At 50.7% G+C, this 68,575-nt stretch overlaps 1 protein-coding gene across 1 annotated transcript; it reads right to left on the reverse strand.

Moving 5' to 3' along the window:
* Nucleotides 1-7,170: 7,170 nt before the first annotated feature.
* Nucleotides 7,171-56,196, reverse strand: LOC142068969 (zinc finger protein RFP-like). Its single transcript, XM_075119088.1, has 6 exons — nt 56,191-56,196; nt 55,712-55,942; nt 53,028-53,050; nt 52,345-52,460; nt 50,048-50,098; nt 7,171-8,715 (listed from the first exon to the last, which is right to left on the reverse strand). The coding sequence occupies exons 1-6, from the start codon at nt 56,194-56,196 to the stop codon at nt 8,150-8,152; spliced, it is 993 nt and encodes a 330-aa protein (XP_074975189.1). The 3' UTR covers nt 7,171-8,149.
* Nucleotides 56,197-68,575: the final 12,379 nt, after the last annotated feature.

Genomic DNA, 68,575 nt, shown 5'->3' on the forward strand with positions numbered 1-68,575 from the left:
CTTGGTGGTCAGTGATGCAGCATCAGCTTCTAGTGAGGCTGCTGAATTTTTTAATGTAATTCAAAGCGTCTATGTATTTTTCTCGGCATCAACTCATCGATGGCAAATTTTGAAGCAACATCTGGGAACATCCTCTCTGATACTGAAACCACTGTGTGCCACTGTGACGAAGCGGGACTGTTCGTACTGTTTCCTCTGAATATTGTGGGGGTGCCTCAGTTTCCCCTAGGCAGTTCTTAAGTATCTAGGTGGTGGGATAAGGGCATATGATCGTTGCAGAGCCCTAGAGGGCAGGTATGTGCAGGGTCTGGACACAGAGAATGGCCAACACCCTGTTTCCTGGCAACTGATGGCCTGGGCCCTTCCCCCCTGCAAGGTGAGAACTAAAGGGTTGGAGAACAAAGGAATCAGGTGACCTCCTGGCCCGGGAAATGGACAAAGCCCAGAAGAGGAGGGGCTGGAGGGAGTTTCAGTTTTGAGGCTGGCTGGGGACATGGAGTGAAGTACAGATGTGGTTGTCTGGCTCACTGCCCCCCAAAATGGACCCAGCTGAGGGGTCCTGGTCTCTGCACCTACAAGCTCTGTGTTAGACCATGTTCCTGTCGTCTAATAAACCTCTGTTTTACTGGCTGGCTGAGAGTCACATCTGACTGCGGAGTTGGAGTGCAGGACCCTCTGGCTTCCCCAGGAGCCTGCCTGGGCGGACTCGCTGTGGGAAGCGCACGGAGTGGCAGAGGATGCTGAATGCTCTGAGGTCAGATCCAGGAAGGTGGAAGCTGTGTGAGCTGTGTGTCCTGCAGACAGTCTGCTCCCAGAAAGGAGACTTCCCCAGAGTCCTGACTGGCTTCGTAGGGAGCAGTTCCAGAGCATCACCCAGGGACTCCGTGACAGCCACACAATAGGAAAGTCGAGTGGAGGCGATAAAGCCTATCAAACACCAAATTGGGAAGATAGATGATGCCATAGTTGCTATTATGGAGGATAATGCTATGACAGGAACTGTTTGTGGGAGAACAGTGGCAGAGGGAAATGGAATCACCAGAAACATACATAACTTCAAATTTCTGTGTAGCTTAGTGTTGTGGCATGACATAATGTTTGAAATAAATGTTGTAAGCAAGAGACTCCAAGGTGTTGACCTTGACATATCTGGAGCAATGGAAGAACTGGACAAAGCAAAGTCATACCTACAGTTTTATTGCTCAGATGAGGGATTTCAAAATGTTTGAAAAGTGCAGAGAAGTTGTTAGAGGAACTTGACACTGAAGCTATTTTCCCACCCATTCAAGGATATAAGAGTCACCACAGAAGAAGACATTTTGATGACGAGGCACGGGATAATCCCATCAGAGACCCCAAACAATAATTCAAAGTTGAATTCTTTAACCAGGTGCTAGATTGTGCAATACGGTCAGTTGAAGAACATTTCATGCAGCTGAAGGAACACAGCAGTATGTTTGGGATGTTGTATGATATTCCAAAACTCCTCACTGTCCCTGAAGAAGACCTACACCAGCAATGCAGGGCACTAGAGACAGTGTTGACACATGATGATATTGATGCGAGTGATTTAGGTGATGAACTGAAAGCCCTTTCAAGATACATTTCAGCAGGATCAGCTCCAAAGGCTGTCCTGGAATATATGTGCACAAAGAAGATGAGTCACCTCTTTCCAAATGCTTTTGTTGCTCTGCGCATACTTCTAACACTTCCTGTAGCAGTTGCCAGTGGAGAACGCACCTTCTCCAAGCTGCAGTTAATAAAAACACATCTGTGCTCCACAATGACACAGGATAGGCTGGTCGGCCTTGCAACCATCTCAACAGAGCATGAGCTGGCCCAGACGGTGGACCTTCAGCAGGAAGCAGTTCAAATCTTTGCAGCCAAGAAGGCATGGAAAGCACCACTTTGATTATTCAAACAGACAAAAATGCCAGTGTTCACTCTGCAGACAAGAAAAGTTACATTTGCTGTTCAGGCGTTTAAAAGTTAAATGTTACTTAAAATTTTGGAACAAAGCATTTGAAGTTGTTAGTTCAACGCTATGAACTGCTGCCTGCACAATTTGCGACCTGTAGTTGCTACTGACATCTCTATTCTCCCTTTTACTGCCATGAAACAATTTGCTGCCTTTGCCTTTCCCCATCCTGCCGTCCAGAGGGAGCATTCCCATCGCAACTTGCTACCTGTCACCTTTCCCCATCCTCTACCTTTCCCCATTTCCTGGCCCAGGGGTAACAGAGCACGATGATGGGGGTTCCCCTATCACAGTAATGCTACCTCTCCCTTTCCTCATGCTCTGGTCCAGGGGCAGCGCGTTATGACAGACGGGGGCATTCCTGTCACCATTTCCTAGGAGTGTGACATTTGTATTTTAAATTTGGACACAAATAAAGTACCTCTGTGATTGGGAAATGTGTTCTACAGCATTAAACCTCAGGGTGAGTGTTTGTAAACCCCAGAATGAAGGCGGTGTTATTTCTTTATTAGTCTCAGTCCATTACAGATTAGAACACAGAGTTTAATCTGATCAGGGTTTAAATTCTTGTAGTGTATTTCGCGCAGCCCCCCATGCCCTCCTCCAATATGCGATAAAAACTCCAGCGGGGTTGAAAATATTTACCAGAGCTCCACTCCGGACAGCTCCAGCTGAATTTAAGCCCTGAATCTGAAAATCGACCCCCTGTTCGCCTGTCTCCCATTCTCATCCTCAGGGTTGGCTGCGGTGGCCCATGACTCCAACTCCTCCGGTAGCCATGGGGCTCGGGGGTGGCACGGCATCACCGCAGAGGACAGCGTGCAGCTCCTTGTCAAAGCAGCATGTCTGTGGAGCCGCATCAGAGCGACTGCTTCCCTCCCTCGCCTCCTGGTACGCCTGGCGCAGCTCCGTGGCTGTCACATGGCAGTGCTGCGGGACCCTCTTCTAGCCCTTCTCCCCCACGCTCCGAGCAATCTGCTCATAGACGTCCACATTTCTACGCTGGATCGGAGCCGGGCCTGCACAGCCTCTTCTCCCCACAGACCCAGGAGCTCCACCACCCCCTGAGCGGTGCCGGCAGCAGAGCATTGGGAGCCTGGAGCCTGCTCAGCTGGGCAGTTGCTAGGTGAGCTCTCCATGCAGAGCAAAGAGGAAATGGAATTTCAAAAACTCCCAGTCCTTAAACAGGAGGGGCTTGATCCTGTGACCCTGGCTGATGGGCAGCGGAGTTCAAAACAGTGACCAGAGTGGGTCAGAATGGGGCATTGTGGGACACCTCCTGGAGGCCACTTAAGCTGATGTAGGCAACACAGCGTATACACTGACACTGCGTTGACCTAGCTATGTCGACGTAAGCGCCGGACCTCTCTTGGAGGGGGAGTTATTCAGTCGACGCAGCAGGCGAGTTAGGTCGGTGGGAGGTACACTGTAGTCTGGACACTGACATTATTAGGTCGGCGTTTAAGCTGCCAGACTTCGACCTAACTCTGTAGTGTAGACCAGGCCTTAGTTGCTTAAGTCCCTTTGTGAATCTGAGTCTTTCTTTTAATGTTGCTCAAATCCTTTCTCTTTCCAGTTTAGTAACTTGGAGACTTGTGTAAACAGTAGGGAAAAAATGAAACCCAATGAAATCCATTTATTGGCTTTCAGGGGCACAGTTTTAAGGTATGATCTCGAAGGCTGAAGAGAAAAGAAAGGGAAGATTTTCTCAGTAAAAGAATAATTGAACATGAAGATTGGGGTCTTGTTATCAGCATCGTAAAGTGCCACTTGCCCCAATAAACCCTGATCTTTGTGAGTCTTATGCTCAGAGTCACAGAGGTCCGTGGGTAGGTGAGAGCCTGGAATTGGTTCCAGCAGAATCTCAGAGCCCAGGTGCCCTCTTCAGGTTTTACACAGAACCATCTCTTTCTCTTCACTGATGTTCTGGCCACACCAATGGTCCAGCTTTCCCTATTCCCCACCTCCACCTCCCAGTGATGTTTCCCTGCCAGGAATCCTTCAGAGCCCAGTGCACACAGCAGAATTAAATCTCTCAGAATTGTTGGGCAGGTCCTGTCGTGTGTGTTCATGTCTGACACTTTTCTGATCCGCAGACAGGTTAAGGTGCGGATGAGCTGTTCCTGGATCCCATGTAAACTCTGCTGCGGACACAAACTCCGTATATAGTAAACACTGGGCTTTCCCCACACCCTGGAAGAGACTCACATTTGCTGAGCTGGAATCAGGCCATAGTTAAAGTTACAGCCCCTGCAGGCTATGGTAAGAATTGTAACCCAGCATGCCCTAGGAGTGGTGTGAAATTCACAGGGACAAGCTTGACTAAATGCTGGAGCTAATGTTGTCAATCTCTAGTGTCAGCTACAGCTCAGAAAATCCCCATTAGGATGCTAGCATTTTTAAAAGACAAACTCATTCGAAAGCCAGGGGAAAAGAGAAAACAGTTACACCAGTGAGGCCCTAGTGAGCACTGTGTGGGCAGATGCAAAATCATTAGTCCATCCATCTGCAGAGCAGCCTTAGAAAGACTAGGCAATAGTGAACAGCCATGGGGCAGCAAGACATAGCTCTGCAGGCCCAAACAAACATCTTAAGGCCAATCTGTAAACAGGAGTTTCCTGGGCTCATCTTCCTAGCCCCACTGCCCACCTCCCCTCTTTTCCCCTGCTCGACTTACATCTGACCTAGTTCTCTCTGGATTCCCTTCAGAGAGGCACCTGAGAAAGATTCAGCCATCCCCAAACCCCTTGTTCTGGGGAGAAACAAAGTGAGTGTCAAAGCCTTGGGGTTGGGACCAAGTAAAGATGCTTCTTTCTGGCTGGTCTGTTTCAGTTTAATAACCCAAATCCTGCCCATGTGGCCAGTGGCTGAAAGTCCATTGGGGAGCTGCTCAGGGGGCTGCATGAAATGCGCTGGGATCTCAGCCTGGTTCTCGGGGTGTAGACGTCTCCATCACACGCCGAGGTAACCAGCGAACTTTCCACTGATCGTGCCCCTCTGTGTGAGGCTCAGCGGAGAGGTCAGGGACTCAATGGACTGTGCAAACAGAGCTCCTCTTTCCCCTTTAGAGAGAGATTCACCCCAGGTCAGGGCATAGGACCAATGGCCCAGGAAAGTGTATGTGAGGGGAACTGGTACTGGGACCCCTGCATTGTACAGGTAAGGGGTTACACAGAGTCTCCCAGCTCCCTTGTCTATTCCAGCTGCAGGAGGGGGCATCCTGGGACAGACTGAGGGGGCCTCGGAGAAGCAGCCACCTGGGCCCAGAACATGTAATGTAACCATGGTGGGAAAAGGGCAGTGACTGGAGCACCGCTGGGGACCCATCTGGTTCCAAGGATGGCTCTGCAGAGGGATACAATGTTGCAACAAGATGCAATTTCCCTTCCTCGCTACTCTGAGTGAAGGCCACATGAAGATCATCCAAAATTCGTCTCGCCAAGCACAACCCTGCAGTGTCCTCCTTTCTGATGCACCCCACCGCACCCTCCCCTCACTTCCCAACAGGGGGCGATTGTGAACGTGGAACCCCTGCCAGAGCCCTGTACAACACAAACTTATTTCTTGTCCTCCAAGCAAGCCAAAGGAGGTTGCCTTGCCCTGCCCTGGAAGAGCCCAGCTAGCTTACAGATGGGGAAACTGAGGTACAGAGTCTGTGTCATTCACCGAGCCTGCCCATTCTCATCAGCCACCCCAGTCTCAGCTGATTCTGTGTTGTCAGCGCTGCATGTCTGCACCATGCACAGAGCGTGGCTGCTCCCACCCCACTTCCAGCACCACGTGTCTCTGCCATGCACTAGGCATGACTGTTTGCAGCTCCCCCCGCCCCAGTCCGTGCTATGTCCGTGTCATGCTCCAACTCTGCACGTTCTCAGCGCTGTGTGTCTGCCATGCCCCAAGTTGGCCGGCTGTCAGCTCTCCCAGCCTGCTCGCACTGCTGTGTGCCTGGGACATGCACAGAGCCGACCTATTCTCAGCTACCTCCCCTGTCCGGCTGGGTGTCTAGGCCATGATCCAAGCCTGAATCAACTGCACCCTTGTTTCAGTGTTGTGCAGCTGGGCCATGCACCACTGGCCTGTGGGGCTACTTGAGCTGGTAGGTTCATTTCCAAAGGCCGCGGGGTTCAGTGATTGAGGTGTGGGTCTGCTGTATTTGACGGAGACCTGGCACGAAGGTGTACGTTTCTAATGGTGAGAGTAATTAAGCACTGGAGCAATTTGCCAAGAGGCGTGGCAGAGTCTCTGTCACTGACAAGTTTTAAATCAAATTCAGAAAAAAAAAATCAAAACGATGCTCTAGGAATTATTTGGGGTAAGTTCCGTGGCCTGTGTGACACAGGAGACGAGGAAATCGGTCTAGAAGATCACAGTGGCCCCTTCTGGCCTCGGAATCCATGAAACATCGTCCCAGCTTTGTCTGAGTTCACCTTCTGCAGCCTCTTACCACATCTGCAAAGCACAGGTACCTCCCCCAGGGTGCGATGCCTCAGCCAAGACAAACTGCTGAGAAACCGCCGCAGAAGAGATTGAGTTCTTCTGCCTTCCAGCCCCGGGCCGGCTCCAGGGTGTGCTGGGAGTCTCCCTCACCCAGCCCTGGCCAGGATTCTGCTGGTATTCCAGCCTAGCTCAGTTTTGGAAACAGCTCGTGTTGGGAGGGGCTGCATCTAACGCACCCCTTGACCAAATGACTCCAGATTTGTACCCCTGACCCTTCCCTCTGCCCTCAGGTGGTGGATCAGGTTTCTAGCCCCTCAGACTGCGAATGTGAACTTAAAGAAAAAGGGATAATTTGGTTTGGGAAAGAAATGCTGCTGCAGCACCATGGTGCGGCCAGGTGCCAGCCCATAATATTACTGCAGTTGATAATGTGAGCTGGCTACTTTATTGCCAGTTTCCTTCTGTTCCTCGGCAGCTGGAAGTTGCCAACAGATTTCTTTCACAGCGAGGATGTTGTTGCTTCTTTTCTTGCCCGAGGAAAGCATCGCTTGATGCTTTGATTTTATTTACTCTTTCCTCAAGCTTTGCTTTTAGAGCTTTCGCTTAAAGTTACCCAGCTGCTTTTCTTCAAGCCCCTTCAAGGCATTTGCTGGTGGGTCTGTCTAGCCTTTCAGGGCAGAGCCGTACAGATCTAGTACCCTTGTGACAAAGTCCAAGACCAGAAGATTGAAATAAACTTTATTCTGTGAATTTACTCATCTGAATCTACAGCATCCAAATAACGAAACAGAGCAAAATAGGAGCATTGAGCTGGGGAATTGGAGGGAGAGGGAAACCCCACTATGGTTTTTATATTCAGAAGTAAAGAGCAGAGGACTTTGATGGATGACCTGAAATGAGTCAGAACTTAAGCCAGGTCTACGCTATAAACTTCCATGGGTAGAACCATATCGCTCAGGGCTGTGAAAAATCCACACCCCTCAGTGAACGCAGTCGTACCGACTGAACTCCTGGGGTAGACAGCGGTACATTGACGGGAGAGCTTCTCCCCTGGACATAGCTACCGCCTCTCAGAGGTGGATTAACTACACTGGTGGGAGAAGCTCTCCTGTCGGCATAGGAGCATCTTCACTTAAGCATTACAGCGGCGGAGCAGCACCGGTGCATTTGTTCTGCTGCAGTATTTTAAGTGTAGACCTGCTCTACCAGAGGCAGGCTCTGCTGTGACCCTGAGAGTGGCTCCTGGTGTCTGCTGGTTGGCCAGTTTTTGTGTGCCTGGAGGATCACAGAGTTACAGAGACAGGCATGTAAGAGGGTCGGGAAACTCCTGTCACCAGTATAATGCTAAGCAAGTCAGTCTTGTCCTCTCTCATCATTTTATTGTGAGTCTCGCAGCACTTGGTGTTTTTCTTAAAGTCCCGGCAGCTGGAGTAGGTAGATTGCAAGGCAACCTCAGATTATACTGCAGATACATTTCCTGCCTTCACGTTTGTGTAGCAAAGATTGAAAATCGGAAACAAGAACACCCCAAAAGCTGGGAAACCAGAAGGCAAAGAAAATGACACAATATTTAAAAAGATGTTGCAGCCAATCTCATGATTCTGGGGGGCCTGACACACTTTTTGAATGCTTCAGGCTGGCAAGACTGTGATTAGAATGGCAAAGTGTGATAGCTGTAATTTATATATTACCTATGTCTTTGTTCTACTTTAGACAGCTCATATTGAGTGATCCCTACTCCTCTGTCACAGGGATTAACAATATGTCGGCCAGTGAACACATAACGGTATGCTTACCAGTGAACTCAAATTCTACACGCCGGCTCCCAAAGAAGGGGATGATCTTCCCAGTGAAAGAGGATGTGAAAGTAAAGATCGGCTCTCTGCCAGAAGATGTAACGTCATAAAATGAAACTTTCTCCCCTTCATAATCCAGATAAACCCCAATGTTACTGGGGCTACGAGGTAGGGCCAGAGCAGTCTCAGGGGAGGTGAGGGCCGAGTACTCATTCCCTGTACTCTGCAAAGCCCAGATCCCCTCCTCTGGTGTACGGCTTTTCGCTCCCTCATGTATCACAGACTCTTTGGCAATGCCCAAAACCCAATTACGTTTGTTCCCCACCTCCACTTGCCAGTAACACCTCCCTGAGGTGAAGCCCTTATAGCCCAGCACACAGGCAGCAGGGTGAAACCTGTTCTGTGTCACTAAATATCCCGTGTCTTGGTATTTCTGTACCACACTCTCATCTGTGGACACGACGGAACAGGGAATCCCCAGGTCTGGATCCGGAGTGGCCTGCACTGCACGAGGGGAGAGAGAGGCAGGAGGAGAGTGTTAAGTACCCAAAGCACCTCCCACCCGCCGATCAGCTCCTCCCCCTCCCTCCCAGCGCCTTCCTCCTGCCACGGATCCATTGTTCAGCAGTAGGCAGGAGGTTCGGGGGGGGGGGGGGGGGGGAAGAGGGAGGAGTGGGGGCAGAAAGAGGCAGGGGAAGGGGGCAGAATGGAGCGGGGCAGGAAGAGATGGGGCAGGGGTGGAGTGGGGGTGGGGCCCGGGGCAGAGCAAGGGTCAAGCACCCCCTTGGGAACTGGGGAAGTCGGCACCTCTGTGCAGGCTAAACCACTCCAGTGCTGAGAGTGAGAGAGTCTGAGGCCAGAAGGGACCATCAGGTCATCTAATCTGACCCCCGTATATCACAGGCCACCAACCCCACCCAGCACCCACCTAATGCAACAACCAACATGAGCCCAAAGCCTGACAGCCTGCAGCCGACTGTGCTATGATGTGCCACAGGCAGAGAAGGAGGCGGCCCCGAGGGTCACCAGTGCCTGAGGCCTCCGCAATGCAGGGAAATGATTCGGTGAGATACCCCCAGATAATCCTGGCACATCACCCGCAGCCACATGCTGCGGAGGAAGGTGAAAAGCCTCCCCCCGAATGCCACTGCCAGCTTGACCTGAGGGAAAATAGTCCTCCAGTGCCTTCCCCCCAGTTCCCCTGTGAAAGACAGACCGGGTACCCCACGAATCACTGGGAAAGAAACTCAGAATAGCTGGTCAGCCAGGGGATGTGCTCCCAGAGTCCCAGAGCCACAGCAGCACCCGTGAGGACCCAGTAAGTGAGGTCAGGCTCAGCAGCATGGCTCCTTGCACCCAGCCCAGGCTAACCTGGGTGCTGAGCCCCAGGGTTCACTCTGCAGTGCAGACAGACCCTTACGGGCAGAGCTCAGCCCTGGGGGAGGCTAGGACCATTTCTCAGGCTCCCCAGTAGCCTGGCTGGGGTGGGCCCTGAGTGTCAGTCCTGGGGAGCTGCCTGTTGGCTGAAGCTGAGCAGGAAATTCCCCATGGTTCCCGCCAGGCATCAAGGAGGTATTGTTCGGAGGGTGTGAGAAACTGGGATTTTTTTCAATTTTTTAATGAAGCCTATATATGCCTCAGTTTCCCAATATGCAACGTTGTTACCCAGTGGGTGACAAAAATACCGCAAAAATAGAGATGATGAGTAATTTTAGGCACCTACAAGGTTTGGTTGCAGCTAAGTGGGGGTCTTTGTGAATCCCAGTGTGGTCTAATTCTGGGACTGAGGTGCCTAAAATGGCAAGTAGACCCCCTCACCCCAAGTCCTTTTGTGAATCTAGCCCATACCCTTTCTCTCTGCATTTGAGCTCAGTTCATAGGGCCGGGTCTCAAGAGAAAGGAAGGATTGGAAGAGAGGTGATTTCATGTTGTCTTGACTCTGGTGACATTTCTACCGTTAATTAATGTAACCGTGATTGAGAGAGACAAGCTTTGGAGCTTACTCAGAGCTCTTCTTCAGGTCCATGTAGCTCAAAAACTTGTCTCTGTCACCAACAGGAGTTGGTCCAATAAAAGCTATGACCTCCCCCACCCTGCTTAATATCCTGGGGCTGACATGGCTGTCGCAGCACGGCATGGAACCGTTCTGATTCCATGCCGTGGAATGAATTACCGTTTAATTCTGAGAGACAGCCCAAAGGAAAAGACCATAGAACGAGAGGCAGATCGGAATGGGGAGACCTTTCCAGTGAGACCAAACTAAAGTGAAATCATCGTCCAAAATATATCGTCCATCTCCTGCCTTACTCCAACGATCTCAAAGCACTCGGTGGCATTCACTAATTAGCACAACAAGGTAGGTTGGCCATTATTTCCTCCTTTTTCAAGATGGAGGAACTTGAGGTACAGAGTCTGGGATTTTCAAAAGGGCTGAGGCCACGTGGTGGCCAACTCCCATTGACAGTCAGAGAGAGATGGGGCCTAAATCCCTTAGGTCCCTTGGAAAATCCCAGCCATGGAGGTGAAATTCAACATTTTCTAAAACATCTGGCGATTGTGTGTCTCTGAAATGCTGAGTGGCCAATTTTGACACCCATGGTTGGGTCTGAGACAATCCAAGTGGAGTCCTGGCAAACTGGCATCAGCCCTGAGCCCTCCCCATCCCACCCACAGACGTCTAGCTGTGACGAGCTGAGAACTAATAGGCCAGAGTCCATCTCCTTCCACAGTCAGAGGCACATCTCGATGTGCCATCGCCATATCATGAGCCCAAATAACTGTTAAGTTACCTCTGAATTTATTCAGAGCCTCCTGTAGACAAACATTTCTTTGGGAAGAGACGCCAACTTTCTCGCTCACATCCTGTGGCACAGCCATTGGTTTCTCGAACTTCACCTTCTCACACCTGGGGGGGGAAGGGGGAAACACCCTAAATCTTTTCTTTCTTGAGAATGAGCTACCAGAGGCTGCTCTCTTGTGGGCTCAATGAGAGCCTCTATCTCCCACTGGTGAGACAATTCATCTCCTCACTGGAGTTTTTAAATGCCTAGCTCCTCCAATGGGAGTTAAAGAGAGTAAGGGGTCCACAGGCTGCCCCTCAGAGAGAAGGGCCTAATCTCATGGAAAAGGATGCTCCAGTGGTTAAGGGGTTGCTGTAGGACTCTGGAAACCTATGTTCCACTCCCTGCTTCTCGTCCACTGTAACCCCTAGGTCCTTTTCTGCAGAACTGCTGCTTAGCCATTCGGTCCCTAGTTTGTAGCAGTTCATGGGATTCTTCTGTCCTAAGTGCACTTGTCCTTGTTGAACCTCATCAGATTTCTTTTGGCCCAATCCTCTAATTTGTCTAGGTTCCTCTGTATCCTATCCCTACCCTCCAGCATATCTACCCCTCCTCCCAGTTTAGTGTCATCTGCAGGTGCAATTGCTGAGGGTGCAATCCACACCATCCTCCAGATCATTAATGAAGATATTGAACAAAACCGGCCCCAGGACTGACCCTTGGGGCACTCTGCTTGACACTGGCTGCCAACTAGATATGGAGCCATCGATCACTACCTGTTGAGCCTGACAATCTAGTCAGCTTTCTATCCACCTTATAGTCCATTCATCCAGCCCATACTTCTTTAACTTGCTGGCCAGAATGCTGTGGGAGACCGTATCAAAAGCTTTGCTTAGAACGATTAGTCTATAAATATTCACCTTCGATAATTGGGCCACACCATTTGCAGCACATACGCTCAACTTCATCCTTCTCTCCTGTTGTTGTTTCTTTAGCCCTTTTGAATACTTCCTTGTGTTCTGAAATGTATTCTGATGTAGATTTTCATTTTCTTCCCATTTCAGTGCGTCAAATCTTTAACCCGTTGTCTACTAACAGTTTGAAATGTGTACTTGGTGGGTGTGTGATTTATCAGTAGGTTCAGACGCACACGCACTTCAGAGCTTGCGTGCGTGCCTGTTGGTTTATTGTGTGCATCTGCTAGAACAATACGCTCTTTCTTCAGCGGGCAGCTTTGCATATACACACAGACTAATGTATTATCGGAATACAGAGATCTCATGCAATGTATTGTATTTTCTTAATAAAACAAGTTTTTAGTATATATTTGAATGATAAAAAAGTAGGATGAAAATCAGAAAAACCTCAATAATACTTTTTTGTAAAACCCAGAAATTTTTTGATAAAAATTGGTTTAAACTGAAAATGAAGGGGCTTACACAGGATGTCTCAAAAAGGCCTGAACCATCTGCCTTTAAAACAGCAAAACTGTTTCCACATTGGAAATATTAGAAATGTCACATTTTGTTTTCCCTCACTTCGTTAAAGGACACACTGACAGTCTCCATTGTGGAGTAGGACCTCTCCAAGAACTTAATAAACTCCAAAGCTAATCAATCAGAATCTCTCCCTTCCCTGGGCAGGGATCTGGGTGTCTCTAACTGTCTCACCTGCAGGAATTCACTTGTTGGCTGCTGACACTTCTCTTCTATCTCACTGATCAAGTCACCGAGACGGGAAATCTTTTCAGACAGTTTGGTGACATTTTCATCCTGTATCTTCACAATTTCCTTGTCCAGCTCTTCCAGTTGGGCCAGCAGGAGTCGCTCTTGCTCATCCAGGAACTGCCGCAGTTGCTCAAATTCAGACATGATCTTCTGCCTCTCAGCTTCTATCTTTCCCTATAATGAAGGGACACAAACAGGAAAGGACAGATCAAGGACAAGGGTTGCCAGATGTCCAGTTTTCAACTGGGAAGTCCAGTCAAAAGGGAAACCTGGCAGTGTCCGGTCAGCACTGCTGACTGGACATGAGAAGTCCGGTTACCCACAGTAACTGGCTTCCACCACCAGAGGGCGAGAAGAGCAGCAGCTGCTGCTGGAGCCTGGAGGAGCACTCAGGGGTGGCTCCATGGGGGGGAGAAAAGTACCGGCATCTCCCCCATCCTGCTCCAATCACCCCTCCACCCCTGGAGCGTGGCTCTCCCTCTCCCACCCTGCCCCAGTCACCTCCACCACACCCCTAGAGCTCTGCTCAGCTGGCAGGGGGAGGGAGGTGGAGAGAGCAGCAAGCGACAGTGGGAGAGGGACAGAGGAGTGGGGGGCGGGACCTCGAGGGAAAGTGGCGGCAGGGCACAGGGCAGGTTCCGGTGCTCAGCATCCGGTTTTCACAAATGAGAAAGTTGGACATCCTAGACTCTCCCCATGTCCCTGATAGGAACAGTTCTTAGAGCCCTCTTTTCATATCAACCTACTACAAACACATGGTTGAGATTTCAGGAGAATATGCCTGACAGTCTCTCAGCTGGCCTGAATGAACAACATGTTCCGAAGTGCCTTCGGGACGTACGCCTCCAGTTCCCATTTTCAAAAGGTCACTTTGGATGCTAAGGAGCCTAATGACAGGTTTCAGAGGAACAGCCGTGTTAGTCTGTATTCGCAAAAAGAAAAGGAGTACTTGTGGCACCTTAGAGACTAACCAATTTATTTGAGCATGAGCTTTCGTGAGCTACAGCTCACTTCATCAGATGCATACCGTGGAAACTGCAGCAGACTTTATATACACACAGAGAATATGAAACAATACCTCCTCCCACCCCACTGTCCTGCTGGTAATAGCTTATCTAAAGTGATCAACAGGTGGGCCATTTCCAGCACAAATCCAGGTTTTCTCACCCTCCACCCCCCCCCACAAATTCACTCTCTTGCTGGTGCTAGCCCATCCAAAGTGACAACTCTTTACATAATCAAGTCGGGCTATTTCCTGCATAGATCCAGGTTTTCTCACATCCCCCCCACCCCCATACACACACAAACTCACTCTCCTGCTGGTAATAGCTCATCTAAACTGACCACTCTCCAAGTTTAAATCCAAGTTAAACCAGAACATCTGGGGGGGGGGGGGGTAGGAAAAAACAAGAGGAAACAGGCTACCTTGCATAATGACTTAGCCACTCCCAGTCTCTATTTAAGCCTAAATTAATAGTATCCAATTTGCAAATGAATTCCAATTCAGCAGTTTCTCGCTGGAGTCTGGATTTGAAGTTTTTTTGTTTTTGTTTTAAGATAGCGACCTTCATGTCTGTGATTGTGTGACCAGAGAGATTGAAGTGTTCTCCGACTGGTTTATGAACGCAATCTAAAACACGTTTTATGAACGTTCATAAAAACACGGTTTATGAACGTTCATAACTGCAATCTAAAAACACGGGATCCTTATAAAAACTCAGACAGATGGAGCAAGTTGCTTCATCTCGGAAGCTTTTCAGAGGATTCACTGCAGCCATGGCTCCCTGCAGTTTGAGAACCCCTGGAGCAGACGTTTCTGGATACCAGGGAATAATGTACGGATTATCAAGAGGAGCGAAGTTCGGTTTCCGATCGAGAGGCGTAAGGAATCCATACTCTGCAATATCCCCGATTGGGGGTAAGAGGTTAAGGGGTCAAAGTACAGACATTGAGACATGAGGGTATGTTGTTCATAGAATGGCTATGTTCAGGTGTGGTGTATAATGGGTGGACACAATCATGAGGATGGATTGACCCTCATTTTGTGAGATTTAACGTTCAGTGAGTTTATGGTTCCAGTTCATATGGTCCAACGGACAAAGTCTCTCGGTCCCCAATACATCACAGCTCACCCTGATCTGAGCTTGACCTTGCTCCCAGTTAGCACATTTTATCTCAGTTTAACTGGACAAGGTGAACCCTACACACCACACTAGGGTCAAATTAAACTAGGTTCAAAATGTTTGCCTGTGAGGGCCTTGCACCAGAACAAAGACATTACATTAAAAAGTGATTTGAGGTACATCTGTACTACACAAATGTTGTGGTGGTGTGTAGAGGACCTACACTATATGCACCGCTAACATGGGCATAAATAGCAGTGTAAATGGCGAGGCATGGCTTAAGCAAGTAGAGTCGCGATATGCCTGAACCCTCTGGGTATAAACCCTACACACAGGGCTCTATACACCCCCAAGCAGGGCCTCCCCCATCTACACCGAGTGTCCCGCTGCTTCCCCAGTGCCAGAGCCTTTCCCCACCACAGGAAAAGGCTCCAGGGAGTGGAGGAAGGCTCCGGCCGCTCCGCTGCCTCCCCCTGCTGGAGTCTTTTATTCACACATGTAGCTACACATGACAGTGTGGACACAGCCTGTTTCTCACTGTGCTGTGTAGCTACACATACCCTACAGGATGCCCCCAGCGGTGTGCCGTGTAGATGTAGCCATAGCTAAATCAAAGCAGTGCTGCGTGTAGACAAGGGCTGACACTCTCCCCACAGAGAGAAATATCACCCCTGACTGATGTAACTTCTGGACCATAACAATGGGGACCTACCAGATATTCCTGGCTTTGCGTCTCTGCATCCTGTTTCCACTCCAGAAGTTCTCCTCTCTCTTGCATCAGTGTGTTCAACTGGGTTTGAATTTGTTCCTGAGGCAAGAAAAACAATGTTGGGGTGGGGGGGGGGGAAGGTCAGCCTGCTGAGGAGTCTGTCCTCTGTGCAATTTATATACAGTGCAGTGCTGATTTCATTATCTGAAGCTGGGATTTTCAAAGAAGTCTCATGAAGTTGGGTTCTCAACTACCATTGACTTTCCATCTCCCTCTCAAGTTGCCCCAGGACGGTGCTCATGGCAATGTCACAACTGACTCTTGAGAGGTGGGAGACTCAAATCTCTTCTCCTCACCAGGCAGAGGGAGAACTTGAACTGGAGTCTCCCCATACAAGGTGAGTGCCCTACCCGCAGGCTAACAGTTATGAAGAAAGTCTTCAACCTCTTCCCTGGCCACGTTGTGCGGAGCAACACAGGTGCAGAACTCCATCTTGCATGAAACAGCTTAGGTAGCTAAGCCACTCGACTCCAGGAGAGGGGTTCCCAGGTGTGGATCAGAGACAGGCCCATTCCTACACCAAACTCTGAGGGAGTTGGGGCTTAGGACACACCCCTCTCATCAGTATCTCCGGAGGGCTAGTCTCCCCAGCTAGCACGCTGGCTTTTGTGGATGCCTCTCTCCCCCCACATGCCTAATTCAGGATTTGTTGTTCCAAACTGTACCAGATGACTGGAGGATAGCTGATGGAAAGCCAGCTTTTTAAAAAAGGCTCCAGAGGAAATCCTGGCAATTACAGGCCGGCAACTGTAAGGGCTTGTCTGATTGTCAGATGCTGGGACTGGGCAACAGGGAATTAATCCTTTGATAACTGCCGGGTTCTGTTCATTCCCTCTGGGGCACCTGGCATTGGCCACTGTTGGAAGACACGATACTGGGCTACATGGACCACTGGTCTGACTCAGTGCAGCCGTTCTTATGTCCTTAGTGATTTTCTAGGTGCCTAAAAGTTAGGCATTGCAGCGCTGAGCATCACAACACCCAAGTGCATTTGGGGATTCGGGCCTAAATCTCCTTTGCAAATGGGACTTCGGCCCTAAAGTCAGTTGGTGCTCTTGAAAATGTGCTCGAAGGATCTTCTTCTGTAATTCTCCGGGGGTGAGGTGTTGCAGAGCCACAGAGAGGATTTAAAAGCACAGCTCCCATTCATTTCATGGCAGCTGGGCATCTCAGGCCCCATTGTCAGCCCTGCTTACTTTCCTTCTATGCTGTATATGTCATGCTGCCGGGGAAGAGAGAGGCCTTGGGGGCACCAGACCTAATATAGAGACTTAGGGACTCTGTCTAGAACAGCCCTTTGCCTCCAGCGAATCCTCCAAGTGCTGCAGGGCAAAGGGTTGAAGTCGTATCCATTTTGCAGCAGTGTAGGGTAGGGTGCCCTGCTCCCAGGCAATGACAGAGAAAACTATATGAAGAAAGCTGGACATCAGAGACTTAAAGCTGAGCAACTTAAAGGGAAGGGAGTTTTGGTAAGAATGTTTAACACACTTTTAAAAAAAAATAGTACATTAAACTCCAGTGCCTAATGAACACTTGGGAGAAAGAGACTCCTGGTTAAAAATCCAACACACTCACAAGGTGCATAAATATTGTGCTCGATTGTTCGGCATGGGGGAAAGGGCTTGTTCCACATGGTCCTGGGAATCAGCCATTTTCTTCCTTTAATCTTATTGTGGCACTACTGAGCCCACTTCGTCCTTACAGCTAGCGTGGCGTACAGCACAGCGGATTCTGCCCCGAGGGGATTGCTCTGTCCAACAGGCTTTTTAAGGTTCCAATCCACTTGGGCTTCATGGGCCCTAGAATGTTGCAAAACTTCAAAGGTTGTATGGGCAGGACGTGAGCCACTGGTTCAGGGAGGCTAACCCCCAGTCTGGCCCCTTCTGCCAGAGGCCCCCCCAGACCAGCCATGGGGGAAGAGCTGCAGATCCCCGGCAGGAAGCAAGAGGGAGTCTGGGGGTGGAGGGGGCCACGCAGGGCTGTGCCTCCCCTGGCCCGTCATACCCGTCGCCCATGATTTCTGCTTCAGGAGCAGCGAAGTGACCATCCTTCAGCAAACCCGGGAAAACGGGAATTCATCATCCTGGTTTTTCCTTGAGGAAAAAGTTACGCAGATTAACCTTTGTTTCTTAAACAGAAATCTTTCAGGGCACCTTATGCGTCAGAAAGTAGCAGAGAACAAACTCCTTGAGAACACTGCTGACCATGTGTTATTTTTCTGTGGCTCGCCTGAAAGCAGCGGTCATCAGCTGTGAAATGCTCAAGCTGGGGCGCTACGGCTCCAGTCTGCAGCTGTGCTGAGATGTTGGTAATGTGACGGTAGAGAACTGCATGACAGGAGTGATGAGAGGCGGTGTGGTCGAGTGGCTAGGGTACTAGGATGGGCATGGGGAGGCCAGGGTTTAATTCCTGGCTCTCCTACTGAGCTGCTTTGTGAGCTTGGTTAAGTCACTGCCGCTTCTGTGCCTCTGTTTCCCTCCCACTCCTTTGATTTGTCTCCGAGCATGCCCACCAGATCAGGCCCCGTAGAGGAGAGAAGCAGATTGCCTGGTTTTCCCCAGCTCATGGATTGCTCTGGGTGTGGCCAGGAGACAGGCAGCCAGATGCCATGGGGGGCAGCTATGCACATGCCCAGAGACAGAAACACAGGCACTGAAAGAAGTTGTACCCTGAATACACAGGCACTGAGTGAGTCTGGGCTCCTCCATAATGACAGGTTTCAGAGTAGCAGCCGTGTTAGTCTGTATTCGCAAAAAGAAAAGGAGGACTTGTGGCACCTTAGAGACTAACCAATTTTTTTGAGCATGAGCTTTCGTGAGCTGCAGCTCACTTCATCGGATGCATAAAAGTGGATTATCATACACATTGTAAGGAGAGTGATCACTTTAGATAAGCTATTACCAGCAGGAGAGTGGGGTGGGGGGAGAAAACCTTTTGAAGTGATAAACACCCATTTTTTCATGCTCTGTGTGTATAAAAACATCCTCACTGCATTTTCCACTTTTATGCATCCGATGAAGTGAGCTGTAGCTCACGAAAGCTTATGCTCAAATAAATTGGTGAGTCTCTAAGGTGCCACAAGTACTCCTTTTCTTTTTGGGCTCTTACAGGAATTCTGGGGATTGCAGTGGAGCCTCAAACTGGCATTTAGGTGCCTAAACTCCAGATTTATCCACTTAAATCTGGGGTATAGACACCTTAAGTACCTTTCAGAATCCCCAGCCTTTGTCTACCTTGACTGTTTACATCAGTGGTCCCCCAACTGGAGCACAGAGGAACATTTGAGGGAGCATGGCAGGGCCAAGACCAGCCCCCACAAGGGGCAGGAAGGGAGTGCCACTCAGATCTGCTATGGCCCCCTTGGCCCTGGCTCCTACCCCAGCTCCACTCCCAGCCCCAGTCTTGACCCTGGCTCTGCTCCCAAACCCAGTTTGAGCCCCCGACTCCCGGCCCAGCCCCACTTCCAACCCCAAGACACCCCCACAGCTGTGGCCCCAGCCTCTGATTGTGGCCCCACTCACAGTTCCCAACTGCAGCTGCGGGTGGGGGGCCATAGCCAGGGTAAGGGAGAGCCTGAGGGGAAAAATTTGGGGACCACTGGTTTAGACTCTCTGTGTGTTTGTACAGAGCCTCGCACAACAAGGGCCCTGATCTCGGTGCCGTTAGGAGCTATTGTAATACAAATTGCAAACATGCCCAAACCGAAGTAATTACCCTGCACAGCAGATTCCTACCTTGTAGGCCTGGGCAGCCTCCTCTGTGGGGACCACCCTGTGAGTACGGTGAGCCCGGGACTCTCTGCAGATCACACAGATGAGCATTTGGTCCTGGTTACAGAAGAGTTTGAAAGGCTCCTGGTGCGCCTTGCACCAACCTTCTCCTGCTGCTGTTTGGAAACTCAGCTGCTTGGCTATTTCCACAAAGTTCCCCAGTTGTCTGTTCGGCCTGAGGGTCCTCTGGGGAAAGTCCTCTGCACTGAGGACAGGAGACAGCTGTATCCGATCCCTCTCAGCACTGGGTGATGCAGGCTTGGCAGAAACCGTGCCAGCAATCTAAAAACACGGGATCCTTATAAAAACTCAGACAGATGGAGCAAGTTGCTTCATCTTGGAAGCTTTTCAGAGGATTCACTGCAGCCATGGCTCCCTGCAGACAGTGTCACAGGGATCTAAGATGTGGTTTAACCCCAACTGGGCGTTTTTCACGTGGCTTCTTTGGGGGCTTTTTTGGCTGCTTTTTTTTTTTTTTAATGTCCTGCCGGAGAACATGATTGGCTCCCTGTTGCCCAATCCCTCTCCCAACACCCAAAGCAAGGAGAGGGGAAGAAACCAGGACTCTGAGACTGACAGTTCCCAGGGCCAATGGGGGAGAGGCCAGTGCGACAGGTCAGCCCGATAGGGCATTACAGATGAAGGAGGGAACCTGGAATCCAGCTCAGTCAGCTGTGGGTTGGGTTCGTCTTCCCTAAGTGAGGTCCTCGCGGTGAGAGTGTTGCATGATGCGTGTGTGTGTGTCCGTGCCCTGCAGTGCCTACTCTCTCCCCACCGCCTGCCTCCTGCCTGGACTGCTCGGGGGGTTGGGTGAGCTGATAACAGTGGGCTGTGGTCAGTGATCTTTCTGTTGGTGCATTTCTGGTGGTGGTGTTGCACCTGCATGGGGGAGGGGGGACGCAGGCAGTGGGTGACAGGGGGTTGCAAAGCTGGGGGGGGCTGCAGCACAGCTTGGGCCAAGTTGGGGCTGGGGAGGACTGGGGAGTGGCCAGGCTGGGTTTGGGGGTTGTGGGGGGAGGGAGTGGCGTGCACAGCACCACCGCTGTTGGCCAGTGATGCTTGGGGCATTTCTGGTGGGGTGGTGCGCTGTTGAGGGGGGTCTTTTGGGGGTCTGGTGTTATTACGGCTGTACTAGCGGTCGGCCACTGGCATGATGGACATGGACCGGTGCCGACCCAAAGCAGATTGGCTTGTTTTGGGTGATTTGGAGGGGTGGGGAACGTAGGCAGAAATTAAACCTTGTCTGTCTGAGGAGAGGAATGAAACTGATGTGTAAAAAGTTGCTTAAATCCACCTCCGATTTTGCTTTGGTTTAGTGTCTATAATGGGGCTACTCAGTCTGCTGCCTCAATTTTGTCACTGGAACATAGTGACGCTGATCCAGGCTGGATCAAATCCAGGGCCCAACTACACCAGAATCCTGTCTCCAGCAGCAGTCGGCCCCAGGTGTCTCTGAGGAAGATGGAAGAACCACACAGTCGACAGATTCTACACCACATAGTAAACCCGGGCTCAGATTCAGGTTTAAGGCCAGACCCCTCTCTGGACCTCAGTTTCCACACCTCTAAAATGGGGTCAATGATAGTGACAATGATAGGCTCAGCTCCCAACCCTAGCAGCTTGGCTGTTCCATGCCCTACTGTGTACCGAAACTGACTTGAAAGGACTATCCAAGCCCCTCCCAGGCCTGTTCCCATTGTGGGTCTCTCTCCTGGCCGAGCACAGGCTGTTCTTATATCGTCCAACAGGCTTGGATCCTAGTTACATGCTGCTCCTTCTCATGTGACCCCTGCACTTATTCCCTTCACCTGGGGATAGGTTCAGTTGAGCTACTTCCCCTTTCATGGCTATCTCACCCTGGGACAGCCTGAAACTGGAAACCTGTGCTCGAACAGTAACTGTTTGCTAGGAAAGGTGCTGAAGACACAATGGAAGAGGAAATCCTTTGGACTGGATTGAAATTATTCCAAAGGAAAGTGAATGAGAGAAAATGTCCAGCGTTATCCTCCTAGCGAAAGAAATAATTGAAGGTCAGAAAGGACCATTCTGTCCATCTTCTGTGTAACACAAGCCCTAGAACGTCACCGAGTGCTTCCTCCAGAAAACCTACTACGTGGGACTGAGCCAGATCACGACTTCTGGAAAGACATCTCCAAGCATTAGAGCCAGCTGGTCAGAAACAATCTTTCTTCTCCAGTGACGTGAAGTTAAAGGACACGGAGAAGAAGAAAACCTCGACTCAGGTTGTTACTGGAGCTGAAGCAGAGAGACCAGGACAAACACGGCTAGGGCCCAGGACTGACTATCAGCAGATCTGCCATTTTCTCTTCCTGGCTTTTTGACCATGAGCGAATCTCTTTGCTTCTGTGTGCCTCAGTTTCCACGACTATAAAATAAAGTTACTCAAGGTTATGTTTTTTCCTCTCCTGTTTTTCAAGGCGGGACACTTAGATACATTTGGGGCCTGTCTACGCTACCGGTCTAGAGTGTATTTGTAAGCTGATGACCCCCACATGTTGTTCAGAAGCTGTGGATGACACAAGCTCCCTATGTTTGTTCTGTGCTTAGCCCCTAGGGCACAGCTGGGCTGGGCGGCTTTTTCTCGCTGTGCTGTGCGGAGCAGGTTCTGAGCACGAGGGATACGAAGAGGCTCTCAAGGACTAATTCTTGAAAATAAATCTCAAAGAATCATAGAATATCAGGGTTGGAAGGGACCTCAGGAGGTCATCTAGTCCAAGCCTCTGCTCAAAGCAGGACCAATCCCCAATTTTTGACCCAAATGGCCCCCCTCAAGGATTGAGCTCACAACCCTGGGTTTAGCAGGCCAATGCTCAAACCACTGAGCTATCCCTCCCCCCAAATAGAACTGCTATCCCTCCCCCCCAAAATAGAACTGCAACCCAAATAAAAAATCACTGCTGCTAACATTGGTGGGTGATAAAATAGTAGCAGAGTGGTAATTAAGGATGAGGAGAGGGCAGACACACAGAGCAATCGGATCCCTTGAGAAGCTGGAGCCATTCAAAGAAAACAAGTTGGAAAAGAACCAAATGAAGGGTCCTATAGCTAGCGACAAGCATGCAGGCCACACCTACAGAGTGGGGAAGTGTATCCAGGAAAGCACTGACTGTGAAGAGGATTTAGGGCCATGCTAGGCAAGCCATTCAACATGAGCACCCAGGGGGATGCTGTGGTGAACAGGGCTAAAGCCATCATTAGATGTATGAAAAGAGCAGTGAGGAGCATAGGGAGGTGACACACCATGAGGAAGACGGATCATGGAGTCCTGCATTCAGTTTTGGTGTCCACCTTTGAAAAAAGATTTGGAAATATTGGAGATGGGGCAGCAAAAAGCAATGAAACGTTTTGTGGGCTGGAGAAAAATGCCTGTAAATGAGCTATTGAAAGAGCTCAGCCTGTTTAGATGATAAAAAAGATCGGGAGGTGACGTCATTGAAGTGTTGAAGTGACTTCACGGAGAGAAAATATCGGGTATGAAAGGGCTCATTAATCTAGCCGAGAAAAGCATAACAGTGGCTGGAAACTCAAAAGAGACCAATTCGTATCCGAAAGAGGGCACACATATTCAACCGTGAGGATGAATCACCAAAGGAACAAACTAGAAAGGGAAGTGGTGGGAATTCCCCACCACTTGATGTCTTCTAATGAAGACGAGATGCCTTTCTGGAATGTGTGTAGTCAAAAACTAGCTACTTTGCTCTCCAGAAAGCATGTGATATGCAGGGGGTGAGATGACATGCTCTAATTGTCTCTTCTGTCCATAAAGTCTGCTCATGTATGAAAAACTGAGCATAGCATGGGGAGAAGCCTCTGATGTTTTACTGTGTACGGCTTGAGCCCACAATGAACGCACATTGCGTGGGGTGATCCAGGGGAAGCAGCTGAAACATCCAGTGTGGCTGGACAGGGGCAGGACATCAGCACTGCAGGGGAGGGGTGGGTGTGGCAGTGACATCACAAGGGCCTTTGGCAGAACCTCAGCCTATTGGACAAAGGTGGCGGGGAGGCGATGATCTCACAGAGAGATCTTGACATCAGCCAGGCAGGACAGGGGTGCAGGACAGGGGCAACCTTGGAGATCCCTGTGGCTTTGCTTCAGCACGTCTCCTTCTCGAGGTCTCTCCTGGAGGACTGAGAGAGCATTCACTTGTACGTTCGTGAGCGCAAGGAGGACCCTCTTCGGAGTTTTCTCCTTTTCTTGTAGTGGTTTTGCTCGAAAACAGACGTCCCTATAGAAAAGGTAAGAGCCTCAGAGAGGTTTGGAACCTGTTCAGTCTGATCTATCACGTGCCGGCTGATTTTTAGGAAAGGAAAAGCCTCGATTGTGGGGGCAGTATTTTATTTCCGACCTAGGACTTTGTCCCTTAGAATTACTGGGGACGTTGGGGTTTCTCCTTTTTGTTTTCCCTTTTCCTGTCTCTCCCTCTTTTCTCGTCTTCTCTTGCATCTTTGTCCCTTTCCCCTGCTTTCCTTTCACCACCAGGACCTGTCTGTGCATGTGGAGTTGGGGATGGAGGGGGGGCGGGGGGGGGGTTTGCATTCCAACTCTCATTGCGGGAGGCCCTCCCAAAGACAAGTGGCTGGAATGGTGCTCTAAGAGTGACTCCCTCCGGTGGTGACCCGGGACATCTGGTGAGAACTCTCAGCTTTCTGCTTCTCAGAGTCTCAATGCTGATTGGGGGAGCTTGGGGCTATTGTGAGGGAGGAGGCTCAGGTCTTTGTTACCCTCTTTTAAGACCAAGGAAATAGGCTGTAACCAAACATGTATTTGATTGCTCTTTCCGCTTTTCTCCATTCATTGTCTTTGAGTAATTCACGATTCTCTCTCTAATGGGCTAGTTCTTCTAAAACACTTACTAAAGAATTAGGTTTTTATAAAGCCAAATGCAACCCCATAGCTCCAGTAACAAAGGAGTCAGGTGGCACCCTACAGAATGGGGGACAATCCGCTGGAAAGCATTGACCCTGAAAAGGATTTCGGGGCCATAGTGGACGAGCTGCTCAACATGATCTGTCAGTGTGAAACTGTGTTAAAAAAGGTGAAAGCCATTCTTGGCTGGATAGAGTAGTGAGGATGGAAAGGGAAGTGAAAGAGCATTGGTGAGACTGATGTTGGAATGTTGAATCCAGTTCTTGTGTCCACATTTTGAATATTATGTTAAAACAATTGGAGAGGGTACAGAAAAGATTTGTAAGTGAGTGATGGGGATGATGCCTTCTAATGAGACATTGAAAAAGCTCAATCTGTTTAGTATATACAAAAGAAGAAGGAGAGGTGAGTTGCTTGACTTCATGGAGAGAAAATGTTGAGCGTAAATGGCTCTTTTTATGTAGCAGAGGCATGACAAGACCCCATGGATGGAAGCAGAAATCAGAAAAAGTATAATGACAATAAGACCCAAATTTGTAAGAGGGTGGTTCGTCATTGGCACAAAGAACCAAGAGAAATGATGGCTTCTCCATCTCTTGATCACTTTGAATAAAGACGAGATGCCTTTCTGGAAAACGCTGAGTAAAAGAAAAGCCCAGCTCTTCTGACATACAGGAGGCCTTAGGATACGCAGGGGATCAGATTAAATGCTCTAACGGTTCCTTCTGGCCATAAAGTCAACTAACTTGTGAAAACCTAATTGCGGCCTGGGGAAGAACCTCTGTGTTCGACTGTGTAGTCGGTGTCACCTCACAAGGAAGAGTCATTGAGTGGGATGATCCAGGGGAAGCAGCTCAAACATCCAGTGTGGCTGGACAGGGGCAGGACATCAGCACTGCAAGGGAGGGGTGGGTGTGGCATTGACATCACAAGGGCCTTTGGCAGGACCTCAGCCTATTGGACAAAGGTGGTGGGGAGGCGATGATCTCACAGAGAGATCTTGACATCAGCCAGGCAGGACAGGGGTGCAGGACAGGGGCAACCTCGGAGATCCCTGTGGCTTTGCTTCAGCACGTCTCCTTCTCGAGGTCTCTCCTGGAGGACTGAGAGAGCATTCACTTGCACGTTCGTGAGCGCAAGGAGGACCCTCTTCGGAGTTTTCTCCTTTTCTTTTAGTGGTTTTACTCGAAAGCAGACGTCCCTATATAGAAGGTAAGAGCCTCAGAGAGGTTTGGAACCTGTTCAGTCTGATCCATCAGGTGCCGGCTGATTTTTGGGCAAGGAAAACATTAGATTGTGGGGGCAGTATTTTATTTCCGACCTAGGACTTTGTCCCTTAGAATCACTGGGGACGTTGGGGTTTCTCCTTTTTGTTTTCCCTTTTTCTCTGTCCCTCCTACTTTTCTCTTCTTGCTTCCTTTTATCTTTTCCTCTGCTCTCCTCCCACCACCAGGAGCTCTGTGTGTGGAGCGGGGGCCGGACGGGGGGGGGGTGTTGTGGGAGGCCCACACAGAGAGGTGAGACTGGAATAGTGCTCCGAGAGTGATTCCCTCGGGGGTAACCAGGGCCATTCTTTGGGCTATTTGTTGAGAACCCTTAGCCTCCCACCCCTCAAAGTCTCAACCTTGATTGGCTGAGGAGGGAGCTATTGACAGGGAGGAAACTCTAGTCTTTGTTGTTCTCTTTTATGACCAAGCAAATAAGTCACAACCAGTTAAATGTTTGACCAATGTGGATGCTGCTCTCCATTCATTGTCTCGGAGCAGTTTATGATCCTCTCCAACATTCCAATTCTTCTCAAGTACTTGCTGAATAATTACTATGAACCATTGTTGGTCTGTAGCTCATTTGAGAGCAACTCTGCTACTGACTGGCTGCATCAGCTAAGACAAGTCCCTGCTCCTTTCTCAGCCTTCGTTTCTCCTTCTGTCAAGAACGAATAACAATCCTCTCCCACCTACCTCGCCATGGGTGGATGCTGGGGATCCACTGAAGAGTGTCACTCGGAGCAGTGCAGACTAGGGGTGTCCTATCACACTGAGCCATATCCGATTATGACCTAATATTCTATTGGATTTGTATTTTATTCTTTTGAAATTGTGAAGAGCAGCAACTACTTAGCTCAGACTGAAGCATCTCATCTAATTTTCTAGATCATAGTTGGTTTCAGAGTAGCAGCCGTGTTAGTCTGTATTCGCAAAAAGAACAGGAGGACTTGTGGCACCTTAGAGACGAACCAATTTATTTGAGCATAAGCTTTCGTGAGATACAGATGCATCCGATGAAGTGAGCTGGAGCTCACGAAAGCTTATGCTCAAATAAATTCGTTAGTCTCTAAGGTGCCACAAGTCCTCCTTTTTCTTTTTGCTAGATCATAGTGTCTCCCCTTTGTGAACGACGAGACAGTTTAATGCACTGTGACAAACAGGAGATGCTCTTATTTTGCAAACAAATATTTTTGCAAAGAAATTTCATCCTACTTCTTATGATTTCAAGAAACAAAGTGGTTTCGTCTGAATGGATTTTCTGACAGAAAATGGTTTCCATGAAAATGTTCACACCTGATTTCCTGGGCTTTATCCTGCCTCTGGGGGGTTGTTGTCTGTTTGTTTGAACAGGAGTCAGGACTGTTGTCTTCTCTTTCTGGCTCTGTCACCGCTTTGCTGTGTGACACCTTGGGTAGGTCCAATGGGAACAGGGTCAATTCTCTAAGTCCAGGCAGCAGGGAGCCTGGGTGAGATAAGGGATGTTAAGGCCGTCTGCGAAGGAGAAAGGGATGTTTCCAGGTGATGAATGTCAAGAATTCTAAACTTTGCTAAAATGGCTAGTCTTGAGAAAGAAGAACTAGTTGGGGCCAAACTTTAACCATTGTTTTTTTTAAAGCCCATTCAGGGATGTGAGTCCCAGAGAGCCATAGAGAGGGGGAGCAACTTGCCCAAAGTCCCACAGATCAATAGGCAGCAATGGAAGCAGGAGTGACCCTCTCTCTCAAAGTCAGGGGGACCAGACATTAGGGCCTGGTTGCAATTGCCAGCTGTGGGAGGGAGTGTGCGGCAGTGGTTAGTGAAGGGGTCCATCCATGGCTCTGACATTCAGTGTGGCCCTGAGCCGGTAGCTGAGGCCCGTTTGCCATCAGTAGGGTTGGGGTCCCATGGCTACAGCCCAGTGGGTTTGGGAGGCTCCAGGAAGGTGTGTAAAGTGCTGGGATGTCAGGATCCTGGAGGCGCTGTCACCTCCACCCTAGGGCCGTGTTCTGCACCCCCCTGCTGCTGGCTGAGTTTCTCCGTCCCTTGGCAATCAGACAGACTCTTGTTTTCACAGCCAGTCGATCGCCCTCGTGTCATCACCCTGCCTGCTGGCTGGGCAGGGTAACTCCTGAGGTCACCACCCTCTCCAGCCTGCCTTGGGCTTGGAGAGTGAGGAGGAGGGCGAGGGACGTCTGCTGACCCTGAACATCCGCCATCCATCATCCCATCACTGAGAGCAAGTGAGTGGCATTCGGGTTCCTCGGTGGCTTCCCCTGTCTGTCTGGGGAGAGGCAGAAACGGGGAGAGACTATCTCCAAAGGGGGATTTCCTTTGCAAACAGCCCCCAAGAGCCCCTCACTCTTGGGCCAGGCAGGGGCTTCTCCAGAGCCATCTCCAGTGTGTTTGGAAAGGTTCCAGCAATGGGGCTCCCAGCCCTTCCCTTGTGGGACACTGTTCCCCAGGCTGAGAGTCTCCCTGTGAGCTGCTGAGCCTGGAAATCAATGGGGAACGAGGAGGGCCCTGGTCTTCCTGTGCCTAGGCTCTTTGTGACTTTGACGTGGTGAATGGTTTCCCAGGAGAAGTCCAGACTCCTGGGTTCTCTTCCTTCTCTAGCCTGGGTGGGAGAGTGGCCTGGGACGACAGGAGCGGGCTGCTTGTCCAGAGGAACCGGTGGTGTTTGGGACTGACCCCACTGCTCGAAAAGGATGAGACTTCCTGGATATTGCAGCAGCAGGGATTATGAGGGGGAACGTTGGGAGCAGATCATGCAATGAACTCCTGCTTGTGTGTGTAGATGGCACTCCCTGCACTCCTGTGGGGGCAGAGGGGGCTGCTGTGGTTGGAGCAGGGAGGAGGAGGGACAGAAAAGGCCCAGGAATGAAAGGCTGCCTTGAGCCCAGATTCACCCCTGCTCCCCGCTCGGTTCCAGGATGGCCAGGCTCCTGCGGATGTTGCGGAGGAAGGCTCTGCAGGTGGCCCCAGAGCCTGAGGGAAGCAGCTGCCACCTTCCCAAGGGGCAGAGCAAGCCCTGCGTCCCCGCTGGCGGGGAAGCAGGTCCCGTCCAGGCCAGACGGCGGAAGTGCCCGGCCTTCTGGAAAAGGACCCCGGCTCCCGGCGCAGGCGCCGAGCTGGGAGAGGCCCCGACCAGGCCCCAGTGGAGCTGGCCCAGGCTGCGGTTTGGCAGACAGGACCCAGCCCAGGAGGGGCGCCGGGCAGGGTGGCTCTGGGGCTTGTTGTGTGGGCAGCAGCGGCCCCAGGAGCCCAGCCCTCGTTCCCATCAGGAGGCATCGCCCTGCCCGGTCTCTGAGGCCCTTCCAGCCCCCGCCGGCCAGGAGGGGGAAGGTCCCTGTCCCAGCACCGGCAGCTCAGCCTGGGACAGCGGCAGCACCTGGGCCTCTGGCAGCAGCCAGGCCGATGGAGGCCACTGCTTTGTTCCAGGTGAGGAGCCAGGCTGGGCTCCAGGAGGGGTGAGGACGGGATGTGAACACCCTGGGCCCAGACGCTCTCCCAGGGATAGGGGGGGGGGGTCCCCAGCCCAGGTGTCTGGCCTGAGCCCCGCGAACCCCACGGACAGCAGCAGCCGTCACACAGCTGCCCCTTCTGCACGGGGACCTGGGGGTGGGGGTGTGAAGAGCTGCTGCCACTTTGGTCCTTGCTGCTCCGGGGCCGGGGGAATCGGCACCTCCCCTGGAGTCCTGGGCAGTGGAGGGGGGGCTCTGCTCTGGGCTTCTGAAGCTGTTGGGGGCTGAAGGCATCCCTGAGAGGGAGGTTTGGGGCCCGATCTGCCCTGGGTGCCTGAGGTGGGAAGGGGGGTCTTGAATCCTGCTCTGCCCACCACGCCCCTGTCCTTCCCTCCCTGGTGCAGGGACCCCCCTGGATTCGGAGCAGGAGGAAGGGGTGGACATGGCCAAAGATGAAGCTGCTCTCAAGCTCATCCGAGAGCAGCTCCAGTGCAGAGATAAGGTACAAATGTTCCCCACCTGGGCTGGAACCAAGATTGCCCTGTCCCTTCCCAGCATCCCCACCCCCTGCCAAGGGTCTTGTCCCTCCTGATCCACCACCCCTAATGGGGCCCTTTTACATCCATGATGTGGGACCCCAAGATGGGGGTGTTTGTCCCACAACAGCCAAGGTCGTCTCCCCCCACAGGCACTGTCCCAGTTCCTGATCCTGCTTGTGTAGGAGTGGTGAGGGATTTGGACAATAGGCGGGTCCCCACAATCCCCCATTGAAACCTGAGCCCTGGAGCTGGTTTGGGTGGTGCAGGAAGGTCCCAAGCTAACAGGTTCTCTCTCGCTATACCCCACTCCCGGTGGGTCCAGGATGAGGGGCAGCAGCTCCTGTTCCTTCAGGCCATCTACCCCGCATGTCTGGCTGCACAGGAGAGAGGGGAGGACACGCTGGAGCCGCGCTGCTGCAAGGCGGCTGTGGTGAAGAGGATCGTGGTGAGTGAGACACGCCATACGGCAGCTGGAGGGAGGAGGGAGACATGGGATTGGCAGGGGTATGGCCGGGCTAATGGGTGGGGGCCGGGTGGTGTTGGAGGGGGCAGCAGAGGACAAGGATTGCTGGGGCTGAAGACTTGGGAGAAGAGAAGGGAGAAATTGTGAGATTGGTCAGTCGTGGGCAGGGGGGGAATTGTGGGGCTGGAGGGCAGCTGAGAGTTGGGAACAAGGAATCACATGGTTCCAGCTCGGTCGTCGGGATGGGGCTGAATGGGGGCAGTTTTGACAGGGAGGAGGAGAGAAGGGGATTGGGAGTGAGCTGGCCAGGAATCCGGGAAGGGGGACAAGTTTGATTGGCAGGAAGGAATCGGAGGAGCGGGAGGTGGTGGGGGATCCTGCTGGCCATGTGGGGCACTGGCTGTGTCATCTCCTCACTGGGAGGTGTCAGTCGGGCCTTAATCTCACATGCTCCTTTGTCTCTTTCACCTCTCACAGGAGCTCATCGAGGAGCTTCCCGATGACTCGTCACCCAGCGCCGTCCTCGCTCACTCCCTGGCTGCAGTGGGCTACCTCTGGTACCGAGACAGCCCCACCCCCCCACCCCGCCGGCTCCCCTCACCCCAGTGCTGCTCAGGCCCAAGGCTGGGAGTCACCGTCACTGTCCCTCCCAGGTCACCTCCCCAGAGTGGGGCCTCTAGCAGAGATGGTGGGGTGGGAAGGTTCACTCTCTCCATGACAGGGACCTTGGGGAGGGTCTCACTCCTGGGCTCAGATACAGGAGGGGCAGCAGGCTCCAGGGAACAGGAGCTATTCCTGTCCTGCCACTGTCTGTCTGGGACGCCTTGGCCTTGTCATTCCCGAGCTAAGTGCCTCAGTTTCCATTCTCGCCAGCCTGTGCCTCTATCCCTGTGGCTTGGTGTCCGTGTTGGCGACAGTCCCACCCCTGTACTGCACAGTCTAATACCAGCTCCTCTCTCTTGCCAGCACCATGAAACCTGCCCTGGAGCCAGCCCTAGAGACCCACCTCTTGCGAGCTGCCCTTCACTCCGTCTTCACCCTGGGCACGGAAAAGGACGCCACCGGCATCCAGGTACCTCCTCGTCCTCCATCCTCCTCCTCTTCCCGTGTAGTCCTTGGTCCCTGCTCCCTTGATTCGCTGGAGCTCCAGCTTTAGGGATGGGGCAGCGGAGATGGAACAAGCTGCAGGATTGGATCCTTCCCTCCAGCAGGGAAGAGATTACCCCTCCCTGGGGGATTTCTTTCTTTCTTTCTTTCTTTCTTTCTTTCTTTCTTTCTTTCTTTCTTTCTTTCTTTCTTTCTTTCATAAGCCGTGTTTTGCCCAGAAGCCCAGCTTCCATCCAAAGCAACTTGGCTGTTTCATACTCTTCTGCCTACAAGGCCCTCTGCAGAGACCTGCTAAGCTCATGGATCAAAGGTCCAGAGGTCATCAATTCTTGCAAATTGCCTGCAGTGCGATGTGAAGGAGAGAGGCCAGGAGATGTGTTTGGGAGTCTCCCCAGTGCTTCCCAGAGAGCCCTCTTCCCATCCTGTGGCAGGTGTAGGCCCAGGTTCCCTAACTCTGACCCATGCTTTGCAGGCTCTCCACAAAGTCATCCCAGAGGTCCTGGATGCCATGCTGGGGAACCTGCTGGCAGAGTCCCCAGACACAGATAGGCTCCACTTCATCTTGGAGGTGAGCCCCATTTTATCTTAACTCTTAGGGGGACTGGTAAGGAGAGACTGGAAGATCCATTTTCTACTCTGTCCTCCTAGCTGGGTCCCCAGTGGGCCGTCCTTGGTTGGGGAGGTCAGTGCAATGTAGTGTCAGGTCCTTCCTTCTTGAGGGACAGAGGAAGGAGCTGGGACTTTGAGCCAGAGCTCTGCCTGGTTCTGCTGAGCACTAAGCACAGGGCTCCTGGCTGTCTTGGGGAGTGAGAGTCTGAAAACCCACCCTTCCCCCACCCCTCCAACACACAGAGCCCATGAGATTTGGGAGATGGTTCTCAGAGCAGAGGCACATGCTCCTTCCTAGAGAAACAGGAGGAGCCCAGGGAATCAGCCCTTCCCTCTGATCTGCTCTGAAATTCCTGGGGGGATTGTGCTCTCAGTCACTCCCTACATCCCCCCAAGGATTTGCGTAGCAAGGAAGGGCCGAGGGTTCAGTCTCCTTTCTGGTGAACTGTTCAGGAATCAGGAGTTCTGGGAGGATGGTACCAGCCCTGACCCCGAACATTGTCCCAATCTAGAGAGAAGCTGAGAAGTTGTGACCTGAAGGGTACAAGCTGCGTCCTGGGGGAAAGAATCCCCTTCTAAAGCTCTGCCATCAATGACTCAGCTATTCCCCCACGCGCAGAATGTCTCAGGCCCCTGGGGCTGGGGGCATGGGGCTCATTTGCAAAGCAGGTGCAGCTGGCCACTGAGTCTGACCTGCCTCCTTTCCCCACAGCATGTCAACCTCTGGGTCGTGTCCAGGGTGTCGCCGGAGCGAGCCAGGGCTATCAGGAGCAGCACAGCCCTGCTGAGATACACAGTCACCCTCCCTGAGTTTGATGTAAGTGAGCTCCGAGCCCAGCTTGCTGGCTCCAGGCGGAGGCGGGCTGGCTCCCGTGGGCTGCAGGATCTGCTGCTGCTGCTGCTGGGGCTGTGGCTTAGGAGGGTTCTTCATGGGGAGGCAGAGTCAGAGCAGGACTGAGCTAGGCTTGAGTCAAGTTCTTCTTGTCCTGGTTCAGTGTTGTCCCTGGGCCTCTAAGGGGACCATGCTCCAGCCCCTGCTTGGCATCCCAAAGCAGGTGCGGGTTCCCTTGGCAGCAGAGCAAATGAAGGGTCGATCTCAAGCTCCTGTCCCCCAGCATCTCCTGCAGAGGGGCTAAGAGGAAGGAGCCCTCTGGCCCAGGGGGGACAGGGAGCTGAGAGGAAAATGCTGATGGAGTCCCCTCTGCTCTCCCTTCCATTAGATCTCAGCCGAATTCCCTCGGATGGGTCACCATGTGGCCCAGCTGGCTCTGTTTGTTAGCGATCCAGACAAGGACATCAGCCGGCAGGCCAGGGAGGGGACTTACCGGCTCTACCAGCTGCTGCTCCAACAGAGGGGTAAGGAACCCAGCTGGGACACAGAACCCAATAGGGGACTAAGAGTGACCACAGGTGGATAATGGGACCCCAGACCATTTCTTTCAGACTGACCCCAGCCGGAGGACAAGTCTCTCTCTGCCTCTGTTCTTCTCCACTCCACTGTGCAGCCACCAATGGGCTTGGAAGGACATGGAAACTGCAACCAGAATGAGGAGAAAAGTCTCTCTCTCTCTCTCTCTCTCTCTTCCAGGCCTGACCATACATGACGTGGAAGATCTCTGGTGCTATGACTGGCACCAGGACAGCAGGCTCTTGGGCTACAAGAACACAGCCAGAGTGGGGGAGGTAAGGGCACTGTGCCAGGGCATGACACAGCTCAGGGAGTGGGGCTGGCTGGGTTCCCTGTAGTGGATGCCTCCTGGAGACAGGAAAAGAGCCCGCTCCTTATTTCCAGCTCAGAGTTCCTCATCCAGCAACCAGTGGGACAGGCTGGTGCTAAAGGTCCCACATTGGAACCTCGCTAGTTGCCGTGATTTGAGGAGAATCCCCCGTGGGTGAGTTAAGATAGGATTATGGCTCTGGGTGTCTCTCTGCTCCTTGTCCCCCTGGCTGATCCCCAAGTGTCTGAGAGGAGAGCACTGGCTCAGCCAGTCACGATTGCTTGATCAGACCCTTGTTTCATTCCCTGCACCCTGTAGAAGCAGAGAAAGGAGGTGGGGTTTGCCCAATTCCATTGCCGGTCAGGAAGCAGAATGCCCCAACCTGGGAACTGGGTAGGGGACATAGTGAGCTCCAGAGCCAATATGGACCACATGGGCCCCCCTCATGTCTCCAGACCTGGCCAGGGAATGGCAGAGTATCTGGACCTCAGCCACTGTTCCAAAGAAGCACATTGTCACTGAGCCAAGTTGCGGCTCCTTGCTGCACAAGTAGAAAATCAAAGACACCTCCCACCCCCGTCTCACAACTGTGGTGAGAATATCCAAACCTTCGAACACACCGGAACACAGGGCCCCCAGACTGGAGTCAAAGGTGAAATGGGTGATTTCCACAACATCACAGAGGAGGCCTTGGAATGGCTCCTGGATCGACAAGGGCATCTACAGAACGCTCCTCCACAGACGCCCCGTGAGAGAGACTGTGTGAGCTTGTCCTGCCTCCCACAAGCTGAATTGCTGCAGCGGAAGAAAAGTCTCCGAGGAGCGTCTGGGACGGGGACTGGGCCATGAGTCTCCTTGTCCTTGTCAGGCTGCAGGTTGGATTCCACTTGAAGAAACCAAGGAGCTGCAGAGGCCATAGCCAGCAACTAGAGAAATTACTTAGCTGGGGGAAGAGACCTCTGGTCTGTCAGCTCCAACCCCCTCCCCCCCACAACAGCACACACAAACTCCTCTAGCCGCTGAGGTGCAGGAGATCTCTCTGCTGGAAGCAAGACAGGGTCCCCTGTCGTCTCTGTGCCCTGCACAGCAGAGTGGGCCTGCTCACACACATTAGAGATCCATTTCCAGCCCATCCTGGCCCCTGCCATAAATTGCCTTCCCGAAAGAGCCACCGGAGGCTTTGGTCCCTCAGCATCTGCGACCTTTTAATAAAGGGGCTTCCCTGAGCCCTGGGACCCTGAAAGCCTCCTGGGGAATGAAGTGCCTTGGTCACAGCAGCTCTCTTCCCCACCCTTTGGGGCACTAGACACCATTGTACTGCCAGGACTTGGAGGCTGGCTCTGGGCAATCTGCTTGATCCTTGTGTCCTCTTGGTTTTAGGTCTTTGGTAAATTTTTCTCCATCGAGCAGAGAAGATCCTTCCTGCGGACAGCAGTGCTGGCCATCCACGACCCCCTGCTGCGTATCAGCCAGGCTGGGCTGGTGCTTGTCTACTCCCTCCTGGGGGAAGCCCAGCAACTGATGGGGGACACAGTAAGCAGCTGCAATCGACTGAGGAGCTTGGGGTGGGGCCCAGGGCCCCATTCCCATCCTATCGGCATTCGCTGGTCTGGTAGCAAGGAGCCTAGTGGGGACTTCTGGACTTCATGGACTTCTGTTCTTAGGATGTGGTGCTCTGCTATCACTCCTGGGAAGGACAGGAGAGTCCCCTAAGTGCCCTCTGTGAACCTTTCCTGCCCCACAGAGCTGCACCCATTTCCCCATGGCCTAGTGTCCATGTCACCCGAGCCACTATCGAGAGTTGCTCCCTTCCCTGGCAGCCTGGGAGGCCAAGGACTGACTGGTGATGGCGACTGAGCAGGAAGGGCTGAGGCACATGGGCATGGGAAGCTGGTCTTGCTGCTGGTAGGGCTGGACCCGCTCTCAAGAGATTGGGAGGATTCAGTCAGCAGGGGTTGCTGACCTGCCCCGTTCACCAGGGCTGCCATCAGCTTTTGTCACTGGGGTGACTTGGGGAAAGGTCTCAAGCTCTCCCCATCCCACGTCACTGCTGCCAGAATCCCTCCTGCCCCCCGCCACCCTTCTAGAGCCCCCTCTCTGCCCTATCTGGGTGGGGATGGAGGTGGGGGTGGAGGAGAGGGTACTCCGAATTTGAGCGGTGTCCCCAAGTGGGTTGGAGGTGGAACAGCTGTCAGGGGCACTGGTGGGGAGGTGGCAGGAGCTCACCCGACAAGGAGGGGGGTTGGCACTGGAGGTCACTAGAGAGGACAGCAAGCCTCCATCCTGGGGGTCAGGAGGGTGAATCCACCACTCAGACATGAGCAGCTGCTGGGTGGAAATGATGGCGCTGGTTCCAGGTGCCCTTCATCCTCCCTGATTCCTGGGGAGTGTCTCAGTCTCTGACATGTTCTCGTTCCCCTGCAGCACGAGGATGTCACAGCCAAGGTCATGGGCCAGCTTCACATCATCCGGCACTTGCACCAGATGCCCGAGGCGCTGCAAGGGCTGTGGCTCATCTGATGCTCTTAAAGGTTCCTCTCCCTGTTCAGCAAGTCCCGCTCCCTGCTGCAGGTACTGCTGTGTCTCACTATAAATGGGGGACTAGTGGAAGCAGAAATGGAGGCCCCTGGCACTCACAGAAACTCTCTCCTCTCTGTGGAGCTGGGTCCTTCCCTCGGCCCCCCAAATTCCTTCATCTGGGGCAGGAGCTCTTTCCCTCACACCCACATCCCTCCCCTCTTTCCTTGATCTCACCCCCATCCCATTCCCCGTGCTCCCAGGCAGAGATCTTCCTGCCCCATATGGCGCAGAAGGACCTTTGTGTCAGGGCGACAGACTGTCTGCCCAACTGAAGCTCAGGAAGCTCCACATTTGAGGAGGTGAGGATGGGACAGAGGCTCCGGGCTAGCTTCATCTCCTGCCCTTTATTCTTCCTTTGGCCCTTCTCTGGGCTCTCAGAGTCTGACATGAAGAGGAGCCTCCTCCCCCCGTATCTTCTAGGCCCTGGAGTGTGTGACACCCTCCCAGATGGGTGCAGTCAGAAGCTGAACCACCTCAGGGAGCAGTGGGGACAGGTCCCTTGTCCTAGGAAACCAAGCAGTGGTAGTTCTCAAAGAGGCTGAGAGGGAAGAGCCCGCTCCCTCATGGAGGTAAGAGCCATTGACTTCTTTGGGCATATGGGTTTCTTGGGGGAGAAATGGGATCCCTGCTGCATAGCCTGGCTGGGAGCTTCCCCCATTCCTGGGACAGAGACATCTCCATCAGTGTGCCACCCTTGTTTTTTTCCTAGCAAGAGGCTCCTCAGAGAGCTCCTCAAACCTGTTCTCCTGGGAGCATTTCTGGGAGGAGGCTCCCGTCCCTCAGTCTCCAACTCCATCACCTAACATCTTTCACCTAACATCTCCGCTCTCCAGCTCCACTTCCCGCAGCGGGAGAAACGGACCTTCAGCTCCCAGAGAACAGACTCTGACCTCCTTCTGATCAGCAATGGGGTTTCACCATCCCCTTCAGCCAACCTGTCAGCTGGGCTGGAGCGGATTTGAAGGAGGAGGGTATCTAACAGGGTGGCTTGGCCTATGGCTGCCTAGCCTGGGGCTAGGCCAAATTGATGACCAAGTGAGCCCCACCTGAGGGGACACAAGCGAAAACAGCAGCAAAAGTACAGAAGCAGAGTGAGCTGTTCAGTAGACGGCCTTGGTCCAAACCCTGGAGTCCAGGGTAGGACTGGCTTCTCTCACCGTCCCTAAGGAAGGGGACATAGAAGACCCTAAAACCAAGAAGGGCAGACCGAAGCAAAATCAGGCTGAGGAAGAACTCCCCACGAGGGTGGAAGGCCTTGTTTCTGTTCAAGACATTTTTGGACTTTGTTTGCAAGGAGCTTGACCCAGGAAGGAGTGGAGTAAAGGACAGTCACCTGGTTGGAGGGCTGAGTTCCCAGCCAACAAAGTGCAAGAGTGAGTATCAGCGGGGTTGCTAGCCCAGCGAGAAAGCGGTGACACGAGGCCTGGTCAGCATCTAGCGGTGAGTGAACTCTGGTACACACCCAAAGTGGCTGTGTCTTGAGCCCTGGTAGCCTCTTCTGTGGGAAGTTCCCATGGGTCAGTGGGGCCGGAATCTCTCCTGCTCCTTTGGTCTCTTTGGGCTTCACACGAGATGTCTGGTGAACTGCCCTTGGACTCTGGGCCCAGCACTGCTCAGAAATTATTCGCTACCTTCAGAGAGACAGGGCACAGCTCAGCCTGTTAGGTAGGCTGGAGACTCACACTTCACTGGAACACACAACACTGAGGTGGTTTGGGAAGCATAGTGACAAAGAGAGATTTAAGTGATACTAAGCAAGAGAAAGAGACAAATTTCAAAGAGAGAAACAAAACACAACACACTTTGTCATGACTAAAACTGAATCTTAACAAGTCACAACCTTTGCCTTAGCAGTTTCCAGACTAACATCTCAGCTTTCCTAACAGACCTTCTTTGATGTCCCTGTAGGGTAGAAAACTTCTCTGTCGAATCCGCTGATTTGATTGCTTCGTCTTCTGGTTTCAGACCCTCTGTTCTCCTTCTGGGGTGCCTGGACCCTGATTGTAACATCTCTCTGGCCCAGCCTCTTACACAGATGTGTGCTGCAGCCAGCCCAGCACAGGGAGCAGTGGGGACAGATGATCTCCTCCTGTCAGACCAAGCAACAGGGGTCCCCTTGAGGCTTAGATGGAAGATCCCAGGCATCTCCTGGAGGTAAGAACTGTCCACTCTTCTGGGCACTTGGGGCTGTTGCAACAAAGAGGGGGCTCCTGTTCCATAGCCTATTTGTCCTCATGACTGTGTTTTTTTTCTTCTCAGAGGATGCATCCGGGACCCTGGAGACTGTTTCATGCAGGAGGTTTGAGCTGGGAGAGATCACTCACTGTCATGACCCATGGGTCATTAACCCGGGTCTGCAGGGTTTCTGGGAGCAGCCACCCTCCAGCACGCCACCTGGAAGCCTACGAAAAACTGCTTAAGCTCGGACTGACGAAGTCCAGACCCAGTTTGAGGCTCCTATTGGCAGAGTCCCAGGGCAGCTAAATGGCCCCCAGGAGCTCATTAAACCAGCAGCAGGAACAAGAAGCTGTCTGAACAGCCGCGCTCCTCCCCGGCTCTGGACCGTTTGTTGGCTGTTCCTGCTCCCACTCCCCAGGCTTGATTTCCTGGCATCCGGACTCGGGTTGACTCATCTGATTTGAGGTTCTGAACACAATTTGGTTTTTTGCTTCTGCTCTTCCCGTGTCCTGACCCAGCTGACTCTCGACTCCTGTCTTGTGAGTGTGGACTCTGCCTCTGACCACTAGGTCTGGGTGCCCATGACCCAGCCATGACACTGACTTTTCTTCAATTCCTCCAATGCCCTTTTCTGCTCTCCAGCTCTGCTCTCCCAGCAAGACATACTGATCCCTTGGCTCCCAGAGTCCTGCTTGCCTGCTAGTCAAGGGCTCAGGGGGAGTTGTCTTGCTTCCTCCCCCACCACAGCTGCTTTTCCTCGGGGACTCTCCCTAGCGCAGAGGAGAATCCGTCCTGGCAGCAATTCAGGAAGTCACAGAAGGGATGGTCTGCTCAGCTCCCTCTGCAATGCCACTGCCCGAGACCATTACGAGTGAGTGCCCAGTGACTGAGCCGGCAGCTCCTTGAGAGACTCCTGGGGGCAGCGTAGTCGTGTTTCACGGTGACGGTGTGGCATTGAAGAGACTCTCCTGCTGTCCCAAAGGGTTTCTGTTCTCCTGCACGGTCAGACCGTGGGGCCAGGTTGCAGAATGGGGAAGAGCTGTTTGGCGATGAGTCGGAGGATTCACCATACAGGTGGCTGCAGCTGCCGAACCTGGAGTCCCTGTGGTAGGGTTACCATGCATCCAGATTTTCCCGGACATGTCCAGGCTTTTGGGGTTTTAAATTGCCCTCCGGGAGGAATTTGTCAAACTCTCCAAAGGTCCAGGATTTCCCTCCCAATGCAGCACTCTGGAGGCCGGGGGGGGGAGCTGCACGCTCTGCGGGGGAGCGCTGAACTGTGTCTGGCTCCGCACCCCAGGCACAGTGCTCTGAGCCGCAGGGTACGGGGGCTGGGGGGGCTGGAGAAGGGGCATGGGGTCCCAAGGGACAGCCAGGAAGCAGGGAGGGGTTGGATGGGTCAGGGGTTCTGGGGGGAGCCTGTCAGGGGGTGGGCATATGGAGAGGGGATGGGGGAGTCAAGGGACAGGGAGCAGGGGGGGTTGGATGGGGCGGAGGTTTGGGGGGAAGTCAGGGGCAGGGAGCATGGGGGATTAGATGGGTCAGGGGTTCTGCGGGGGCAGTCGGGGGACAGGGAGTGGTTGGATAGGTGTGGGAGAGCCGGGGGTCTGTCAGGGGGCGGGGATGCGGATAGGGGGCAGGGCAGTCAGGGGACACGTAGGGGGTGGAGTTCTAGGGGGGCAGTTAGGGTGGAGGGGTCTCAGGAGGGGGCAGTTGGAGACAGGGAGAAGGAAGGCTTAGATAGAGGGCAGGGTCCTGGGAGGGGGCGATCAGGGGACAAGGAGCAGGCGGGGTTGGATGGGTTGGCGGTCCTGTGGTGGGCAGTCAGGGGGCAGGAAGTGGTAGGGAGGAGATAGGGGGCAGGGCTACCACTCCCCCCCCCCCCCCCCGCCACCGGAGTGTCCTCTGTTTTGAAAGTTCAAATATGGTAACCCTACCCTATTGGCCCAGCCTCCACTCCTGAGAGTTCAGGCGAACCTCCCCCTGTTCTCAGGGAGTCTTTGGCTTTGGCGGCTGGGCCTGCCTGCAGAGACAGAGGACTCAGTGTTTCCATCAGGCTGCTCAGTTGCAAATGCAGCCATCCAAAGACGTGAAGAATGGAAGCGAAAGAGCAAAGCTGGACCATCCGCTGAGCTCCTGCAATCAAGTGAGCCCAGCCTGGGACAGACCAGGGAAAGCTCCAAGGTGGCTGATGGGTGCAGGAATCCAGGGGAGGAGAAATAAATAGTTCATGATGAAACCTACGGGCTTTTTCTTGTGTGGTGAAGGGTTTAAAATGGGTCTAGTTACAATCACATTCAAGTTTACAATCGCTGTGTGTGATTGAAGGGCAGGTCTAGAAAGGTCAGAGGTCACTCAAGGAGCTTCAAGTCTCAGATTCTGTCCCTATTGCCTGCTTTGACCAGCTGATCTCAACCCAACACATCCCTCAGGTGGTAGCAGTGGTGAGCTCTTTCCCTCTTTTTCTGGATTAGCCACCAGCATGGGGACAGGATACATGTGGCTAAGGAAATGGAGAGGCGTGGGGGTCACGTGCAGAGGCATGCAGATAACTTGCAGAGTTGCCTGTTAATGCAGCTCCCATGGGGGAAGAACGGTAGGGTACCGTGCACTCCGGGGCACCATTTCCAATTTTGGTGGTGGCGGGGAGGATAATTTCACCCTGATTCCAGGGGCTACTTAGGCACCTGAAAACTCTAGTGTTTTGACAGATAACTTAGCAATGAGCTGACAGAAACACTTGCCAGACTCTTTTCCGGGGAAGACAGCTATAAGAATGGATCCAGGGAATGGTTCTGTATCTCTGAGCTGTTTGGACACTTTCAGGGAACATTCCCGATGCAAGACAGAGATTCCCAAAGTTATCCTGGGGAACCCTGAGAGACTTATGGAAAACTAGCAGATCCCACATCTCTGCTGTCACTTTGCACGGACAAACTTGGACTGTCCCAACCTGTTCATGTATTTTACCTACTTTAACCTCTCAAGAACTTTCACATATGAAAGAAAGAAAATTAAATAAATGACGTAGTTACACTGATATAGGGCTGTAGCGTAAACCCGGCCTCAGAGTTGTCCCATTGAAATGGAAGTATTCACAGCAGTAATTAAAGTGAAACATGCACGTAAGTGTTTCCAGGGCCAAGATTAAGGCCACAGCTTATGAGAGGTGCAGACGCAAGAAGAGAAGAGCTGTGCAAAAACTGAAATGCCACTCGGAACTTGGCCCAAACAATGCATCACGAAAAATAAACTCATCCTCTTATACAGTAATAGAGCTGGTTCAAAAGGGTTTTACACTGACAATGCAACCTTTGAACTAAAAATGCCACTTTGGATTACATTGACCATTTGAACAAAGTTCCCTTTTTAAAAAAAACATTTTGGATTTCTCTGCCCACTTGAGAGAGAACGTGGAGTTTTTCCCACCAAAACTAAACAAAACTTTGATCATTAAAAACATTTGCAAATAAGTTTGAAGACTATGCGGGGGGGGGGGGCAGGGGGGCGAGTGGTTTCTTCTTCAATTTTCATGAACCTCTCCACCCTTGCTATTTTTGACCAGTTCTAATTGTGAATAAATGTCTGTATGTACATGAATAATAAATATGTCTGCTACTGAAACATTTACAAACAACGGCTCTCATGAGGAGCACTGAGGTCACATTACACAGAGAAACACCCAGGCCTGCAGGGTTCATATTCTCAAAGACATAAACTGCCCCAGGACGGGAATGTAACACACAACACAGCCTAACTGGCACGGGTTGGTTAGGTGCATGTTTTGCTGTTGCTGGCAAATTGTGCTTTTTTGAGGTGGGGGGAGTTATATTTGAAAGGAGTTCTTCATCCTCTCCCACTCTCATCCAGGGGTGCCACTCTCATCCACTCTCATCCAGAGGGGAGACCAGGGCCCACCACTTTTTACTGGCCATAAGTGTGAGCGACTGGATGAGTGGGGAGAGAAGGGAATGGGGGGGTGGGGGGTTGTTTGGGGGCAAGGGGCGGTGTGAAGTGGGAGCTCAGAGAGAAAGGCTGCGTGAGGGGGGGCCCCAGGGAAAGGGGCAGTTTGAGGGGGCAGGACCTCGAGGAGAAGGGGTGGCAGAGGGGCTGGGCCACAGTTTGGGTGCCAGCAGCCCCCCCACACTTTTAGGAAGCTTTTGCCCATCCTGCCCTCATCCCAAATTAATTTATTACAGTAAGAAAACTTTGAGCAACAAGGAGACTCAGAGACCCACAATAGAACTGCCAAAATCCTCACCCGCCCCTGGAGCTGGGCAAACAGAATTTTTTGGTCGCTGGCAATTCCAAAAAAAGAGATGGAAAAAAACTGGTTTCAGGCTGAACAAAACTAACATTTTTCCAAATTTTTGAGGAACCAAAAAGCTTAAAAAAAAAAAACCACCCAGGAACATTTCAAGGGTTGTAACTTTTTGAATTTTTAAAATAAAACTGAAAGACATTTTTAAACAAAAAATTATTTCAAGCTGAAAAATCAAAATGGTTTGTTTGGAAAGTGTCTAAACGAAATGCTTTGACTTGTGAAGAACGGGGGGGAGGGTCTGGACGTGAACAATTCAGCAGACCGGATACGAATTCGCAAACTGCTGAATCTGCATTTTTCACCTCAAATAGGTTTAGATGAAAAGTTTCACCCAGTCTAGTCCCCACCATTGAGGGGCATCGTAGGAGGGATCAGCTCTTCTCGCTGGTTCCCGAGCCCAAGTCTGTCTCCATTTAATGGGCCCCTCCCCCCACTCCGGTTTAGGGTTGCCAATTTTAATTGGACGTATTCCTGAAGATTTTATCACATGACATAATCTTTCATTCAAAATTAATCTTTAATTCCTGCAGACTCCCGGTCACCCTGGAGGATTGGCAACGCTGCTCCAGTTTCCTGGGCCACACCCGTGTCCCCACCTAATGGACCCCTTCCTCTGGGTTCCTGGGGGAAGCGTCTGTCCTCCATTAGCAGGTCTCCTTCCCCATTCTCCAGGGCTGGGTCTTGATTCCTGTTTCTGGTTCCCTGGGCCTGGTCCCCGTCCCTGTCACACACTGCGGGGAGCTCCGGTTCCTGGGAATCCTGCCGACTTCCAGGCTGCGGGGAGGGATGAGTCAGCAGCTTCCTGAAGACGAGTTGCGAGTAGGCAAACACTTTTCCTCTACCTTTCCAAAACCCACATCGGTACAGTAAGACTAGCACCCCCACCACTGCCACCACTCCACGCACCAGGAGACGATTCCAGGACGCTGGCTCTGAAACAAAAGCGAGAGAAAGGCCCCATGACTAAGGGACTCCGTTAAATCATCCCACTGCTGCCATGAGGATCCCAGAAGATGAAGACGTTCCTGGGATACAGGAAGAGCTGAGCTGGGTCGTGTGCACATGGGCAGCACTCAGAGCAGTGGGAATGAGATCTCCAGGCTCATTATCCCCATCGGCCAACCTGACGGAGGGAGAAAGGTGAGCCCGGCAAAGCAGCCATTACCATCTACCAATGTGATATATGCCATCATGTGCCAGCAATGCCCCTCTGCCATGTACATTGGTCAAACTGGACAGTCTCTGCGTAAAAGAAAAAATGGACACAAATCAGATGTCAAGAATTATAACATTCATAAACCAGTCGGAGAACACTTCAATCTCTCTGGTCACTCGATCTCAGACCTAAAGGTCGCAATATTCAAACAAAAAGACTTCAAAAACAGACTCCAACGAGAGACTGCTGAATTGGAATTAATTTGCAAACTAGATACAATTAACTGAGGCTTGAATGGAGACTGGGAATGGATGGGTCATTACACAAAATAAAACTATTTCCCCATGTTTATTTCCTCCCCTCCACCCCCCACTGCTCCTCGGACGTTTCTGTTAACTGCTGGAAATGGCCCACCTTGATTATCACTTCAAAAGGTTTTCTCCTCCCCCGCCCCGACCCCCGCTCTCCTGCTGGTATTAGCTCATCTTAAGTGATCACTCTCCTTACAGTAAAAAGAAAAGGAGTACTTGTGGCACCGAATAGAAACACAAGTAAGGTGCTTTGCATGTTCTTGTCTTTGTTTAATTGTTGTTTCTTTTGCTTTTTTGGTTGCTTTTTTTTTTTTTTTGCAAGCAAGTAAGTCTGCTGCTGTGAAAAGTGATGTTTGTACGTTTGTTAATATCACGTCTCACAGCAGGAGACTTGCTAGCGAGCTGGGAGGCAGCGAAAAGTGATTCACAAACATACAAATATCACTTTGCACAGCAGCCTTCCTCAGACCCAGCAAGCTGGGGGACAAATTAAGCCCTGGATGGGAGGTGGTCAGGGTCCAGGGCTGGCCTGACCATGAGGCGAACTGAGGCGGCCGCCTCAGGTGCCAGACTGTGGGGAGGCACCACTAGGACCCAGAGCGTAGAAAACTGTGTCTGGTGCTGGGGCATCTGTATTCTCTGCTCGAGATGCCCAGAGATGGGGGAGTGCTGTGCTGGAGGAAGGAGGGAACAAGAGACAGAACAGGCAGGCAGGAGAAAAGGTGAGGAGAACAGCAGAAAGCAGCAGGAGCTGCAGGGAGAAAGAGGAGGAGGAGCCTCTTATGTACCTCTCTAGCACCCCCAGGAGCCTGGACTGATTAACCCCAGCTTCTCAGGCAGCTTCCTGTTTCCTGCTGCTTCCCTGAACCCACCTGGGGAGAACAGGCAGTCAACTGAAACAGTAGGAGCCAGTTAGGCCCTTAAGACGCTGATATCTTCCCTCACTCAGGCCTGTTACCAGCCTGCTTATTTGTCCCCTTCAACTGAGTGTTGAAGGCCACTATAGCTGGCACAGAACAGCAGTCATGAGTGAAAGAAGAAAACGCCCCTCTGGGGCAGCACTCAGAAAAAGAAAGAAAGTGAAGGAAGCTTTTCTATCTAAGCAGGAAGGAGCTCTCCTGAGATACACAGACACAAATGTTCACGGTGAGCCTTCCGGCCCCAGTGAGGATGTGAGTGGTGAGGAGATGTCTGATCTTCCAGTTAGTCGGAGTGCAGGTGACCTGGCAGCTACTGCAGCATCCCTGTCTCCATCTCAAATGGATGTAACCATGCACATTCCAGAAGAAAAGTGTAGATCAGAGAAGAGTGTGGTGGAGGCGCAAGAAACAGCTGCTCCTGAGTTTAGTTCCTTAAGTCTAGATGATCCAGGACTGTGGACCCACTTGAGCAGTAACCCAAGGGACTTCCTTGTACTGCATTGGCCTCAACAAGTGAAAAACTTCATGTTCCCCAAAGACAATGAAAAGAGAAGTTTCCATCCAACACTTTACTGGCGTGAAATCCCCAATGGTGACAAAGTGGAGAGGCCATGGCTTATGTACTCAAAACCCCAGAATGCTGCATACTGGTTTTGTTGCAAACTCTTCCCGTCTAATGTTCCAGCCACATTGGGTTCTACAGAAACAAAGGACTGGAAAAATCTGGCTAGAAATCTGGCATGCCATGAGAAGGCAGCAAATCACCAGAGAGCATTCCATAGGTGGAAAGAGCATGAGATGAGACTAAGGTTAAAGGCCACCATAGATGATCAGCATCAAGAGAAGATTGCATCAGAGTCTCTTTACTGGCAAAATGTTGTGAAAAGGCTCATTGCCATTGTGAGAATGCTTGCTACCCAAAACCGAGCACTGCGTGGCACTTCAGATCAGCTGCATGTGCCAAACAATGGAAATTAACCTTAACTGACCTTAAAATTGTGGAGCTGATGGCTGAGTTTGATGCTGTATTCTAGGAGCAGCTAAGAAGAGTCACCACCCAAGAAACGTGTACACACCACTACCTTGGAAAAACAATTCAACATGAGATCATACAGTTACTGGCAACAAAAGTCAAACAGAAGATGGTGGCAGATCTGAAGTCAGCAAGATATTACCCTGTTATTCTGGACTGCACACCTGACATCAGCCATACAGAACAAATGACTTTAATGGTGCGTTTTGTAACAACAACAGAACCTAGTGAAAATGTCCCTGCAATGGTGACTGTCAGAGAGCATTTTCTAGAATTTATTGACATTGATGATACCACAGGAGCTGGTATGACAGATGTGCTTCTTAAAAAGCTGGAAGATACGGGAATTGCGATAGCTGACATGAGAGGTCAGGGCTACGATAATGGTGCCAACATGAGAGGAAAGAACAGAGGAGTACAGACACGGATCCGAGAGTTAAACCCTCGAGCTTTTTTTGTCCCATGCAGTTCTTATTCATTGAACTTGGTGGTCAGTGATGCAGCATCAGCTTCTAGTGAGGCTGCTGAATTTTTTAATGTAATTCAAAGCGTCTATGTATTTTTCTCGGCATCAACTCATCGATGGCAAATTTTGAAGCAACATCTGGGAACATCCTCTCTGATACTGAAACCACTGTGTGCCACTGTGACGAAGCGGGACTGTTCGTAGTGTTTCCTCTGAATATTGTGGGGGTGCCTCAGTTTCCCCTAGGCAGTTCTTAAGTATCTAGGTGGTGGGATAAGGGCATATGATCGTTGCAGAGCCCTAGAGGGCAGGTATGTGCAGGGTCTGGACACAGAGAATGGCCAACACCCTGTTTCCTGGCAACTGATGGCCTGGGCCCTTCCCCCCTGCAAGGTGAGAACTAAAGGGTTGGAGAACAAAGGAATCAGGTGACCTCCTGGCCTGGGAAATGGACAAAGCCCAGAAGAGGAGGGGCTGGAGGGAGTTTCAGTTTTGAGGCTGGCTGGGGACATGGAGTGAAGTACAGATGTGGTTGTCTGGCTCACTGCCCCCCAAAATGGACCCAGCTGAGGGGTCCTGGTCTCTGCACCTACAAGCTCTGTGTTAGACCATGTTCCTGTCGTCTAATAAACCTCTGTTTTACTGGCTGGCTGAGAGTCACATCTGACTGCGGAGTTGGAGTGCAGGACCCTCTGGCTTCCCCAGGAGCCTGCCTGGGCGGACTCGCTGTGGGAAGCGCACGGAGTGGCAGAGGATGCTGAATGCTCTGAGGTCAGATCCAGGAAGGTGGAAGCTGTGTGAGCTGTGTGTCCTGCAGACAGTCTGCTCCCAGAAAGGAGACTTCCCCAGAGTCCTGACTGGCTTCGTAGGGAGCAGTTCCAGAGCATCACCCAGGGACTCCGTGACAGCCACACAATAGGAAAGTTGAGTGGAGGCGATAAAGCCTAACAAACACCAAATTGGGAAGATAGATGATGCCATAGTTGCTATTATGGAGGATAATGCTATGACAGGAACTGTTTGTGGGAGAACAGTGGCAGAGGGAAATGGAATCACCAGAAACATACATAACTTCAAATTTCTGTGTAGCTTAGTGTTGTGGCATGACATAATGTTTGAAATAAATGTTGTAAGCAAGAGACTCCAAGGTGTTGACCTTGACATATCTGGAGCAATGGAACAACTGGACAAAGCAAAGTCATACCTACAGTTTTATTGCTCAGATGAGGGATTTCAAAATGTTTGAAAAGTGCAGAGAAGTTGTTAGAGGAACTTGACACTGAAGCTATTTTCCCACCCATTCAAGGATATAGGAGTCACCACAGAAGAAGACATTTTGATGACGAGGCACGGGATAATCCCATCAGAGACCCCAAACAATAATTCAAAGTTGAATTCTTTAACCAGGTGCTAGATTGTGCAATACGGTCAGTTGAAGAACATTTCATGCAGCTGAAGGAACACAGCAGTATGTTTGGGATGTTGTATGATATTCCAAAACTCCTCACTGTCCCTGAAGAAGACCTACACCAGCAATGCAGGGCACTAGAGACAGTGTTGACACATGATGATATTGATGCGAGTGATTTAGGTGATGAACTGAAAGCCCTTTCAAGATACATTTCAGCAGGATCAACTCCAAAGGCTGTCCTGGAATATATGTGCACAAAGAAGATGAGTCACCGCTTTCCAAATGCTTTTGTTGCTCTGCGCATACTTCTAACACTTCCTGTAGCAGTTGCCAGTGGAGAACGCACCTTCTCCAAGCTGCAGTTAATAAAAACACATCTGTGCTCCACAATGACACAGGATAGGCTGGTCGGCCTTGCAACCATCTCAACAGAGCATGAGCTGGCCCAGACGGTGGACCTTCAGCAGGAAGCAGTTCAAATCTTTGCAGCCAAGAAGGCATGGAAAGCACCACTTTGATTATTCAAACAGACAAAAATGCCAGTGTTCACTCTGCAGACAAGAAAAGTTACATTTGCTGTTCAGGCGTTTAAAAGTTAAATGTTACTTAAAATTTTGGAACAAGGCATTTTAAGTTGTTAGTTCAACGCTACGAACTGCTGCCTGCACAATTTGCGACCTGTAGTTGCTACTGACATCTCTATTCTCCCTTTTACTGCCATGAAACAATTTGCTGCCTTTGCCTTTCCCCATCCTGCAGTCCAGAGGGAGCATTCCCATCGCAACTTGCTACCTGTCACCTTTCCCCATCCTCTACCTTTCCCCATCTCCTGGCCCAGGGGTAACAGAGCGCGACGATGGGGGTTCCCCTCTCACAGTAGTGCTACCTCTCCCTTTCCTCATGCTCTGGTCCAGGGGCAGCGCGTTATAGGTTTAAACCTATCGCCTATTAATTTGAAAAATATGAAAAAAGAAAAGGAGGACTTGTGGCACCTTAGAGACTAAAATTTATTTGAGCATGAGCTTTCGTGATCTACAGCTCAAAGTGAGCTGTAGCTTATGCTCAAATAAATTTGTTAGTCTCTAAGGTGCCACAAGTACTCCTTTTCTTTTTGCGGATACAGACTAACATGGCTGCTACTCTGAAATTTCATTTGGTGACCCCTAGTTTTTATGTTATGAGAAGAAGTAAACAACACTTCTTTATTTACTTTCTCCACACTCGTCATGATTTTATAGACCTCTATCATATCCCTGCTTAGTCGTCCCTTTTCCAAGCTGAAAAGTCCCAATCTCATTAATCTCTCCTCATATGGCAGCTGTTCCATACCCCTAATAGTTTTTGTTGCCCTTTTCTGAACCTTTTCCAATATATCTTTTTTGAGATGGGGCAACCACATCTGCACGCAGTATTCAAGATGTGGCGTACCAGGGATTTATATACAGGCAATATGATATTTTCTGTCTTATTATCCACCCCTTTCCGAATGATTCCCAACATTCTGTTTGCTTTTTTGACTGCCGCTGCAGTCCTGATTCTCTGCCTGGTTCAGTACTGGCCTTAGCGTGGTCTCCCCGCAAGGGACCTTCCACCAGCTGGGGATGGATAGAGCCCAGCACGAGTCCATGCTCCTGACGCTAGGGTGAGAGGGAAGTATAGCACAGGAACTGGTGGGAGACACTTCCTTAACTCTTTATTTCCCAGTTTTCAGAGGTTGAAATATGGGTTCCTTTCATGTTCTGGGAGAGTACAAGGCACTGATGGTCAACCTGCACTCTGTGTTAATGATGTTTTCCAGTAGTGAAGCTTGTCTTTCATATAAAAAATAAAAATTGAGCAAACTTCTAGTCCTTATAATTGCCGAGAGAAGCAGAAAAATGTGACCTGAGTGTGCCCTAAAGGCTGATTATTGGACCTAAAAAATGTACCCTACTTTCCAATTGTAAATAGTATGTGCACGTTCATACATCACAAAATGGGAATGGGCGATGGGCTGGATGATTCCCTGTTCTGTTCATTCCCTCTGGGGCACCTGGCATTGGCCACTGTCGGAAGACAGGATACTAGGCTAGATGGACCTTTGGTCTGACCCAGTCTGGCCATTATGATATAATGGTTCCTTCTAACCTTGGAATCCATAGCTCTGTATTGGTGGAAACCTCTCTTGTTTGAATTCAGAAGTGTCTTCTAAAAAATTAATCCGGAGATTTTAATTAATAATTGTCGTAGGAAAATATCCTTATGAAAACTTACCCTCTTTCTCTGCCTTGGAGATCAGAAAGTTCAGTTGATAGGGCAGGGTCTCTAGAGGAAGAAAAGATCAGAGGAGAGGTGATTTGCCCCTTTCTTGTAGGAAAATAGCCTCATGAAAACGGGGCTGGATTCACAAAGAAACTTAGGCAAGCTGACGCTTAGCATCACAACACCCAACGCTTAGGCACCTAGAAAGTCACTGTGATTCACAAAGCCAGAGTCAGGCTCCCAGGCAATCTGCACCATGAATGGGGAGAGAGATGCGCCTTGGAATGAGCTTCATAAAAGCCAGCATGCTAGGCGACTCCCTGCTTACGCCAGCCAGTGGGAAATGCCAAGGTGCGGGGGTGTGCTAAGCCCCGGCCCACTCAGGGAGTTCGGCGACCGAATCTGGGCAGCACCGTAGGCGCCTCCCTCGGCGTGGGATTCTCAGCTGCGAGCCCTCTCTTGATGACCGGCACCTGTGCCATTTTTTTTGGCAAGAAGCCTGGCGGGGGAAGGAAACCCACCTCGCTTGTAACTTTTAGCCCTGTGGTTAGAACACTCAGCTGGCCTTTGGGAGACCCCTGGTTCAAGTCAAGCCTGTGCCGCAGAGGGAGCAGGGATTTGAAATGGGATCTACCACCTCTCAAGGAGTGCCCTAATCTCTGGGCTGCAGGATTGTCTGATACTGGGTGCCCACATGCTCTCCTGTGGGAGAGGTTCCACTGGGGATAATCAATAATTCATTGGGCCAGAGGCAGAGAGAAATCATGAGAACGTCCCAGGTGGTTAGAGCATGCTCTTGGGAGGGATGCCCAGAAGCCTGTCCCGCTGCTCAATTATTTATACACAGTGGATCAGATTCAAAAGGGGCAACAGAGAGGCCTATATCAGACCCCTGTTGGAATCCCTTCTTCCCCTCAGGGGGACAGAGGATTGGAACTGGGGATCTCCCACATCCCAGGTCAGTACCCAAATCACAGAACTATACATTATAAGGGAGCTCCTCTTTCCCTAGAGCCTGGTTCTTTTGGGTAAGTTCACATATAGGGCCCGAGTCAGTAAGCGAGCTCAGAGCAGGCATTTCAGATTGTGGCCCTGTAGGTGAGTTAGGAGGAGGAACCCCTTTCTTTCCCCAGTTCGTGTATCTCTCTGGGGCTTAGCTGTCTTGGTAGCTGGACTGGAACTGCAGTGCGCATGCACAGAGGCAGAAACATAGGTGCCTAGGGGACTTTTACCGCAAAAATAGAGGTGATGAGTAATTTTAGGCACCTACAAGGTTTGGTTGCAGCTGAGTGGGGGGTCTTTGTGAATCCCAGTGTGGTCTGATTCTGGGACTGAGGTGCCTAAAATGGCAAGTAGACCCCCTCACCCCAAGTCCTTTTGTGAATCTAGCCCATACCCTTTCTCTCTGCATTTGAGCTCAGTTCATAGGGCTGGGTCTCAAGAGAAAGGAAGGATTGGAAGAGAGGTGATTTCATGTTGTCTTGACTCTGGTGACATTTCTACCGTTAATTAATGTAACCGTGATTGAGAGAGACCAGCTTTGGAGCTTACTCAGAGCTCTTCTTCAGGTCCGTGTAACTCAAAAGCTTGTCTCTGTCACCAACAGGAGTTGGTCCAATAAAAGCTATGTCCTCCCCCACCCTGTCTAATATCCTGGGGCTGACACGGCTGTCGCAGCACGGCATGGAACCGTGCTGTAATTCTGAGAGATAGCCCAAAGGAAAAGACCACAGAACGAGAGGCAGGTCGGAATGGGGAGACCTTTCCAGTGAGACCAAACTAAAGTGAAATCATCGTCCAAAATATATCGTCCATCTCCTGCCTTACTCCAACGATCTCAAAGCACTCGGTGGCATTCACTAATTAGCACAACAAGGTAGGTTGGCCATTATTTCCTCCTTTTTCAAGATGGAGGAACTTGAGGTACAGAGTCTGGGATTTTCAAAAGGGCTGAGGCCACGTGGTGGCCAACTCCCATTGACAGTCAGAGAGAGATGGGGCCTAAATCCCCTAGGTCCCTTGGAAAATCCCAGCCATGGAGGTGAAATTCAACATTTTCTAAAACATCTGGCGATTGTGTGTCTCTGAAATGCTGAGTGGCCAATTTTGACACCCATGGTTGGGTCTGAGACAATCCAAGTGGAGGCTTGGCAAACTGGCATCAGCCCTGAGCCCTCCCCATCCCACCCACAGACGTCTAGCTGTGACGAGCTGAGAACTAATAGGCCAGAGTCCAACTCCTTCCACAGTCAGAGGCACATCTCGATGTGCCATCGCCATATCATGAGCCCAAATAACTGTTAAGTTACCTTTGAATTTCTTCAGAGCCTCCTGTAGACAAACATTTCTTTGGGAAGAGACGCCAATTCTCTCGCTCACATCCTGTGACACAGCCATTGGTTTCTCGAACTTCACCTTCTCACACCTGGGGGGGGGGGGGGGGGAGGGGGAAACACCCTAAATCTTTTCTTTCTTGAGAATGAGCGACCAGAGGCTGCTCTCTTGTGGGCTCAATGAGAGCTTCTAACTCCCACTGGTGAGACAATTCATCTCCTCACTGGAGTTTTTAAATGCCTAGCTCCTCCAATGGGAGTTAAAGAGAGTAAGGGGTCCCACAGGCTGCCCCTCAGAGAGAAGGGCCTAATCTCATGGGAAAGGATGCTCCAGTGGTTAAGGGGTTGCTGTAGGACTCTGGAAACCTATGTTCCACTCCCTGCTCTGCCACAGCCTCCCTGCATGGCCTTGGGCAAGTCACTTAAGGCTTGATTTTTAAAGGTGCCTCCTGGGATTTTCAAAAGCACCTAACCAAGTCAGGCTCCCAACTGCCACTGATCACAATGGGAGGTGCCTAACTCGCTTAGCTGCTTTGGAAAACCCCACCAAGTGCCTAGCTACGTCTCAGGTGACTAAATGCCCTGCAAAATCTGACCCTGGGGGGAAGTCCCCTTCTAGCACCACGACGCGTGAGGGGGAGTGGGAAGGAGTCACATACCTGCTCCAGGTGCTTTTGATGTCCTAGAAAAGAGAAAGAGTTCAGTCCCAAGTGCCACAAGATGCGGATCGCTTCTGCTCTGCAGGGGACTTGCTTTGCCATCCCTAGTTGAGCTCGAGATGCAGTTCTCTGCAGTTAGCAACTTCAAAAGTCCATTCACAGATTTCGATGGAATGGGACCCCTAAGCACACACCATGACTGTGGGTTTTCTCCTTCTAAATTCTATGGCATTTGCTCAAACAGACTGATCAGACGCATGAATCCTTGACTGCCACATGCAACTGCTGTGTCCAGAGCGTTTGCCTTTCTCCATGTATGCAATTCTGCTCAGCAGTTCTGGAAGCTGGATTCATTCTCATTTCTTAATAGGCCCTGCAAAGAACTTTGCTTTCCTAATCTCTCACTTCCTAGAAAGTGGAGTTGTGCCTTTTATTGCTTTCATATCGTTAGGGCCCTTCATTTTCAGTTTTTATTTTAGTTAATTTTTCCTGGGATTTTATCAGTGTTTATTACCACAATAAAAACAGGTGCAAATCAGTGCAGAAAACTATTAAGTTTTCTGGTTAAATATCGGGGTTTGTTTTGGTGGATGGAAAGACAGGGAGAAAAAGTATTCAGTAGATGAATGCTTTGAATTCTGTTCATCCCTGTGGTTTGCTGCAGAACTAAAACAGAACTCAAAGCACAAGGGCCCCCCTGAGTTTAAGAAAACAATATATCTGTAATCCCCAAATAAAACGTTTCATTTGAACAAACAGGTTACTGGTGTAGAATCACAGAATATCAGGGTTGGAAGGGACCTCAGGAGGTCATCTAGTCCAAGCCCCTGCTCAAAGCAGGGCCACTCCCCAGCTAAATCATCGCAGCCAGGGCTTTGTCAAGCCTGACCCTAAAAGCCACTAAGGAAGAAGATTCCACCACCTCCCTAGGTAACCCATTCCAGTGCTTCACCACCCTCCTACTGAAAAAGTTTTTCCTAATATCCAACCTAAACTTCCCCCACTGCAACTTCAGACCATTACTCCTTGTTCTGGCATCTGGTTACCACTGAGAACAGTCTAGATCCATCCTCTTTGGAACCCCCTTTCAGGTAATTGAAAGCAGCTATCAAAAAATCCTCCCCCATTCTGCTCTTCTGCAGACTAAGCAATCCCAGTTCCCTCAGCCTCTTCTCATAAGTCATGTGCTCCAGCCCCCTCATCATTTTTGTAGCCCTCCGCTGGACTCTTTCCAATTTTTCCACATCCTTCTTGTAGCGGGGGGCCCAAAACTGGACACGGTACTCCAAGTGAGGTCTCACCAATGCCGAATAGATGGGAATGATCACATCCCTCAATCTGCTGGCAATGCCCCTACTTATACAGCCCAAAATGCCGTTGGACTTCTTCACAACAAGGGCAGATTGTTGACTCATATCCAGCTTCTCGTCCACTGTAACCCCTAGGTCCTTTTCTGCAGAACTGCTGCCTAGCCATTCGGTCCCTAGTTTGTAGCAGTTCATGGGATTCTTCTGTCCTAAGTGCACTTGTCCTTGTTGAACCTCATCAGATTTCTTTTGGCCCAATCCTCTAATTTGTCTAGGTTCCTCTGTATCCTATCCCTACCCTCCAGCATATCTACCCCTCCTCCCAGTTTAGTGTCATCTGCAGGTGCAATTGCTGAGGGTGCAATCCACACCATCCTCCAGATCATTAATGAAGATATTGAACAAAACCGGCCCCAGGACTGACCCTTGGGGCACTCTGCTTGACACTGGCTGCCAACTAGATATGGAGCCATCGATCACTACCTGTTGAGCCTGACAATCTAGTCAGCTTTCTATCCACCTTATAGTCCATTCATCCAGCCCATACTTCTTTAACTTGCTGGCCAGAATGCTGTGGGAGACCGTATCAAAAGCTTTGCTTAGAACGATTAGTCTATAAATATTCACCTTCGATAATTGGGCCACACCATTTGCAGCGCATACGCTCAACTTCATCCTTCTCTCCTGTTGTTGTTTCTTTAGCCCTTTTGAATACTTCCTTGTGTTCTGAAATGTATTCTGATGTAGATTTTCATTTTCTTCCCATTTTAGTGCGTCAAATCTTTAACCCATTGTCTACTAACAGTTTGAAATGTGTACTTGGTGGGCGTGTGATTTATCAGTAGGTTCAGACGCACACGCACTTCAGAGCTTGCGTGCGTGCCTGTTGGTTTATTGTGTGCATCTGCTAGAACAATACGCTCTTTCTTCAGCGGGCAGCTTTGCATATACACACAGACTAATGTATTATCGGAATACAGAGATCTCATGCAATGTATTGTATTTTCTTAATAAAACAAGTTTTTTGTATATATTTGAATGATAAAAAAGTAGGATGAAAATCAGAAAAACCTCAATAATACTTTTTTGTAAAACCCAGAAATTTTTTGGTAAAAATTGGTTTAAACTGAAAATGAAGGGGCTTACACAGGATGTCTCAAAAAGGCCTGAACCATCTGCCTTTAAAACAGCAAAACTGTTTCCACATTGGAAATATTAGAAATGTCACATTTTGTTTTCCCTCACTTCGCTAAAGGACACACTGACAGTCTCCATTGTGAAGTAGGACCTCTCCAAGAACTTAATAAACTCCAAAGCTAATCAATCAGAATCTCTCCCTTCCCTGGGCAGGGATCTGGGTGTCTCTAACTGTCTCACCTGCAGGAATTCACTTGTTGGCTGCTGACACTTCTCTTCTATCTCACTGATCAAGTCACCGAGACGGGAAATCTTTTCAGACAGTTTGGTGACATTTTCATCCTGTATCTTCACAATTTCCTTGTCCAGCTCTTCCAGTTGGGCCAGCAGGAGTCGCTCTTGCTCATCCAGGAACTGCCGCAGTTGCTCAAATTCAGACATGATCTTCTGCCTCTCAGCTTCTATCTTTCCCTATAATGAAGGGACAGAAACAGGAAAGGACAGATCAAGGATAAGGGTTGCCAGATGTCCAGTTTTCAACTGGGAAGTCCAGTCAAAAGGGAAACCTGGCAGTGTCCGGTCAGCACTGCTGACTGGACATGAGAAGTCCGGTTACCCACAGTAACTGGCTTCCACCACCAGAGGGCGAGAGGAGCAGCAGATGCTGCTGGAGCCTGGAGGAGCACTCAGGGATGGCTCCATGGGGGGGAGAAAAGTACCGGCATCTCCCCCATCCTGCTCCAATCACCCCTCCACCCCTGGAGCGTGGCTCTCCCTCTCCCACCCTGCCCCAGTCACCTCCACCACACCCCTAGAGCTCTGCTCAGCTGGCAGGGGGAGGGAGGTGGAGAGAGCAGCAAGTGACAGTGGGAGAGGGACAGAGGAGTGGGGGGCGGGACCTCGAGGGAAAGTGGCGGCAGGGCACAGGGCAGGTTCCAGTGCTCAGCATCCGGTTTTCACAAATGAGAAAGTTGGACATCCCAGACTCTCCCCATGTCCCTGATAGGAACAGTTCTTAGAGCCCTCTTTTCATATCAACGTACTACAAACACATGGTTGAGATTTCAGGAGAATATGCCTGACAGTCTCTCAGCTGGCCTGAATGAACAACATGTTCCGAAGTGCCTTCGGGACGTACGCCTCCAGTTCCCATTTTCAAAAGGTCACTTTGGATGCTAAGGAGCCTAAGTTTCTTTGAAAGTGACTTTTGAAAATAGGACAGCTCTCCCTGCATTTTAAGCCCCTAAATACCTTTGAGAATCTCGCCCTTAACCACTTGCAAAATTGTTAACCCTAGGCTCCGAAATCACTTAGGCACTTCTGAAAATGGCACCCAATCTCTCTAAAATGATGAGTTTTCAGGTCTGAGTGGCTTAGTATATTCTGTTGATCATCTAGAATCTTCCAATAGCAGAAAGGTTGGAAGGGGGGAGGTCTGACTCAGAATCAGAAATACATTGGCAGAGAGTTGTGGAGAAGACTGAAGAAGGAAAGGGTTCTGCTGGTTATCCACATAAAACACCAGTTACAAAACACACCATGCAAAATGCTTCTTCTCCAGCTTTTGCATGTTTCATCTGGCATTCTGTTAATTACACTGTCCCAGAGGAAACCAGTTGTGCCTGGTGGAGATTCAGGAGGAAGATTTCTGAGATACAAAATAGCCACTGGGTGCCTAAGTCCTACTGACAGTCCATATGAATTAGGCACCTAATCACCATACGTGCCTTTGAAAATCTCCCCTGAAATCAGTGTTTGTAGCTGGATGTGTGGGGAATAAGATCAGTGCTTTGAGTTGAAACTGGAAGCCAGTGGAGGAATGAGCCCAGAGGGATGATAAACAAAGATAAACATGATCACACCCTGCAAGGGTCTCTCAACAAGAGACAAAGTGCTTGAGGTTATCAAGATGATGTTTAAAAAAACTGTGAACGGTACAGAGTAGAACCGTGGTTCTCAAACTTTTTTACTGGCGACCCCTTTCACATAGCAAGCCTCTGAGTGCGACCCCCCGAATAAATTAAAAATACTTTTGAATATTTTTAACATCATTATAAATGCTGGAGGAAAAGCGGGGTTTGGGGTGGAGGTTGACAGCTCACGACCCCCCATGTAATAACCATGCGACCCCCTGAGGGGTCCCGACCCCCAGTTTGAGAACCCCTGGAGCAGACGTTTCTGGATACCAGGGAATAATGTACGGATTATCAAGAGGAGCGAAGTTCGGTTTCAGATCGAGTGGCGTAAGGAATCCATACTCTGCAATATCCCCGATTGGGGGTAAGAGGTTAAGGGGTCAAAGTACAGACATTGAGACATGAGGGTACGTTGTTCATAGAATGGCTATGTTCAGGTGTGGTATATAATGGGTGGACACAATCATGAGGATGGATTGACCCTCATTTTGTGAGATTTAACGTTCAGTGAGTTTATGGTTCCAGTTCATATGGTCCAACGGACAAAGTCTCTCGGTCCCCAATACATCACAGCTAACCCTGATCTGAGCTTGACCTTGCTCCCAGTTAGCACATTTTATCTCAGTTTAACTGGACAAGGTGAACCCTACACACCACACTAGGGTCAAATTAAACTAGGTTCAAAATGTTTGCCTGTGAGGGCCTTGCACCAGAACAAAGACATTACATTAAAAAGTGATTTGAGGTACATCTGTACTACACAAATGTTGTGGTGGTGTGTAGAGGACCTACACTATATGCACCCGCTAACATGGGCATAAATAGCAGTGTAGATGGCGAGGCATGGCTTAAGCAAGTAGAGTCGCAATATGCCTGAACCCTCTGGGTATAAACCCTACACACAGGGCTCTATACACCCCCAAGCAGGGCCTCCCCCATCTACACTGAGTGTCCTGCTGCTTCCCCAGTGCCAGAGCCTTTCCCCACCACAGGAAAAGGCTCCAGGGAGTGGAGGAAGGCTCCGGCCGCTCCGCAGCCTCCCCCTGCTGGAGTCTTTTATTCACACATGTAGCTACACATGACAGTGTGGACACAGCCTGTTTCTCACTGTGCTGTGTAGCTACACATACCCTACAGGATGCCCCCAGCGGTGTGCCGTGTAGATGTAGCCAGAGCTAAATCAAAGCAGTGCTGCGTGTAGACAAGGGCTGACACTCTCCCCACAGAGAGAAATATCACCCCTGACTGATGTAACTTCTGGACCATAACAATGGGGACCTACCAGATATTCCTGGCTTTGCGTCTCTGCATCCTGTTTCCACTCCAGAAGTTCTCCTCTCTCTTGCTTCAGTGTGTTCAACTGGGTTTGAATTTGTTCCTGAGGCAAGAAAAACAATGTTGGGGGTGGAGGGGAAGGTCAACCTGCTAAGGAGTCTGTCCTCTGTGCAATTTATATACAGTGCAGTGCTGATTTCATGATCTGAAGCTGGGATTTTCAAAGAAGTCTCATGAAGTTGGGTTCTGAACTACCATTGACTTTCCATCTCCCTCTCAAGTTGCCCCAGGACGGTGCTCATGGCAATGTCACAATTGACTCTTGAGAGGTGGGAGACTCAAATCTCTTCTCCTCACCAGGCAGAGGGAGAACTTGAACTGGAGTCTCCCCATACAAGGTGAGTGCCCTACCCCCAGGCTAACAGTTATGAAGAAAGTCTTCAACCTCTTCCCTGGCCACGTTGTGCGGAGCAACACAGGTGCAGAACTCCATCTTGCATGAAACAGCTTAGGTAGCTAAGCCACTCGACTCCAGGAGAGGGGTTCCCAGGTGTGGATCAGAGACAGGCCCATTCCTACACCAAACTCTGAGGGAGTTGGGGCTTAGGACACACCCCTCTCATCAGTATCTCCGGAGGGCTAGTCTCCCCAGCTAGCACGCTGGCTTTTGTGGATGCCTCTCTCCCCCCACATGCCTAATTCAGGATTTGTTGTTCCAAACTGTACCAGATGACTGGAGGATAGCTGATGGAAAGCCAGCTTTTTTAAAAAGGCTCCAGAGGAAATCCTGGCAATTACAGGCCGGCAACTGTAAGGGCTTGTCTGATTGTCAGATGCTGGGACTGGGCAACAGGGAATTAATCCTTTGATAACTGCCGGGTTCTGTTCATTCCCTCTGGGGCACCTGGCATTGGCCACTGTTGGAAGACACGATACTGGGCTACATGGACCACTGGTCTGACTCAGTGCAGCCGTTCTTATGTCCTTAGTGATTTTCTAGGTGCCTAAAAGTTAGGCATTGCAGCGCTGAGCATCACAACACCCAAGTGCATTTGGGGATTCGGGCCTAAATCTCCTTTGCAAATGGGACTTCGGCCCTAAAGTCAGTTGGTGCTCTTGAAAATGTGCTCGAAGGATCTTCTTCTGTAATTCACCGGGGGTGAGGTGTTGCAGAGCCACAGAGAGGATTTAAAAGCACAGCTCCCATTCATTTCATGGCAGCTGGGCATCTCAGGCCCCATTGTCAGCCCTGCTTACTTTCCTTCTATGCTGTATATGTCATGCTGCCAGGGAAGAGAGAGGCCTTGGGGGCACCAGACCTAATATAGAGACTTAGGGACTCTGTCTAGAACAGCCCTTTGCCTCCAGCGAATCCTCCAAGTGCTGCAGGGCAAAGGGTTGAAGTCGTATCCATTTTGCAGCAGTGTAGGGTAGGGTGCCCTGCTCCCAGGCAATGACAGAGAAAACTATATGAAGAAAGCTGGACATCAGAGAGTTAAAGCTGAGCAACTTAAAGGGAAGGGAGTTTTGGTAAGAATGTTTAACACACTTTAAAAAAAAAATAGTACATTAAACTCCGGTGCCTAATGAACACTTGGGAGAAAGAGACTCCTGGTTAAAAATCCAACACACTCACAAGGTGCATAAATATTGCGCTCGATTGTTCGGCATGGGGGAAAGGGCTTGTTCAACATGGTCCTGGGAATCAGCCATTTTCTTCCTTTAATCTTATTGTGGCACTACTAGAGCCCACTTCGTCCTTACAGCTAGCGTGGCGTACAGCACAGCGGATTCTGCCCCGAGGGGATTGCTCTGTCCAACAGGCTTTTTAAGGTTCCAATCCACTTGGGCTTCATGGGCCCTAGAATGTTGCAAAACTTCAAAGGTTGTATGGGCAAGACGTGAGCCACTGGTTCAGGGAGGCTAACCCCCAGTCTGGCCCCTTCTGCCAGAGGCCCCCCGAGACCAGCCATGGGGGAAGAGCTGCAGATCCCCAGAAGGAAGCAAGAAGGAGTCTGAGGGTGGAGGGGGCCACGCAGGGCTGTGCCTCCCCTGGCCTGTCATACCCGTCGCCCATGATTTCTGCTTCAGGAGCAGCGAAGTGACCATCCTTCAGCAAACCCGGGAAAACGGGAATTCATCATCCTGGTTTTTCCTTGAGGAAAAGGTTACGCAGATTAACCTTTGTTTCTTAAACAGAAATCTTTCAGGGCACCTTATGCGTCAGAAAGTAGCAGAGAACAAACTCCTTGAGAACACTGCTGACCATGTGTTATTTTCCTGTGGCTCGCCTGAAAGCAGCGGTCATCAGCTGTGAAATGCTCAAGCTGGGGCGCTACGCCTCCAGTCTGCAGCTGTGCTGAGATGTTGGTAATGTGACGGTAGAGAACTGCATGACAGGAGTGATGAGAGGCGGTGTGGTCGAGTGGCTAGGGTACTAGGATGGGCATGGGGAGGCCAGGGTTTAATTCCTGGCTCTCCTACTGAGCTGCTTTGTGAGCTTGGTTAGGTCACTGCCGCTTCTGTGCCTCTGTTTCCCTCCCACTTCTTTGATTTGTCTCCGAGCATGCCCACCAGATCAGGCCCCGTAGAGGAGAGAAGCAGAATGCCTGGTTTTCCCCAGCTCATGGATTGCTCTGGGTGTGGCCAGGAGACAGGCAGCCAGATGCCATGGGGGGCAGCTGTGCACATGCCCAGAGACAGAAACACAGGCACTGAAAGAAGTTGTACCCTGAATACACAGGCACTGAGTGAGTCTGGGCTCCTCCATAATGACAGGTTTCAGAGTAGCAGCCGTGTTAGTCTGTATTCGCAAAAAGAAAAGGAGGACTTGTGGCACCTTAGAGACTAACCAATTTTTTTGAGCATGAGCTTTCGTGAGCTGCAGCTCACTTCATCGGATGCATAAAAGTGGATTATCATACACATTGTAAGGAGAGTGATCACTTTAGATAAGCTATTACCAGCAGGAGAGTGGGGTGGGGGGAGAAAACCTTTTGAAGTGATAAACACCCATTTTTTCATGCTCTGTGTGTATAAAAACATCCTCACTGCATTTTCCACTTTTATGCATCCGATGAAGTGAGCTGTAGCTCACGAAAGCTTATGCTCAAATAAATTGGTGAGTCTCTAAGGTGCCACAAGTACTCCTTTTCTTTTTGGGCTCTTACAGGAATTCTGGGGATTGCAGTGGAGCCTAAAACTGGCATTTAGGTGCCTAAACTCCAGATTTATCCACTTAAATCTGGGGTATAGACACCTTAAGTACCTTTCAGAATCCCCAGCCTTTGTCTACCTTGACTGTTTACATCAGTGGTCCCCAAACTGGAGCACAGAGGAACATTTGAGGGAGCATGGCAGGGCCAAGACCAGCCCCCACAAGGGGCAGGAAGGGAGTGCCACTCAGATCTGCTATGGCCCCCTTGGCCCTGGCTCCTACCCCAGCTCCACTCCCAGCCCCAGTCTTGACCCTGGCTCTGCTCCCAAACCCAGTTTGAGCCCCCGACTCCCGGCCCAGCCCCACTTCCAACCCCAAGACACCCCCACAGCTGTGGCCCCAGCCTCTGATTGTGGCCCCACTCACAGTTCCCAACTGCAGCTGCGGGTGGGGGGCCATAGCCAGGGTAAGGGAGAGCCTGAGGGGAAAAATTTGGGGACCACTGGTTTAGACTCTCTGTGTGTTTGTACAGAGCCTCGCACAACAAGGGCCCTGATCTCGGTGCCGTTAGGAGCTATTGTAATACAAATTGCAAACATGCCCAAACCGAAGTAATTACCCTGCACAGCAGATTCCTACCTTGTAGGCCTGGGCAGCCTCCTCTGTGGGGACCACCCTGTGAGTACGGTGAGCCCGGGACTCTCTGCAGATCACACAGATGAGCATTTGGTCCTGGTTACAGAAGAGTTTGAAAGGCTCCTGGTGCGCCTTGCACCAACCTTCTCCTGCTGCTGTTTGGAAACTCAGCTGCTTGGCTATTTCCACAAAGTTCCCCAGTTGTCTGTTCGGCCTGAGGGTCCTCTGGGGAAAGTCCTCTGCACTGAGGACAGGAGACAGCTGTATCCGATCCCTCTCAGCACTGGGTGATGCAGGCTTGGCAGAAACCGTGCCAGCAATCTAAAAACACGGGATCCTTATAAAAACTCAGACAGATGGAGCAAGTTGCTTCATCTTGGAAGCTTTTCAGAGGATTCACTGCAGCCATGGCTCCCTGCAGACAGTGTCACAGGGATCTAAGATGTGGTTTAACCCCAACTGGGCGTTTTTCACGTGGCTTCTTTGGGGGCTTTTTTGGCTGCTTTTTTTTTTTTTTTTTTTTTAAATGTCCTGCCGGAGAACATGATTGGCTCCCTGTTGCCCAATCCCTCTCCCAACACCCAAAGCAAGGAGAGGGGAAGAAACCAGGACTCTGAGACTGACAGTGCCCAGGGCCAATGGGGGAGAGGCCAGTGCGACAGGTCAGCCCGATAGGGCATTACAGATGATGGAGGGAACCTGGAATCCAGCTCAGTCAGCTGTGGGTTGGGTTTGTCTTCCCTAAGTGAGGTCCTCGCGGTGAGAGTGTTGCATGATGCGTGTGTGTGTGTCCGTGCCCTGCAGTGCCTACTCTCTCCCCACCGCCTGCCTCCTGCCTGGACTGCTCGGGGGGTTGGGTGAGCTGATAACAGTGGGCTGTGGTCAGTGATCTTTCTGTTGGTGCATTTCTGGTGGTGGTGTTGCACCTGCATGGGGGAGGGGGGACGCAGGCAGTGGGTGACAGGGGGTTGCAAAGCTGGGGGGGGCTGCAGCACAGCTTGGGCCAAGTTGGGGCCGGGGAGGACTGGGGAGTGGCCAGGCTGGGTTTGGGGGTTGTGGGGGGAGGGAGTGGCGTGCACAGCACCACCGCTGTTGGCCAGTGATGCTTGGGGCATTTCTGGTGGGGTGGTGCGCTGTTGAGGGGGGTCTTTTGGGGGTCCGGTGTTATTACGGCTGTACTAGCGGTCGGCCACTGGCATGATGGACATGGACCGGTGCCGACCCAAAGCAGATTGGCTTGTTTTGGGTGATTTGGAGGGGTGGGGAACGTAGGCAGAAATTAAACCTTGTCTGTCTGAGGAGAGGAATGAAACTGATGTGTAAAAAGTTGCTTAAATCCACCTCCGATTTTGCTTTGGTTTAGTGTCTATAATGGGGCTACTCAGTCTGCTGCCTCAATTTTGTCACTGGAACATAGTGACGCTGATCCAGGCTGGATCAAATCCAGGGCCCAACTACACCAGAATCCTGTCTCCAGCAGCAGTCGGCCCCAGGTGTCTCTGAGGAAGATGGAAGAACCACACAGTCGACAGATTCTACACCACATAGTAAACCCGGGCTCAGATTCAGGTTTAAGGCCAGACCCCTCTCTGGACCTCAGTTTCCACACCTCTAAAATGGGGTCAATGATAGTGACAATGATAGGCTCAGCTCCCAACCCTAGCAGCTTGGCTGTTCCATGCCCTACTGTGTACCGAAACTGACTTGAAAGGACTATCCAAGCCCCTCCCAGGCCTGTTCCCATTGTGGGTCTCTCTCCTGGCCGAGCACAGGCTGTTCTTATATCGTCCAACAGGCTTGGATCCTAGTTACATGCTGCTCCTTCTCATGTGACCCCTGCACTTATTCCCTTCACCTGGGGATAGGTTCAGTTGAGCTACTTCCCCTTTCATGGCTATCTCACCCTGGGACAGCCTGAAACTGGAAACCTGTGCTCGAACAGTAACTGTTTGCTAGGAAAGGTGCTGAAGACACAATGGAAGAGGAAATCCTTTGGACTGGATTGAAATTATTCCAAAGGAAAGTGAATGAGAGAAAATGTCCAGCGTTATCCTCCTAGCGAAAGAAATAATTGAAGGTCAGAAAGGACCATTCTGTCCATCTTCTGTGTAACACAAGCCCTAGAACGTCACCGAGTGCTTCCTCCAGAAAACCTACTACGTGGGACTGAGCCAGATCACGACTTCTGGAAAGACATCTCCAAGCATTAGAGCCAGCTGGTCAGAAACAATCTTTCTTCTTCAGTGACGTGAAGTTAAAGGACACGGAGAAGAAGAAAACCTCGACTCAGGTTGTTACTGGAGCTGAAGCAGAGAGACCAGGACAAACACGGCTAGGGCCCAGGACTGACTATCAGCAGATCTGCCATTTTCTCTTCCTGGCTTTTTGACCATGAGCGAATCTCTTTGCTTCTGTGTGCCTCAGTTTCCACGACTATAAAATAAAGTTACTCAAGGTTATGTTTTTTCCTCTCCTGTTTTTCAAGGCGGGACACTTAGATACATTTGGGGCCTGTCTACGCTACCGGTCTAGAGTGTATTTGTAAGCTGATGACCCCCACATGTTGTTCAGAAGCTGTGGATGACACAAGCTCCCTATGTTTGTTCTGTGCTTAGCCCCTAGGGCACAGCTGGGCTGGGCGGCTTTTTCTCGCTGTGCTGTGCGGAGCAGGTTCTGAGCACGAGGGATACGAAGAGGCTCTCAAGGACTAATTCTTGAAAATAAATATCAAAGAATCATAGAATATCAGGGTTGGAAGGGACCTCAGGAGGTCATCTAGTCCAAGCCTCTGCTCAAAGCAGGACCAATCCCCAATTTTTGACCCAAATGGCCCCCCTCAAGGATTGAGCTCACAACCCTGGGTTTAGCAGGCCAATGCTCAAACCACTGAGCTATCCCTCCCCCCAAATAGAACTGCTATCCCTCCCCCCCAAAATAGAACTGCAACCCAAATAAAAAATCACTGCTGCTAACATTGGTGGGTGATAAAATAGTAGCAGAGTGGTAATTAAGGATGAGGAGAGGGCAGTGACACAGAGCAATCGGATCCCTTGAGAAGCTGGAGCCATTCAAAGAAAACAAGTTGGAAAAGAACCAAATGAAGGGTCCTATAGCTAGCGACAAGCATGCAGGCCACACCTACAGAGTGGGGAAGTGTATCCAGGAAAGCACTGACTGTGAAGAGGATTTAGGGCCATGCTAGGCAAGCCATTCAACATGAGCACCAAGGGGGATGCTGTGGTGAACAGGGCTAAAGCCATCATTAGATGTATGAAAAGAGCAGTGAGGAGCATAGGGAGGTGACACACCATGAGGAAGACGGATCATGGAGTCCTGCATTCAGTTTTGGCGTCCACCTTTGAAAAAAGATTTGGAAATATTGGAGATGGGGCAGCAAAAAGCAATGAAACGTTTTGTGGGCTGGAGAAAAATGCCTGTAAATGAGCTATTGAAAGAGCTCAGCCTGTTTAGATGATAAAAAAGATCGGGAGGTGACGTCATTGAAGTGTTGACGTGACTTCACGGAGAGAAAATATCGGGTATGAAAGGGCTCATTAATCTAGCCGAGAAAAGCATAACAGTGGCTGGAAACTCAAAAGAGACCAATTCGTATCCGAAAGAGGGCACACATATTCAACCGTGAGGATGAATCACCAAAGGAACAAACTAGAAAGGGAAGTGGTGGGAATTCCCCACCACTTGATGTCTTCTAATGAAGACGAGATGCCTTTCTGGAATGTGTGTAGTCAAAAACTAGCTACTTTGCTCTCCAGAAAGCATGTGATATGCAGGGGGTGAGATGACATGCTCTAATTGTCTCTTCTGTCCATAAAGTCTGCTCATGTATGAAAAACTGAGCATAGCATGGGGAGAAGCCTTTGATGTTTTACTGTGTTGGGCTTGAGCCCACAATGAACGCTCATTGCGTGGGGTGATCCAGGGGAAGCAGCTGAAACATCCAATGTGGCTGGACAGGGGCAGGACATCAGCACTGCAGGGGAGGGGTGGGTGTGGCAGTGACATCACAAGGGCCTTTGGCAGGACCTCAGCCTATTGGACAAAGGTGGTGGGGAGGCGATGATCTCACAGAGAGATCTTGACATCAGCCAGGCAGGACAGGGGTGCAGGACAGGGGCAACCTTGGAGATCCCTGTGGCTTTGCTTCAGCACGTCTCCTTCTCGAGGTCTCTCCTGGAGGACTGAGAGAGCATTCACTTGTACGTTCGTGAGCGCAAGGAGGACCCTCTTCGGAGTTTTCTCCTTTTCTTGTAGTGGTTTTGCTCGAAAACAGACGTCCCTATAGAAAAGGTAAGAGCCTCGGAGAGGTTTGGAACCTGTTCAGTCTGATCTATCACGTGCCGGCTGATTTTTAGGAAAGGAAAAGCCTCGATTGTGGGGGCAGTATTTTATTTCCGACCTAGGACTTTGTCCCTTAGAATTACTGGGGACGTTGGGGTTTCTCCTTTTTGTTTTCCCTTTTCCTGTCTCTCCCTCTTTTCTCGTCTTCTCTTGCATCTTTGTCCCTTTCCCCTGCTTTCCTTTCACCACCAGGACCTGTCTGTGCATGTGGAGTTGGGGATGGAGGGGAGGCGGGGGGGGTTTTGCATTCCAACTCTCATTGCGGGAGGCCCTCCCAAAGACAAGTGGCTGGAATGGTGCTCTAAGAGTGACTCCCTCCGGTGGTGACCCGGGACATCTGGTGAGAACTCTCAGCTTTCTGCTTCTCAGAGTCTCAATGCTGATTGGGGGAGCTTGGGGCTATTGTGAGGGAGGAGGCTCAGGTCTTTGTTACCCTCTTTTAAGACCAAGGAAATAGGCTGTAACCAAACATGTATTTGATTGCTCTTTCCGCTTTTCTCCATTCATTGTCTTTGAGTAATTCACGATTCTCTCTCTAATGGGCTAGTTCTTCTAAAACACTTACTAAAGAATTAGGTTTTTATAAAGCCAAATGCAACCCCATAGCTCCAGTTACAAAGGAGTCAGGTGGCACCCTACAGAATGGGGGACAATCCGCTGGAAAGCATTGACCCTGAAAAGGATTTCGGGGCCATAGTGGACGAGCTCCTCAACATGATCTGTCAGTGTGAAACTGTGTTAAAAAAGGTGAAAGCCATTCTTGGCTGGATAGAGTAGTGAGGATGGAAAGGGAAGTGAAAGAGCATTGGTGAGACTGATGTTGGAATGTTGAATCCAGTTCTTGTGTCCACATTTTGAATATTATGTTAAAACAATTGGAGAGGGTACAGAAAAGATTTGTAAGTGAGTGATGGGGATGATGCCTTCTAATGAGACATTGAAAAAGCTCAATCTGTTTAGTATATACAAAAGAAGAAGGAGAGGTGAGTTGCTTGACTTCATGGAGAGAAAATGTTGAGTGTAAATGGCTCTTTTTATGTAGCAGAGGCATGACAAGACCCCATGGATGGAAGCAGAAATCAGAAAAAGTATAATGACAATAAGACCCAAATTTGTAAGAGGGTGGTTCGTCATTGGCACAAAGAACCAAGAGAAATGATGGCTTCTCCATCTCTTGATCACTTTGAATAAAGACTAGATGCCTTTCTGGAAAACGCTGAGTAAAAGAAAAGCCCAGCTCTTCTGACATACAGGAGGCCTTAGGATACGCAGGGGATCAGATTAAATGCTCTAACGGTTCCTTCTGGCCATAAAGTCAACTAACTTGTGAAAACCTAATTGCGGCCTGGGGAAGAACCTCTGTGTTCGACTGTGTAGTCGGTGTCACCTCACAAGGAAGAGTCATTGAGTGGGATGATCCAGGGGAAGCAGCTCAAACATCCAGTGTGGCTGGACAGGGGCAGGACATCAGCACTGCAAGGGAGGGGTGGGTGTGGCATTGACATCACAAGGGCCTTTGGCAGGACCTCAGCCTATTGGACAAAGGTGGTGGGGAGGCGATGATCTCACAGAGAGATCTTGACATCAGCCAGGCAGGACAGGGGTGCAGGACAGGGGCAACCTCGGAGATCCCTGTGGCTTTGCTTCAGCACGTCTCCTTCTCGAGGTCTCTCCTGGAGGACTGAGAGAGCATTCACCTTCACATTCGTGAGAGCAAGGAGGACCCTCTTCGGAGTTTTCTCCTTTTCTTTTAGTGGTTTT

Source organism: Caretta caretta, chromosome 14 (assembly GCF_965140235.1).
Source record: "Caretta caretta isolate rCarCar2 chromosome 14, rCarCar1.hap1, whole genome shotgun sequence".
In the NCBI taxonomy this organism is placed as follows: domain Eukaryota; kingdom Metazoa; phylum Chordata; order Testudines; family Cheloniidae; genus Caretta; species Caretta caretta.

What these genes read in the sequence shown, in the direction of transcription:
- LOC142068969 (XM_075119088.1), bottom strand. An exon ending in CAACAAGTGAATTCCTGCAG is followed by an intron (nt 53,051 to 55,711) that starts GTGAGACAGTTA and finishes TCTCTTTTCTAG; the next exon opens with GACATCAAAAGCACCTGGAG. An exon ending in CTCCAAGGCAGAGAAAGAGG is followed by an intron (nt 8,716 to 50,047) that starts GTAAGTTTTCAT and finishes CCCCTCGTGCAG; the next exon opens with TGCAGGCCACTCCGGATCCA.